The sequence below is a fragment of the Melanostigma gelatinosum genome (assembly GCF_949748355.1).
Source record: "Melanostigma gelatinosum genome assembly, chromosome: 18".
NCBI classification, from domain to species: Eukaryota; Metazoa; Chordata; class Actinopteri; order Perciformes; family Zoarcidae; genus Melanostigma; species Melanostigma gelatinosum.
The window spans coordinates 15,296,979-15,368,906 of NC_136651.1; the positions used below are offsets into that span (position 1 = coordinate 15,296,979).

A 71,928-nucleotide genomic window follows, 5' to 3' on the forward strand; every position below is an offset into this window, starting at 1 on the left:
CAAAGACAAAAACACGAACTTGTGTTGAACTTATTAATTGTGCTTGCCAAATGTCATATTCTGATTCTACGAAACACCCCTAATAGATGGTTCCTACAGAGAGGAGAGACAGAGATTCCCTGCATTCTGAAAGTGAGGCTTATGGTTCTCCATGAAGAGAGTCTTAATTGTTTCCTTGGAGACGGGCAGAAAGTGCCCATGAGTTCAGCCTCTGACATCCACGATGTTCTCATTAACGGAGTACCTGACATTCTGAGCAGGAAAAGAAAGAAAACAACTCTCTCCAGTGGCTCTCTCGCTCCTCTAAAACTGGTCGACAGTCAGACTGACTGACAGAAACAGCATCTTCGTCATCCTTTTGTAATTCTTTGTTTGTCGGCTGAGTCGACATCTTTAATCTCTCTACAGTGTTATAAGTCTTGTTTATGTTGGAGCTGTGCAGACCTCTGCAGCCGACGCCTCTGCATCTGCATGTAACGCCTTTGACAAAGCAGCACCAATACATTTCAGCCGTTAGGTAAGACATGCAGCAGTGCTGCTGTCCAATTGGCTGCAACGTGAAGAAAAGCATCCATGGTTACCACCATTTCATGTTTCTATATTCATCCACAATGATCTGCAATCACACCATGACACTGGTTGTTGTGTAAAGGCCTCAGTATGCTTCAAATGACATACTTGGCAGAATGTCTGATCGTCTGAAACTCACTGTGTTGAATTGGCAGCATCTGCCCATTGTTGTTACTTTGCTCAACAGAACCCAACCCACTTTGCCAGGTTTGCAATGATGTGAAAGTAGTCGGGATTTAAACTGCTCCCCAAGCGCTCTTTGTTTATTCTCCACACAATTACATCAATCACTCTTTACAATACAATAAAGGTCTTGGAAGAGAGGCTTTCTGAAAGTGTACACTGTTAGCTCCAATTTCTCCCGTTATCTCAACTATATAACTAGCATTGCACGAAAACAACCGAGGGTTTGAAGACTTCTAGTGCGTGCAGGGATGATGTGGGAACCTGTAAGCTCAAGGAAAAATAATTTGTTGTGTGGAATAGTTCAATTAAATTTATTTGGATGGCTCCAAATCACAAATTTGCCTCAGAGGACTTTACAATTTGTACAGCATACGACATCTTCTGTCCCAGAACCCTAGCATCGGAACAGAACCCCCCCCCCCCCCCCCCCCCCCCAAAAAAAAGACCCTTGGTTTACAGTACAGGTATTTATCAATCATGACCCGCCTGTACAATAGAAACTCTGTTCATGGCGTTATGGGCGCGACCTGTAATGATCAAACCAAAGAATCCAGGACACTTAAAATTCACGGTGCAGCAGTTATGAGCTAAGACGTAAAACACGTGTGAATGTCCACATGGCGGTGCTTACCTTTGCCAAATTTCATTCAAATCTGTTCGAGTTTCGCGAAAAGTTAGATCACTAACAATCAGACAAACAAATAAATGAACCGTTGGTGGAGGTCAAGACAGCAAAGTCTTTAAGAAACTCCTGAGGTCCTCTGTTATTTTTCTTCTGAGGAGGCCAGATATTTACAAATGATCTTTCAGCCATTTTTCTTGTTCCATCACCGAAGATAAAACCGTGCAACACTCAACTTCAATATGATGGGTGCGAGATTACTGGCGCCTCTCCACTCTCCTCCTCCAGCTTCCACGTGTCCATGGCAACATTTCAGTTTAGTATTGATTTTGCTATTTGAACACTTTGCAGATCTTGTTATGCCTTATTATTGCTGGAGCAAAATGTCCTTCTCCAGCCACCGGACTGTGCTTTCGGTTTAGAGCCGCGCAGCCTCCATTAAGAGCAGGCCTCAGCCTATTTGGGCCCCAATGAAACACTCTAATGGTGCCATTAGAGCAGGTAGATTAGTCACACATGAAGGCCCACTCACATGCGCTCGCACTGGGTTACACGTTCGCGCTGTGAAGGCAGTCAGAAAGAAAAGTAAAATGTGAACTTCTAGAGAATGTGTGAGCTTCAGGGAAAAACATCTTTGTGTGATATCGTGCTCTAATATGGCTTAGAAATGGTGAAATAGGTGAAAGTAGTGGCAGAGAAAACAAAGAGCGACAAGAAAAAGCAAGAAAAGGGAGGCCGGGAATGTTTATTAATAACAGTGTAGAAGGAAGCATATAAAAGTGTTATGAAGTGATTTAGAGCAGTGATTCTCAACTGGTGGGTCGCGACCCACTTTTGGGTCGCGGACCCGTTTTCAGTGGGTCAGGCCTTTGCCTGACCACAAAAAAATTAAAATAAATTTAAAATTGTGATTCCATTTTGAAGGGCATTTTTTATGCAGCGGAATTATTCCAGCATTTACGGCACTTGTGGTGTGGGCTGTGAAAGTCAAATCATAGGACGATCTCCAAAAGAGAGAAATGTTCAGAGAGACCAGAGTCATTAGACTCTGACTGGACAGACTCATAGAGGTGAATTCTTCAAACACTAATTTCTCTTTTTGGAAGATGAGAAAAATATAATATTGTGGATTTTTCACTTCACCCTGAATGGACTGAGTTTAAAGCTGCAGCGTAATTCAGTGAAAATATGTTTTCTAAATTGAATATCATTTCGTAATTTATTTTTGAATCCAGCTGTTATTTTACTTGAAATGAGAAGAACATGTATTTGTATTTATAATGCTTCCAGTTAAATTTGAAAAATGAGAACAATATTTGTTCAAATATAATGTGTGCTTTCTTTATTTGATTTGACAGTTGTTTACTACACAGAGACGTTACTACTACTAGACGGCTTGAATATAGATATGATGATGTAAATGGTATATATATATATATAAATATATATATATATATTTATACATATAATTTGGGTCGTGGGTCCCGGCTTGTCATTAAGGGGTGATGGTGGGTCCTGCAGCCAGACCAGTTGAGAACCACTGATTTAGAGGATGGTGGTGAACCTGTGCTCCTCACTGAGGGCAAAAAGCCAAACCTCCTTTTTAGAAATGACTTCATACAGGTTTATAGACTTCCTGTAGCATGTATGAATCACGCAGGCCTGAAAATCAGTATCACAGATGAAGGTTCGACTTCAGGTCAACCCGCAGTGTAAACGAGTCATTATTTGAGAGAGCAACTGATGCAGTATGAAGAGCGAGGAAAGGTCAAACAAACACAGGACTTTCACCCAGGAGACTGCTGTTAGTGTCCCGTGTGAAACAATCTTAATCTACACATCATACAGTACATAGTTATTTTTACCCGAAACCATGATCTTTTCCGAACAAAGTCGTATTGTTGCGTACGTAAACCTAGGTTGGAAGTTTTAATCTGAAAAGAGACTGTTTGCATAATGAGTGGAAACTGAGCCTTTGCTCTGGACACAGACGCTTATTTTGAAAAGACAATATATGTGTAATGAGCGGAAACTGACCAAACTGACGGTGGAGGTATTTGACAAGTTGGGAGTGACAATGTGAGGCACAGTGGGGTTTACGGCAGATGGCTTTATAAAAGGAGCCCTTGAAATGACGTCAGGTAACTCCAAATATGATTTTCATGCTTTTACTCGGCCAATGAATGGATTGTCCCTGAAAACCACTTCAAGACACAGACATCATAAATCATCTGTCCTTCTTACTCCCCGAATAGAAATCATGACTTATAATGTAAAAAGCAAATTATGGCAGGAGCATTTTTTTGGAGTTCCTTGAACCTATCGCTGCTCGTGGCGAGGGCTCGACTGTTGTCAAAGGAGAAGTAATGCCGATTGATTGCGTGATTGCAAAACCACCAGCTACACGGGCTTGAATAAGAAAATGCATTTCATCCTTTCTACAAAGTGATTAAAATATGTTATGTGTCGTATGCACCAGCAAAACATTACCCACACCTCAATACCTACCAGGTTCCAAAACCTTGCCCACAAGTGATCAGAGTCTTGTGCCACGTTGTTTTGTATTTTTCGGCCGGCAATGGATCATTTGTGACACTGCAGGAAATGTTAACCAAGTAGGAAATCAGCTAAATTACAGACTTGATCTCTCTGCGGCACTCGCTCTCGTGAGCGCCCTCGCTTTTTCTTCTTCTTCTCCTGTCAATAGTTCAGCTTTGCGTCCGCTCCCCGTGGGCTCCATTTAGAGGCCTTGTCTTTATTTCTTCACACGAAAGATCGCTCCATCTCGAAAGGCTTGGGGGTGGCATTTCCCCACTCTGACCTTTTCCCTGTCAGTCAATAAAATGAACCCTCCTTTCATCAGCCGGCCCCACGGGGGAAAAAAAATAATCATGCATCATTTGCTGCTGCTGCACATTTGCTATAAAACCATTGATTCTGGACAGATCCATCACCGACATGCTGCAGTTATTGGTTTTATTGGTGTATGAAAATTCAGTTTGCATTCAAGTCAAGTCCATTTTTATTTATACAACCAAATACCACAAATAAAAGAAAATGTGTTTTTCTGTTCGATGAAGCAAAAAACGTTTGAAATATGTGTGATGATTGTACGGTGTAATTTCACAGTTGGGAAGTACAGTTTTGATGAGTTGGTACTTTACTGAAATATTTTGTATTGTGGGCCCTCTCTAGTTTACTTCCACTATATATCAGAGGGAAATATTTTCATTTTTAGTCCAATAAAAACTCTATTGTGAGACAACATTAAACATGTATATGCAAATAGATTGCTGCATCTTCATAATGTCAACAAATGAATCAGGAACACAACATCCTATTTTTCCTTTATCTTATTAGTTCTTCCTTTTTACTGACTTATATTCCTCATTTAGTTTCTCTCTCATCCTTTATTTCCTTTTTTCAACAAATGAGGAAGCATGAAAATGCCCAGCAGTGTCCTTTTCTTCGTCAGTACTCTTAATTAAAATCTTACAGATTAGGCGTATTTCCATACATACATGGATGGATTACAGGTTTTACCAGGGGCTCAAAGAGGTTAGGGGCCCCTGAGCCAGAGAGACGAAAAAAGGCACAGAGCACAGGCAATGATCGAAATCCAAGTCCCTTAAAAGGTGTAATGGTTTGCCTTACCAAGCTCTCCCTCTGCAAATGAGCAAAAATGAAATATTCTTTTTTTTATCATATGCTGGTGGAGATTTGGTGTGTTTTTTGTGTGTTTTGTATGTCCTTTATCAACTCACCATCAGTCACTACCCCCGCAGTACTCGTCACACTCGGCTTTGCTGTAGAACTTGTTGCCCTTGCAGAAGCCTTGTTTGTATGGGCCCACACAGACCCCAGAAGGGGGGCGGCTGGCCTGTGCAGGGTTGGACCGCCATGGGCAGATGACACACCGCTGGGGAGACAGAACATATTTTCATGTATTTCCAGAGTTGTCTTTTTTACAGGGGGCACTGTTGAGACTGTATTTCATAAAACATGGAAAATCAGTATTGATTACAAAACTAATATAATGATGTCGCATACCTGGTAAAACTTCACAAGCAGGGCTAAAAGACTATAAATGCCGTTTGAACATACTTCCAAAACAACTCGTCACAAACTACTGGCATTACTACAAATACCACATTCATATTTCGCATTTTGTGTGCACACGCGGCACATTTCTGGACATAATAATCGAAGCTACATGCTAACAGACAAAGCGAGATAGCACAAAGCACGCAAACAACACAACGATTACGGACATAGCCGTAACATTTCTCTCCGTCATACTATCGCTGAGATATCAGCCAACAGACACCAGCAACACAAATCATATTATCGCTTCATGATCATAAATATGACTCACTTTTGACGTTTTCAAGGCGGAAAAGTATAAATCCCAGCAATTTTTTCGCCGGTAAACAGTCAATGGACTTCCTGTCTGCTGCAGAGACACTCCTTTCCGACGGGAGGGGTGAAATCCCCCCTCAGGTACGAGTGTTACCTCGTGTGCGCACTGAAGCTTATGCGTCACTACTTGCAGAGACTTGAAGATTTTGACTGGCTAACAGGGCTGTCCGTCATTTCCAAGTGATTAGCTCAATCCTATTGGATCTAATGGATCCAGGGAGGTATGTACAATGGAGATCGGCCAATGGGATCAAAAGTTATCGATATGCGTAACACAAAAACAAGCCAGCATGACCAGGACTGCCTTACGCATTGAAGCTGTTTGTTTTAGAGTCGTGTGAGTAACTTTTGCGGTGTGTTTTTCAACACTTTTTGCAAATTAATTGAGAGGAAGATGTCGAAACAAGTAAAAAAGACACATTTCACCAGGGAGGAAATCGTGGAAATGATTGCGACTGACGCTTGGAACGCAGTGGATTCGTCTCGTGCATCACGAGAAGGCACGCGACACCAGTGACTCTGACTACTGCCTTCCATCATCGGAAAGGTATGTTTTGTATGTTTTATAAATGTTATATTTATCGATTTATTGATTTATAAATGTATTGATTTTTATAATTTTCGATCTCTCCAGAGGACAAAATCCTCGGTCTGATTGCAGTGTGTGTGTGTGCGTGTGATGGAGGTGTGAGGGGGGGTTGGTGTGTGTGTGTGTGTGTGTGTGATGGAGGTGTGAGGGGGGGTTGGTGTGTGTGTGTGTGTGTGATGGAGGTGTGAGGGGGGGTTGGTGTGTGTGTGTGTGATGGAGGTGTGAGGGGGGGTTGGTGTGTGTGGGAGGGGCTGGGCTAGGCTGAAGGTGCTTTACATGTATGATAATTTCAGAACCAGACACTGAATGCACATATTTATTTTTCTTCCACGTTTCTGTTTACAGTGATGATGATTACGAGCCACCCAGTGTTCCAGGTCCTTCAAGTGCCTCACAGCCAACACGTCGGAAAGTTACAGGACGTCCTCAGCCAGGCTCTGCAGCATCACCTCCCCCCCACGGCTCTCCACACACCCTCGTTAACACCTCCCCCGACCACTCAGCAATCATCATCTTCACTGGCCTTGTGACAGTCCACCAAAGGACTGACTACTGGAGGAAGATATGGCCGTACAGCTTCCAGTTCCCCGGTGACCACATTTTGTTACCTGTGTTTTTACAGTTGTTTTTTTTTACAGTTTGCTCAAATAAAATCCGTTTCATTTGGATTCATCATTCAGTTGATTTGTGTTTTTTTTTAATTGGAAAATATAGATGTCTGGTTGAATTTTCCAAAAAAAAAAAAAAAAGCCAAAAGCTGCTGTATTTGGATGTATTGAACATCATAAGTAATATACAAGTGGAATATGTAGTTTGGTACATGAGAAAATTCAAATGGCACACATGGTGCCCAAATGTGCCCAAATGCACATTTTGGTAACCTCGCCTAAACTCTCTGTACTAAAACATCTCTAATTTAGTTCTGCTTCACTTTATCAAAGTAAAACCTTTGCAGAGATTGGTCACATGTTGTGCAATGCTTTGGGAGAGTTGTTAGGCTTTCAGCTGCATTATTTCAAATAAATAGTATCAATAAGTGGTTTTTTTTAGGCGAACCTAACATTTTCAATTTGACCTGTGTGCCATCTTCATTTACTATTAACCAGTAACATATACACTGATATTTACACCTCTGAACAAATCTGACAAGTATTCCCTTTTTATTATAGCATCAATTATTAAAATAGACTTGTAGTTACAGAATTACAGTTTTTTTTAGTATGGGTATGCAATTTTCGAGCAGATGCCAAAAATAGGCTTAGGGAACAGAAGGTTAAGACATGAGGGGAACAACAACAACAAATATTGCACTCACACAGAATAAACTGGAAATGAGGAACATATTGTCCTCCATTCCTCACCCTCAGTGCTACATCTCTGCAGACACTCTCTCGCTTTCAAAGTTGTTCTGGTTGCCCAAACACCCTCCGAATACTGAAAGAGTGCACAGCTCATTGAGGAGTTGTAGTAGAAACACTGGTGCATCCCAAGACGTGGTCGTGTATCTGGTGCTGCTTTACAGGCCTCTACGTGGAGAGCGGGAGAGAGAGATATAGCCCGAGGACGGATAGATACCCATTAGTTGTAGCATCAGAATCAGGATCTTACATCTCCCATTCAACACACATACAGCTGATCATTCTTGATCTACTATTTGGTGTTCATTGGAGGCTGTCATGCATGCTAGAAGTACACTACTGCCATCTTCTGGTCAGTGAACGCACAACTTTTCTTCCCCATTTTAAATATATTTATATATATTTAGTTGCATTCCCTCATAGCCTAAAAAGAATAAGTAAAGTGAAAATAATGTTTAAGGACATAGTAAACAAATTGCTGACTTAAACGCAGTCATTTCGGTGACCACATTTATGAATGAGTCCTATACACTGTAAATTCATATTGACCTATATGCAAAGTGTATTGCATAGGTGAACTAATAACCCTTTCACATGTAAAAGAGAAATATTTGTTTTGTCATATATCCGAGCATTCAACCTAACTAATGTATGTATAATGTGTATGAGTTAGCAGTCAGAACTCTATAAATAGTGAAAACAATCCATCCTACCTTTACATTATCTGCTCGAGTTACACTGACACAACAGTTTGTGAAAACCAAACCAAGAAGCTCACAGAAAGTATTGAAGATAATCCTCATAATACAAAAACAATCACCATTGAATAGAATGGAAAGTTCGCAGACCGAGTACACATCAGAGATAGAAGTGGGCGATGTTCGACTGTTTGATTCCTTTTTCGATAGGATGACAACAGGACAGCAGGGATTTCTGAACCAAGGTGCAGCTGATGATGCCACCAAAGTAATGTTGGCAGAGCTGATTTTGGACCTAATAAGCTCAGTGTCAAGATGTACTTTGGACTTCAGGAGCAGAAATACGATCATGTCCAAGGAGCGCGTTCTATCCTTACTGGGTGACACACTCCCTCGGACTGTTGCTGCGGTTCTGGATGCACACAACCAGGTCCATTGTGACAGCACAGAGCGTTTGAACAACATGATTACTGAAGGGGTTAGAGCAGGGGTGTCAAACTCATTTTCACTCTGGGGCCGCATCAGCATCACGGTCGCCCTCAAAGGGCCGGTTGTAAATGTAAGATGGTGTAAATGTAACTTCTCCTAATATATTTAGTTTAGTTTCCCGGGATATCTGTGACTTCCACAACACCTACTAAACAGAAATAGGTTCTTTTTTCCATGGTTAATGGCGGACAGTTGAACGGCTTTCAGGGCGATAAGCCACGCCCCCTCTCCGGCGCGTCCACTGCGAATAAACACAAATAGCCCCCGGCGAGACCGGCGGCGCGAATGGTCAACTTAAATGCTTAAACAACTAACTTCTCGCCTCAAAACATCCTAAAATTACTTTCTGTGACTTAACAACAGTAGTATTTTGAAAGTTTCAACTTCCAGTTGTGTGATTTCTCCTCCGCCATTGTTTACTGTTGCTGGTACAAAATGCATTCTGGGATATTTGGCTGTCCCAAGTACAGACAAGTCACCTCCGATGCATCCCCGGTAAAATGGGCGGAGCCACATCCGGGCATTAGGACCGTGCTTGGCTCGATGTGAACTTTGAATTGGAACAGTACTTGGGCACTGATGACATTTCACAAGTCCACGAGTTCACAAGTGCAGAGAAGTACGCATGTTGAGAAAGGCACGATCACTTGTTGGAAATCCTCTTTATGGGTTGTTGCATCTCCTGTCCACCTGTTGTGATAGTTTTAATGTCGGCACACATGCTATCTCATCACTTCGACTTTCTATCTCATAATTTCGACCATGGGGATATTTTTATTTTCACATCTAACTTTAAATTTTTGTAAAAAAAAAATTTTTTTTTTTTTTTTTTTTTTTTGGCTGGCGGATTCGCGGGCCACATTAAATGACGCAGTGGGCCGGATCCGGCCCGCGGGCCGTATGTTTGACACCCCTGGGTTAGAGAATGTGTCAACTCTCCCATGAGCACTGGCGCGGTGACTCCCCCTCACAGACTTAATGATATAATCGACCGCACCTGCTGTGTGTTTAAGGCTTCACAAACCCCTGAGAAGATCTCGATGGGATCGGAGGGCAGCTTTGTGACTCCAGCAATCAAAACTGCCCGGGATTTAATCAAGAAAGAGGTCAGTAAAATCACAGAACCTTTTTTGGAAGACGTGACCGACTCTGCGTACGAGCTGCTGCAATCTGACACCTCCCTGAAGATTGAGATGATTGCAGATGACATCGCTCGGTCAATTGTTGAAGAGCTTAAGAGTCTGGAGAAAGAGGAAGATGCTGCAAGTATCCCAGAATGCAAAGAGACTAGTACCATCCCAGAATGCAAAGAGACTAGTACCATCCCAGAATGCAGAGACTAGTACCATCCCAGAATGCAAAGAGACTAGTACCATCCCAGAATGCAAAGAGACTAGTACCATCCCAGAATGCAAAGAGACTAGTACCATCCCAGAATGCAAAGAGACTAGTACCATCCCAGAATGCAAAGAGACTAGTACCATCCCAGAATGCAAAGAGACTAGTACCATCCCAGAATGCAGAGACTAGTATCATCCCAGAATGCAGAGACTAGTATCATCCCAGAATGCAGAGACTAGTATCATCCCAGAATGCAGAGACTAGTACCATCCCAGAATGCAAAGAGACTAGTACCATCCCAGAATGCAAAGAGACTAGTACCATCCCAGAATGCAAAGAGACTAGTACCATCCCAGAATGCAAAGAGACTAGTACCAGCCCAGAATGCAGAGACTAGTATCATCCCAGAATGCAGAGACTAGTATCATCCCAGAATGCAAAGACTAGTATCATCCCAGAATGCAGAGACTAGTACCATCCCAGAATGCAAAGAGACTAGTACCATCCCAGAATGCAGAGACTAGTACCATCCCAGAATGCAAAGAGACTAGTATCATCCCAGAATGCAGAGACTAGTACCATCCCAGAATGCAAAGAGACTAGTACCATCCCAGAATGCAGAGACTAGTATCATCCCAGAATGCAGAGACTAGTACCATCCCAGAATGCAGAGACTAGTATCATCCCAGAATGCAAAGACTAGTACCATCCCAGAATGCAAAGAGACTAGTACCATCCCAGAATGCAAAGAGACTAGTACCATCCCAGAATGCAAAGAGACTAGTACCATCCCAGAATGCAGAGACTAGTATCATCCCAGAATGCAGAGACTAGTACCATCCCAGAATGCAGAGACTAGTATCATCCCAGAATGCAGAGACTAGTACCATCCCAGAATGCAGAGACTAGTATCATCCCAGAATGCAGAGACTAGTACCATCCCAGAATGCAAAGAGACTAGTACCATCCCAGAATGCAAAGAGACTAGTACCATCCCAGAATGCAGAGACTAGTATCATCCCAGAATGCAGAGACTAGTACCATCCCAGAATGCAGAGACTAGTATCATCCCAGAATGCAAAGACTAGTACCATCCCAGAATGCAGAGACTAGTACCATCCCAGAATGCAAATAGACTAGTATCATCCCAGAATGCAGAGACTAGTACCATCCCAGAATGCAAAGAGACTAGTACCATCCCAGAATGCAGAGACTAGTATCATCCCAGAATGCAGAGACTAGTACCATCCCAGAATGCAGAGACTAGTATCATCCCAGAATGCAAAGAGACTAGTACCATCCCAGAATGCAGAGACTAGTACCATCCCAGAATGCAAAGAGACTAGTACCATCCCAGAATGCAGAGACTAGTATCATCCCAGAATGCAGAGACTAGTACCATCCCAGAATGCAGAGACTAGTATCATCCCAGAATGCAAAGAGACTAGTACCATCCCAGAATGCAGAGACTAGTACCATCCCAGAATGCAAAGAGACTAGTACCATCCCAGAATGCAGAGACTAGTATCATCCCAGAATGCAGAGACTAGTACCATCCCAGAATGCAGAGACTAGTACCATCCCAGAATGCAAAGAGACTAGTACCATCCCGGAATGCAGAGACTAGTACCATCCCAGAATGCAGAGACTAGTATCATCCCAGAATGCAGAGACTAGTATCATCCCAGAATGCAAAGAGACTAGTATCATCCCAGAATGCAGAGACTAGTATCATCCCAGAATGCAGAGACTAGTACCATCCCAGAATGCAAAGAGACTAGTACCATCCCAGAATGCAAAGAGACTAGTACCATCCCAGAATGCAGAGACTAGTACCATCCCAGAATGCAGAGACTAGTACCATCCCAGAATGCAGAGACTAGTATCATCCCAGAATGCAGAGACTAGTATCATCCCAGAATGCAGAGACTAGTACCATCCCAGAATGCAAAGAGACTAGTACCATCCCAGAATGCAGAGAGACTAGTACCATCCCAGAATGCAAAGAGACTAGTACCATCCCAGAATGCAAAGAGACAAGTACCATCCCAGAATGCAAAGAGACTAGTACCATCCCAGAATGCAGAGACTAGTATCATCCCAGAATGCAGAGACTAGTATCATCCCAGAATGCAAAGAGACTAGTATCATCCCAGAATGCAGAGACTAGTATCATCCCAGAATGCAGAGACTAGTACCATCCCAGAATGCAAAGAGACTAGTACCATCCCAGAATGCAAAGAGACTAGTACCATCCCAGAATGCAGAGACTAGTACCATCCCAGAATGCAGAGACTAGTATCATCCCAGAATGCAGAGACTAGTACCATCCCAGAATGCAAAGAGACTAGTACCATCCCAGAATGCAGAGACTAGTACCATCCCAGAATGCAGAGACTAGTATCATCCCAGAATGCAGAGACTAGTATCATCCCAGAATGCAGAGAGAAACTCTCCTTCAAAGAAGTGGGGAGCAAGATGAAGACCTTTTTTGCGACACAGTTTGCCAAACAGTGAATGCATCGCGACACAACTGAAGAACAAATTTGACCCCAACTCCGAAGTTAGAAGCAGATCTGTGGATCTGTCAAGGTTTAAAGGTGTGATAAAGTTTGCCATCTTGGTTCAGACTACGGAGCCTTCGTGTTGTTGTTTCATAAATATAGGCGCAACTCAACCCGTTCTGCACAACATGATTGGTTGACACATTTTTTGTGTATTGTACCCTGGTTACGTAGATAAAATATGTTGCATTTTCCACGTGTAATGTTCATGTTCTGTGTGAAAGTATTGACAAAATGACAAAAACAACATTTCAAAAAAATGTATTGACCTTGTCAATATTTGAATGGTGTCCTATAGTATTCTGTAATTCAGAGTTATTCATTTTAGGCTTGATTTTGGGCATGAACTGAAAGCCAGGTGGGTTCCGACTACAGACTATGATGCTTTGTTGTGCAGCACCACATTTGGATGATTTTTTTTTCTCAATGTGTGTGAGCTGTAAGCTCGGCCTGCTGTTTCCAAATTGGACCGGCATATGTTTGATAATGTTGCATAATGCAGTGATGTAAGCATGCTGAACCTTATCCTGCTCACTGCCGGCTGCTGCTGACTGACTGATGGGCCGTCCACATGAGGGGGGGTGCAGTGGGTGATAAAGAGCTCGACAGAGTTTTAACTAATGGTGTCTATCCAAGGTCAGAGTCAGCATGTCAGTGAGCGCTGGCCCCTGAATTGATTGATCACATGCTGCTCTCACACTCACAGTCACATGCCCAGTGTGACATGCATTGATCTGCTTCTGCGGCCAGTGACAACACTCCAGATACAAGATCCAGCCATTAATCTATTCACCAGTCCAGCCACTCATTATCACTTCATTCGTCCATCTATCTATGCGTATACCCAAATGCTGACCAATCACCCATCCATCCATCCATCCATTCATTATCAATCCATTAATTTATCATCATCCAACCATGCGTCCAATCCTCCATCCAATCACTGCTTTTCCCATCCAAGCATCCATCCATTATTTTACCCATTCTAGCAATCATCCATCAAGTCATCCATCTATAAATTGTTTTACCCATATTACCATTCATCCACCCGGTCATCCATCATTCATTCACCCGTCGATTCATTGATCGCCTACCTTTTCACTTACACTACCATGCATTCATTCATTCCTCCATCCGCCCTTCTATTCATCATTTAATCAATCTGTTTACGCATCTATCAACCCGTCCAACCCTCCTTCCACCATCATACCCTTCATCCATGTATTCATCACCGAGCCATTTTTTCATCCCGCCCATCCATCCAATCATACCGCAGTAAGTTGTATGTATAGACAAAGACTGTGGTCAAGTAAAATGAAATAACTGATTATCTACACGTTCCACTAATTTGTATAAGTGTTGTCTATGAAATAGGCTTAAAAGAAGAAACAGTACTTGCTCCCTTGATCTCAACTCTCCAGAAGTCCAGGAGCTCCGGCAGTGAAGGTATGATTACCTGTGTGACTAAATCTGGGCCTTGGATCGAGCGATCCGGAGGACAGCGCCTCTGCATGCTGATCGGCTTTTCTCCGTCCCCACAGTTCATCACTCTGCAGTCAGTGACACTCTGTCACCACACGGCTCCAGCTGACCGTCGGGGTACTGACCCCTGAAACTGTCTTCCATTAATCACAGTTAGACAACACGCAGGGAGCCATATTGGACGATAAATGAAAGCTGCTGGAGGTCAATCTTGCAGGCAGCAGCAGGTTTGCTGCAGGTGTTGAAGCTGCTGACGTTTCAGAAATGAACTGAAGCAATAACTCCTGTTGTATGCAAACAGATCAATGGTGCAATATGGGCGATTATACCCAAAAGAATATTCCCATACAGGATGATTATAAAAGGAGCAGATGTAAAATGCTGAATAAATCCCCCTGTAAGTCACAAACTCTGATATGACACTTTGTATTATCAGAATTTGCTACAATAGTTTGAGTAAAATTCAGGAAGAGACGATCGGTGAATTATGTTCATGCTATTGATGTGTGTGTGAAGCCAGCGGTAAACACATGCTCAATGGGCTCAAATCTGCAATTTAACATATGCTCAGCTTTGATTTGAAGTCCTCCTCACGTGAGCTTGGCTTCACACAACACAGGCACACGCGAGAGCTTTCAACCAAGTCTGGCCTTTGTCTTTAGTGTGCAGAGGGCTGGGTATAGCTGTCAAAGAAATGCCTCACACGTGTTGAAGCCACATGCGAGGCAAGCTGTCAAAGGACCATAACCTCATGTGTGTTAGCTCTGGAAAATCCTACCCCTGCAAATGGCAACCAAAATGACATTTTAATGGATAAGGGTCAAAGTCATTAAGGAAGTGCAAATGTGCATTTCAGATACAAAGTTACCTACATTTCAATTGTGTTCCTTTATGAACTGAATTTGTTGTACTCTGACTTTATTCAACATACTATACTTTGAATTTTTCCGACTTTTTTTCATGACCAGTGTAAGTCTAGAAAACACACCTAAAAGATTTTACTCTACTATATTTTCGAGACCAACCTTCTTATGATTGCAAATTAGGTTTGAAATAAAATAACATACATCCCATAAACCATAACAAAAAGAGAACTGGAACAAGCGGGAGATAATTGACACACTTATACAGGTGGCAAAGGTTGTTCAATCGGAAGAAACTTAATTTACAGGAAACAAATACATTTATTAAATTGTGCAAAGTAAAGATTTTGGAGAGCCGACACTGGTGGGGGTGTTGAAGATCTAGATCCAATGAGCTCCGAAACCTTGAGCAACTGATGTGATGATGAATGGAGTGGAGGGTCACATCGGTTCATACTGAAATGACAGCTGACTGCAGAGAAGAGAACAGGTCTTTAAAGTTTGACAGGAAACATATGATTGGCTGAGGGAGGCCGTGGTAAAATCGCCCACTGTCAGCTGATAGAGTAGGAGCCAGAGAGCGAGAGCCAGAGAGAGTTGTGAGTGAATGAGAGCATACAAAGACTGTCCTGATAAAGTCCCCAGTGTGGGGTCACGTGACTTTTTTATTTGTATTGCAAGACAAGAGACAATACATCAACATAACAACAAGAGGACGACAAGAACAGTGAGATACAAGCAAGCTGACATCATATAGTTGTGGGGTTGTTGGTCTGACAGAGGCGTTGACTGTACCTGCTGTTGTGATTGTATCTTGAAATGGTTTGCATGAATCGAATTACAAGAATCGTAGCTTTCTAAAGAGATATCGCACAGTAACTACCTTTTACATAGCAGTTGAGTACATGACACAAATGTACACTAACCACTCTGACGGCCCTTTACGACCATTACGACAAGCTGGAAAAAAGACCACAATGAAATCAAAAATAAGAACGATATCATGAGTGAGAGAACTAACGAGCTGGCGGAGATGGCTGATCTCAAAGAGACAAAGAGGAATTTCATGCTGATTGGTGCAAAAAATGAGACAACTATTCGTGCTACCAAAAAACAGTTGTGGGATTTAAAAAAGTCCTACAAAAAACTCCAATTCACTCTTCAGGAGGAGAGAAATGCGTACGCTGTTTTTAAAAACAAAACTAGTCAAAACTGTCAGTCTTTTTGACATTCCAAAACACAGAATATTATTAACACATATATTCAGTTATTATTATTGAACAGAGATTGAGTCATAGATCCAAGTTAGTTAAGAAACTGAATTAGTTAATTTAACAACAGTCAAAACACAACACAACAAAAAAAACAAAGATGTGTCTCACTTTAGAGAATATAGTCCTCGGAGACCTCGGCACCTCGGAGGAGGCTGCCGCCGCAGCTGCTGACGCGGCCCCCACTGGCTCCGCGGTCGGTCCCCTTCCTCCCCTCTCCCGAGGCACCGACCTCCGCAACCGCCGGCACTCTTCCCAACCCACAGGGGGTCCCTCACGCGCCAGGGCTGGAGTGTTAACCTCCACATGATGGCAGTATTGTAACTTCATTCACTTTTTATTCACTGATATATTTTTGCTACTAAGCTGTTGCTAATTGCAACAGCTTAGTAGGCTACCACAGTCACATATTTATATCAGTGATAGCTGAATACTTGAAAGGCTAAATTATAGTTCATATAGGGATAATACAGCATTCATTTTACTGACTACACAACAGCTACAAACAATGCAAGCTTATAGTTATTTATTTTCTTACGAATGGCTTTGTATGCATCAAGTATGAATTTATCAGAAATCAATTCAATGTACCCTCTTGGTGACTGTTAATGAATTTTACATTCAAACAAATGACACAACTGTGGACCTCTAAAACACATAGAAACTGTGCCAACTGCGTGATTTATAATAATTATGTTTCATACACTGGTGCTGTGCATAGTTAGCTTGTTAGCACAACCAGTAGGAGCATCTAGAGATGCTGTAGATTTCGCCTGCTTAATTTAGCTTGTCAAACTTAATTGTGTGATACAGAATGTCGTGTGCCGCTTGTAAATTAAAGCTTTCCTCAACTTTAGTGAACGGACAAATTATTAAATGCAAAAGAGCCACAGTTATTAATAAAAGAAGCAGTTGCAGCCTTATAACATTTTCAGCCATGGCAGCAGGAATGGAAGCGAACCACACAACATTGTTGTCGAGTCGTGAACAAATATATATATATATATATATATATATATATATGACGAAGATAAATTGTTTGTAAATGTTCTCTAAAACGTCACCTAACACGTTGAATTAAATTATGTTGAATACTACAACTAAAAGTCCAAAATGTCCCAAATGGGGAAGGAGATACTATTTGCTCACTTCCTCTTCAGTGCAGCTATTCACAATCGCCGCTAGGGGGTGCTAAAGGCCATACAAAATAAACCAATACACTGACTCCAGTACAGTGACTCAGATCAAACGGTTCATCACCTGTATGGAGAATGAAATGACCCCAAATTCTACTACTCTGGAGTCCAGGAATTCAGTTCAACACTGTGCAACATTTTAATTGAAACTAACTGGTGGTCAAATTCATAGCTGCTAAACATCAGTATCCCATTATTACAAAATGGAAAGAATATGACACCAAAACAAACCTTAAAGAGAGGACTAAAGCCAGAGGACCAGCCAATCAGAGGCAATAGAGTCCAAAGATGACCGTTAAAGAGCTGGAAAGGTCCACAGGGAGGATTTGAGTTGCTGTCCACAGGAGCACTTCAAGCCGTTCGGTTTATTTGGTTGTTGTAAAAAGATAGAAAAGCTACAGAGCGCTTAAATTAGCATATGCAGCTAGTGACATATAACACTGTCACTACACAAGTCCTGTTTCCCGAATGGAGCATTTCTTCTTCTTTGTGTTGTTGAACAGCAGTTAGCATCCAGCTGATGCACTATAGCCCAAGGAAGCCTGAAAAAACGTTTTTTGGCGTATTACCCAGTGAGAAACATTCATCTGAATGAATATGGTGACATATAGGAACCTGGTATCCAGTTATTTTAATACATCCGTGCTAAAGATTGGTTGCTGTTTGAAATGTTATGATACTTGCACAATTATGATACCTATAAGCATTTTGCTATACTTTACTGTTAATTATAAACAAAGCATTAGAATAATTCATTTAAACCTGCAATAAAAAAATAATTGTCACATGGAAGAAAAGGAAAGAAAGCTGAACACACAAAACTAGCATATCATCACTTTTTAAGGTATTTGGAACTTGTTAGAAAAGAGGTGCTTATTTCATTTAGAGTCTTGTTTTTGTCCACTTCTTAAATTTAAAAAGTGGCAAGAATTGGTCGCCAATTTCTCCAAATTGTTGCCAATGACTCTCAAGCCCTGCTGAGTGTTTCAAGGTTTTATTGTTTTTGGTCAATGTTGAGAATGTTATACTTGCAATGACATCTGCAATGTTCTAAAACAAACAGAGGATTGAAAACTCTGTATGAGGGTTGACAAATCTCACAGTATATATTGCCACATTGCCCAGCCCTGTTTCCAGTGTAGAGTATGTCAACGTATAAGTACAAGAAGTGACCATACGGCAATCAAACGTTTCAGTTTTTCACAGCAGTATTGTCACACTGCTCATCTCCCGGCTCATCCGGCAGGTGACCCCTCTGATGTTTCTTGAAGTCGCTGCAGTGCATGAATCCTTTCCCGCAGACCGCGCAGAAATACGGCTTTTCTCCCGTGTGGACGCGCCGGTGCAGCTTGAGGCTGATGGACTGGGTGAACCTCCGGCCGCAGATGTTGCAGCCGTACCTCTTCTCCCCCGAGTGAATCGCCATGTGTATCTTCAGATTGCTGGGGTTGCTGAACTTTTTGTCACACTGCTCGCAGGCGTACGGCTTCACCCCCGTGTGGATGCTCATGTGATACTTGAGGTTGACCGTGCAGCGGAATTTCTTGCCGCACACGTTGCAGACCGGCTGCTGGCCCCGCTTCTTCCCCGTGTGGATCCTCATGTGGTTCTGGAGCGCGCTGGCGTGGCCGCAGCGTTTGCCGCAGGTCTCGCAGACGTACGGCTTCTCCCCCGTGTGGGTCAGCATGTGGTGCTTCAGGGCGCTCCGGTGGCTGCAGCCTTTACCGCAAACCTCGCAGGAGAACAGCTTTTCTCCCGTGTGTCTGCTCAGGTGATTTTCGAGGACGCTCGCGTCGCTGGATCCGAGGCCGAGCACGTCGCAGCAGTTGTCCTTTTGCCCGTGAGTCACCCGGTGGGTGGTCAGGGACGAGGACGAGAAGTAGCTCTCGCCGCACATTTCGCAGACGAAATCTCTGTCGCCCGAATGTAGATTCTCGTGATCGGCCAAGCTCTTCCTGCACTCGAAGGCCTCGGGGCAGAGCGAGCAGACAAACGTCTTTTTCAGGGCGCCGCACCTGTGCCGCTGGAGCTCCAGCGCGCCGTCGAACTGGCTCTCGCACAGCGCGCACGTGCGGGTGCTCGGTTTCTTCAGGCTGTGCCGACGCATGTGTCTAGCCAAGGTGTATTTGTAAGCAAACTCGATCCCACAGTCGGAGCACTCGTAAGGTTTCTCTCCGGTGTGGCGTCTGGAATGCGCCATGAGCCCCTGTTTCTCAGAGAAACATTTGCCGCACTCGGCGCAGAGGTGCGGTTTGGTGTGAGTCAGGTAGTGTCTGTCCAGGATACACTTCAGAGCAAACGTTTTGTCACAAGAGGGACACTTCAACGGCCCCGTGTTCTTCTTCTTTTTCATTTTGGCTGTGCCAGTCGAGGTGCCTGTATCCTCCTGGACGCCGTCTTCCTCGCTTACATCGGAGGCCGGCTCTGAGGCGTCGGGCACAGACGGGGAGCCAGAGTTACTCTCACGTGTGGCTGCATCAGCTGAAACAAACAAAAATCTCCATTAGGGGACTCGAAACAAAGTGGGAGGCACACGGCTAACACAGACAAACACAGCCGCTCAAATTCAACAAGTTAATATATAATTAAAACAATGTTTTGCTCATGAACAAAAAAAGTTTCAGACGGAAGTCTTTGTTCTGCTGGTTTGTAAAGAAGCAGTAGTTACCAGGTGTGATCACTGATTCTGAGTCAGCCGCTGCTGCTGTTGGTTCTTCAGTATGTTGCTCTTCTGAAAAGAAAAAAAAACTGAAATTAACTTCAGCGTATCTCTCAATGAGGAAGCAGAGTTTGCCCAATCAGAACTACTAGTAGTAGCCGTGACATCTATCCTGCTCCAGCCGGCCATTATAATTGCAGATGTGTTTTGGCAGGTAAAGCAATTCATTTTTAGGTGGTTGTATCACCTGAACATTTCATTTTGAAAATGTAAACTAAAGGCAAGTTATTGCAAAAGCTGAAATGTGGCTGTATGCTTTGGGAAGTGACGAGCACTAAAGGAGGAAGTAGATGTAAAAATGGATTTAAAACATGTTACGGTCATTGCTTATCCAACTGTAGCAAACACAACCCAAACTATGTACAAATGATGAGAACTTAAAACATGCACGGCTGGCACATGACTTCTTTGACTGTACTGAGCACGAGAGATCAAAACATGGAGCAATACTTGTGTTCAATATTCTGTAATTCAAAGTTTGACCCTAGCTGAAGCTGGTGCCGATACCTCTGTGATATATGTGGTCATTCTGCTTTTTTGGCACTGGTTTGGATCCTTCCTCGGTTTTCTTTCTCTTCTGACGAAAGCTTGTGGATGCAGATTCTGTAATTCAACAACATAAAACCTCAGCACAAAAGTGAACGTGAAAAGCCTCTCCACAGTCACTCAAGCCTTGAACCGACTTACCACTCTTGGGCCCGGCCACTCGCCCCGCTTTCGGCTTGGTGCTCGCCTGTTTCGTCTCGCCGATCGGCCCGGCCCTCTGCTCTGCAGCGGGACCGTCCTCCGCTTCACACATGGACACTTTCAACACCGTCAGTATCTTCTGCACCGCGCCTTTGGTCCACGTTTCCATGAGGGATGCAAACTGGTCCTGTGAAGTCACGGGCGGGAAAGAAGGCGGAGCAGTGAGATGTTAAGTATAGGTGATGGTGCTTTCACAATTAGTCAACTGTTGAGTAACCGAAAATGTATCTGCACGATACAACAAATGAATAATCGTTGAGCAAATGTGTCGAGGGAAAAAAATGCCATATCTTTGGGTTAGGGTTTAGTGAGAATATGCTGCTTCTCTACATTGATGAATGATATAATATAAATAAATAATAACTGCTTAATTGAAGAAATAAATCATAACTGCTAGACCCTTGACTCCAATAAAATGTGAAAACTTAATCACATGTTTTTAAGTGAAAGCTGAGAAAGTTACGTTGAGTAAAGGTTTGTTGTTGCACTTTATAAACTTTCACATGTGTGTTATAAGTTACAAATTGGTTATGACGCTGTTGTGAGCCACGAGTTGCTTTGGGCGACACTGAATACCTCCTGCAACACGTCCATGTTTGAAGCTACTGAGAGACTTTCAGTCGCACACTTAACGTTACATGACAAGAGGGTTTAGTGCCGTTACTTACCAAAAAACACAATTTCTAATTCTTAGCATTTGTTCATAACCAAATGTCACAACATAGGTTGAAACCAGCGAGTTTTCACAACGTAAGTGTTACCGTTATGGCTTTGTTAAACGGGTGAGTCTCCTCGCTTGGAGTCACTTCGCTCTCATTTTCTTCCCTCTTCACATCCGATACTGTAGCCGGAGCAGCGCGCGGCTGAGCGGCCATAACACCGTTGGCCGCGGCCGCCGGGCACTCATCCAGAAGTCTGCTGAGCTCCGTCACCGCCGCGTGCACCTCAGTCTCCATCAGAGCAGATATCTGGCTCTCAAAAGTCTCCAGGCTGAACATGTTTGTGACTGATTTGATGTTGTAGTTTAGTTTTCGAAAATGCAAATCTTTCTTTTCTGCAATGGGCAAGTTGTTCCGCTCATGTTGTTGTTCCGCTCATTTCTTCTTCGTGTGATGAGTCGAGGAAGACTTCTGCCCCCTAGGGGAGATGAAGCGCTACAGCGTCTGTTCAACAGTTACATCTTAGCTTTTTGTACTTTTGGGTGTTGTACCCTAAAATGTGATTAAATGTAACGTGTGATTAAAAAAAAGCAGTTTGGGAATCATTTTTGGAGTCAAACCATGTCTGGCTACTTAAATATTTACTTTGACCATACTACTCAATCTATTTATATGAACCACTAATGGAAGCACATTTATACTAACTAAAATGTTCATGTATCTATGTATTCTTTTTTATTTAAATCCAATAAATTGATACATTGTTATAATTTAATAATTTATCATAGTAATTCGATTTTTGGTTGTTCATTAGAGTGTTAATGGTTGGTTAGGTCTATTTTCAAAGTCTTTGCCAGAGCTCAGTGTGCTGTCATGACGGAATGAACACACATCTATTACCAGAATAGGTGTAGATCATAGTGTGCTGTTGTATTTTCCCATAACCAGAGCATTGTACATTCATGATACTGAATACACTGAGGACAACCTACAGCGAGACACTTTTCAATTCCATCATTTGCAGGTACAGAATGCAGGCAGACAATCTTATGACATATATGTATTAATATAGGATAATATATTGTGTGGACAGTATCTAATAATCATTGAGCATAAACTATATTTAAATAATCCCAAACATAGAAACAAATGTGGAACTTGTGAACAAGAAGAGATTCCTCTGTTATCTAATGTCAATCTCTCCTTCACTGATACAATGGCTGCAGCAGACTAGACTCCTGTTCCTGCTGAACTGAGCCAGTGTGTTTGGTCGAACTGCTATCAGCTCAGAAGGCACAAGAGGGAGGCCAGATGTTTCCTCGGAGTAATGACTCCACATGTGGCCCTCTGGTGGTTCCATTCAAAGTGTCAAATTCTGCACATTATACAAAACTGAGCCGGGATTTCATTTCCATGCCAAACATATTCCCTTTATTGTAATTAAAAGCAGGCTGCTAAACATCAATCCATCTTTATATTTCCAATGAAATTTATTCTTGGATTATATTGGGCCTTCAGTCAGGTTGAACTTGAGCTCATGACTCTTATTGAAGAGAGAGGGTGCTTTATTGTAAAAAGGAACACTTAATTGAAAGGGCTCGTGTTATCCTATATTATTGTTATTGTAAACAAATCCCAACACTGTGTTCGTCAATTTCTCCATACTGTCCGACTTCCCTATCCTGTCTGTGCCACTCAGTCTTTAAACAACACCTCACAAATACAAATACAAAGTTTCATTGTTCCATAAGGCTCAGTGTGTGCTAAAGAAAAGCTGGGCACTGTAGTTTTTAGCCACTGTTACTCAAACGGGAGTTAATCGTGCATTTGTTGGGGACTATTTTCAGCCGTGGATTAATACACATTTGAATATGTATGTATAGCAGCAAGGCAGTGGGATTGATTTTAAAATAAACCAACATGTGACAGTAGCTCGTTGATTTGTTTTTACAATGGAGCTCTATGGCAAAGTGAAAGAAGAGATATCAGACTTTGGATACACACACACACAATACCTGTTAGTAGGATCAACTCATTGTTGGCTTTGCTCTTTTTCAATTTACACTCAATCAAATATTGCCATCTGCCATATCCTTCAATGGTTCAGATTTGTATTATCTAAAAGAAAGGAAAGGGAAAGAAAATGTCACTTTTTACAGTTCAATTAGAGAGGAACTACAGATTCTTTGTCATACACCCTCATCATCTCTGTACAAGTGAAGAACTTAGCCACTGTGAACAAATTGCTAAGACTCCCTGTTCAGCAGTCGACTAAGCTCTGCACCTGATCAGACACAAACAGGCGAATCCACTCCATCTTGCCTCAGAAGAGTTGATCATTCAGAGTGATCTGCAGACTGGCAGCTTGAAGAAGTCCGATTGTAGAAATGTGTGAAGACACTACACTCCAGGTATCCTCCTCCAGCTCTGGGAGCAGCAGTAGCAGACGCAGCAGCAGTGTCGTAATCCCTGGCAATGTGATTTTTTTTCAATTTTCTGTCCCAAATCATCATGCCAGAGACCCGCACAGCCACAACACAGACACCACTCCGTCCTCCAGGAAGACTCGCAGCTCTGCCCTCCGTATACTCGTCATCTCTCTCTCTTTCTCCTGCCACTTTTTCTCTCATGTTCCACTCTCTCTCTCCCCCCCGACTCTCCCCTCTCAGGCTCCCATGCTCAGTTTAACTTTGGGTATTTCCCTCATTAACTACTATGCCTATATCAGGAACTCCAGAGAGGCCCGAGTAAGTCTGGCTCTGCAAAAAAAAGAAGAAGAAGAAGAAAACAAGTGACAGCGTGCTCCTCTGATAGTAACTCATGACAATCACCCCTTCGCTCTGCTGGGTAGGGAAGTCTCTTGGCAGGTGTGAGGGCACTCTGGGGGGCACGAGCTTAAACGGTCATTGATTGGACAAAATGAGGAAAACCCTTTCTGCTTCCATCTGTTGTCTCTTTGTTGCCTTTACTCTCGCCTTGTTTGCTATCTCAATTCAGAAGTGCTGGAGATTTAGACGTGGAAGTAGTCGGATAAATACCTGCAAACATTAAGGATTAATTGTGGCTCTGAGACGTTTGTAAATTGCATGCAGCTAAAGCTGGATTTTCAGTCAACACCACAGGGGGCCTAAGTTTCGTCTTATGGTTCCACCTCAACGTAAAATGGATTTATATTTCATACATTGACCCAGAAGAATGTATGTCAGGTTTACTTCCCTAATTCAGATTAAGTGCAGCACACTTGCAGCCTCCCTAAGGAAAGCGTTGTCCTGAATGGAGCTATAGGCACTGAATTCACGATCGGTAAGGGTTACAGGTATTCTTCTTATACCTCAAGGAGCGTTGTTATGCCAAACGATTCTGCCGCCACATACCAGCGTCTCATCACCGAGCCAAATGCAGGGAAAGACTCCTGTCCCCGGCAGGTGGTTACTCCAGGCTGTACTCTGAGGGTAAGAGAAGAAGAAATGCAAGAAGAGGAAGAAAAGTCAATTCGTCTGATGAGGGCGCTTCCATGCAAATCCAGCTTACAGAGCCGATATACTGTTTGAGAATTGTTGCCTTAAAATGTTTGTACCCTCCAGAGATGAATGCGAAATCGACCTTATTTTCAAAGATACATGTGTCAGCTCGAATTGGTTTCTAACCACCGACCACGACTAATCTATTTTGGTTCAAATTAAAATTGAGCTCAGCCGACTTTTACATTTGTTTTGACTGACAGGTGTGTCAGCCAATCACAGTCAGCCGGGGTGGCTCAGCTTGGCGTTTACCCCTTGTTGCTTAAATTTGGCTTTTCTGGCCCCATACGTGATGAGATGGAAGCAAACAAGTGATAAGTCTCAGTGGGTTTGTCACTATGAGGGGCTCATTTCACCTACACAGTGATTTCATACGCTTTTAATATAGAAATAGTAATTGTCACAGCCTTAGAGACAACTAACCTGACATCTAAACTGTAGCAAAGCACCATATTCATCAAGTCCCATATCTTATATAAAAAACGCTTTTATGAAGAACATATAGAGACATATATACAGGCCCACATGCATGGTGCTGGCCGGTGCAGTGCAGGACAGGATCCTGCTGATAGTGAACTCAAATGATCAGTTTGAGCCCGAAGCTAACTATCAGATGTTTCACAATCAGCTCAGCAGGCTGACATTCAGATTGTTGTCTGGCTCTTGAATGCAGAGACACAGTGTGAGTGCATAACGATGATTGAAATACGGTGCCAGCCGTGAATACATCAATATAATAAACTAATCTTTGATGATTTATGGTTCGCTGTGCTCCACAGCTGCCTCTTAAACCTGTCAGTCATCCCAGTTTCTCATGTCACACAAATGATTTTCATAATGAATGCCTTACTCCAAATCCCTGCCAGAGATATCGTGTTGCGAGTTTGAGCGTGCTCACGCTAAAAGTGAACATGGCGCGCTGCAGGCTCACGCAAAGCTATATAGCACGGCCCTGCAGTACGACGAGGGCGTGTGACCGCTGGAGCTGAATTAAGGCAAGGCAAGGCAAGTTTATTTGTATAGCACATTTCAACAACAAGGTAATTCAAAGTGCTTCACATAAAACCATTAAAAGCATCAAAACATAAGGCAAAAGAAAAGGAGATTTAAAAACAATTAAAGAGATTAAATGGAAAATTGATTCATTAATTTAAAAGAAATTAATGGGAATCACACTACAATAACACACTCGATCCTGCTTGCTGGGGTTTCAGTTTGTACATGTTTGATCCACAGGGGGGGGGGGGGGGGGGACATACCGAGCACGTTGTTGGCATGTGATCGCGGCCAGCTGTTCAGTCACTCTGCCTCTGACCTCCAAACCCCAGGGAGTCCAGGGTAAAATGATGCTTGACTTCGTGGGGCCTTTATGAAAAGGTGGAGGCCGGTGACGGAGCGATTGCGTTAGGAGCATTAGAGCAACGGGGTGGAAGAACAGGCTTCAATTCCTGGATTGCCTTGTTAAAACATACACAAATCACAATACATTCATGAGTAGAAGTTAGTGTTACAATAAACATAAGCGATTCCTGCATTCCTAGAGTGATAATAGTTTTATAATAATTGTTATGGTTTATATCACTTATTCTTACAAACTATTTGTACATTGGCCTTTCTTTATTTCAAAATGAATTGAAGACACTTTTTCAAGTTTTGTGCATCATTGTAAATACTGTCGATACGACACACCATGAATACTTCAGAAGAAAAGACGGGGGGGGGGGGGGGGGGGGGGAGTCTTTGAGCGCTGCGTGCCGGCAGAGGTTCGTTCCCGAGCTGCGTCTGGAGCGAGCGAAGAAGGCGAGATCTGGATTTCCGTTTCCGTTGTTCTAAGTCAGGAGGTAGCGGGTCTCCCTCTGCCACCGAGAAGTGAGTTAAAGGAGGACGGCCGTGAGTCCGACTCTTCGTATTGTCGGACTCTGGCGGGTGGATGCAGCTGGTCGGCGAGGTGGAGATCGCGGGTTTGGCTGCCCGGACCCTGTCGATGCCGGTTGGCGGCGTCCGTGGTGTACATGCGTGGTGCGTGGTGCGCGGCGTACGAGCGTGGTGTTCCGGTTGCGAGTGCAGAAAACTCGAGTGTGCCGAGGCTTAGAGTGGGTAGGTATTTATAGGAGCGTGGCCGGAAGTGGGCGAGTGGCTGAGGTGTGGTCCTGCTCCTGAAATTCAGCTAAGTTGTATCTCCAATAATGTCATATCGTAATTGAATTCGCTCATTTTACACATTGAGACCACAGTTGCGGGACATTACCACTTTATAAATCACACAATTTATCAAGCACTGTATGACACATTGGAACATAAATACAAAATGTCCCTTCTGGGCCCTAAACATGCTCGCAGTTGCAAAAACAACTGTGTATGAAGCAGCATAGATTATCACATCTACTGTCTCCATTTGCTCCAGTTGTTTGTTTGTTTGAGATTGACTTACTGTCCTGATTTACATTTATATGTGGGTGTGTTAAAATGTCTTTCATTTTGAGGTTCAAATTTGGAAACCAGTTGACCGTTACCTGACCTCCACACCTGCTCCCAATTATGACATCTTGCTTGCCCATTTTAGCGACAGTTCCCTCTTTTGCCTGAAGCCAAACCCTGTTTTTACTTGCTTATCGGTGCGATCTTGTCACGCCCTGAATCACACACGACAGTTGCCAGAGCCGAGCCAAACCAACCACATTTTTGGCACGTGCTTGCATGTGCTGGAGGTCTCAGTGAAAGCACAAAAGAGAGTTCGAAAAAAAGATCTCGTCAAACTCCTGGATGTGTTTTGCGGTATTCCCAGAACACTTGCACTTGCACAGATCACATATGATCATAAATTAAATTCGTAATGTGTTGAAATTCTTTCACATGGTTTCCAAGGGGGATTGGTGCCAATGACTGCAAACATCTGCAGCTCACTGACAGTCTTTATGCCAAGCTGAGCCAGGAGTATGATGCAGAGTTCTCTATTCACATTATAAATGTGTATATTAATTCATGCACACAGACATTATAAAAGGGTGTAGGCTACCCATAGAAAGAGGTGTTCAAATGAGTTATTTTTACTAAATTGACTTTGCAATAAACCTTTTTGCACTTTAATGTCCACTCCTCCAGCAGTCTTATGAAATAGAACAATAGTAGAACTAACCCTAACCCTGAACTGAAACAATATAGTGAAATAAATTATTTAATACACGATAAAAAAAGAACCCTGGTAATGTTGGGAAACAGGGCTTCACTCCCCTCTCTGCAGGACACCAGCAGCACCGTGAGATCATGTGACAGCGTTTTTATCAGCACATGCATGCCTGCGTGCCAGCCTCACTGCTCTCAGCCTCCATCTCACTCTGCTCGTGTTCAACACACAGCTAGACACACGCACAAGTGGATACATTTAATGTACATTCAGACAGCGGGATGTACACATGCATGAACACACAAGATAGTCATGTTCTCAAGTTTTGACCAAACTGCAGCAGCAGTGATAAGAACATGTCCACACTTCCTCTAAAAAATATCAAATGAAGCCCCTTGACTCACTATATGTATCCACATGGTGGTCAGCTGTCAGAAATAAGCAGGCAATTAGCCTAGCTTAGCATAAAACAGCAGGGGAAACAGCTAGCCTGGCGCCAACAAATAGCCACAGCACGCAACTCCCTCTAAAACCAATGAGCTTTAAAGATGTTGGTTTGGTACATGTACTCCCTAAAAGTAAAGTCCCAGCTGTTTGTCAGTTGCTTCCAGCCTTTATGCTAAGCTAGGCTAATCGCCTGCTGGGGCCAGCACCACAGCCTGGTCTCTGAAAAAAATGACATTCCCATACAGCTAAACTGCATTGTTGGTTGGAGAGAACGTATTTCCTCCCGGATTGCGTTTGTTTTTTACATGTCATAAATGTGAGCCACATAGAGAGGAGGGTGGGGTGGATGGATGACAAATGTGGGACTTCCACAGGAGATTTGTCATGTCCTGTGTGAAACCAAAAGGAACTAATTTGATCCCAAACCTTAAAAGCTTTTACTAAACCTAACTAAAAAGTTTAGTTGCCTAAACCTAAACGTAATTTTACATACAGTTTATTCTGGCGAATGGGTTGAGAACCATATTTGACGCACATGAAAACATCGTAAGAAAGCACAAAGTTGTCCTTAGTTTTTGAAAAAGGCAGTTATTTTGAGATGCAAGGTTTCCATCTGACAACAGTGTCTTTAGTGTCTTTAAACATTTCCTCATGCATTTCTTTCACCTAAAATCCTTCACTCATTTACTCACCTAATTATTCTAATGTCTGTTAAAATGATAAAACCATGTGGACTTACGGTATATTGTGGTCCACAGCCTCGCTCGTGCAGTGACGCCGCCTCCCTGCAGCTTTCTGTGTGTATCCTGAATGCCAGGAAGGAGTGGGCTGAGACTGACGCCTTTCTCTCCTTCATAAATCAGCCTTTATGAGTTGACATAGTGTCGTTTGTGCATTAGGCCTGCCCCAACTCCAAAACAGTTCAAAGAACAGTTTGTTGGTCTGGCCCCTCGCTGCCACAAAGCACCTCATTCAGCCTGAGTCTGAGTGTAGGAAGTCACGTTTTGTACCCTAAATTCTCTCTGTCAAAGTCAATTCAACAAAGCTTCATTGGCAGGACATTTGATTTAATTTTGATTTACTGTATATGGCCGTAATTCCAGAGGCAAACAAGCCCTGCTCACTGTACACCAAACTGCAGACAGACTCATTGAGCGACTAGCTATTGAAGAAAGTGGAAGATAGCAGCTGTAAGAAGCAGGGCCCATATGGTTGAGGATGTGCAGTGGTTGAATACTCTGTTTTGATATTTCTTTATTTCCCTGAAGTCAAAAGACCAACTTCATCCTTGATCAGTTTTAGTTTATAATCATGGACATTTTACTCCAGTTTCATCAAGACCAAGTATGACAAACTTAGTCAAACTTAAACCAGCAATAACACAACACTGACATATTATCACCTCAATAAGTCGACGTGCCAAAATTGTTAGCAAACCTATATATACCCATCCAGCAGACACGGATAGTTGTGTCACATCTCTGTCCACCTGATACATATGAGTTCAATATTCACTCTCCTTTTTAGCTCTGGTTTGGTCTCCAACTCCTGAGGGAAATGCTGCAATAAACATATTTATTTCGAGATAATACCAACATAGCAAATACTACAGGAACATGTTAAGCCTTAAAGGGAAGAAGAAGAAAGAAAGAAGCTCATTGCAGCTCCTCAAACATCCAGCAGATGTCCCTCGTGCTTTACTTTCATGTATAAATCCAAGACAGGCTCATTTTCCTGAGGAGCAAAGTGTTTACTACTCTCTACAGCTTTCACTTCAGACTATGAACTTGATCAGCATGTATTAGCAACAGAATCTAACCCTTAAACCGTCATGCAGGAATCATTCAATAATGTGTTGTGTGCATATGTGATGGTTATTTTGAATAAAATATTCAGAGCTCTTGTTACATTTGCCGATTCCATAGTCCATGCATCAGTCTGGGAACTCCCCCCTCGTCTCCTTCATGGCTCTCCTCCCTCTCCTCATCCCTCTATCCTTTATAACTCTTGAGCTCCAGACCTCCTCAGGGATCCATTCGATGCACATCAGGACTCTAGAGGCCCGGCAGATGTGGATTCTTCTCCTGAGCTTTTAAGCAGCAGCCCCTGTGTGAAGCCACATATCTGGTTCTGGCCTCTCAAGAATTAGGATCTAGATCTGTAGACCGGCAGGAAGAGACTTAGAGTCCCCACCTGATGAACTCCTGGAGCATGAGGGTGAGCCGAGCGCTGCGGCTATCCTTTTTGTTGGTGGGACTATGTCAGGCCCACCGTGCCCCTCCACGAGGTGTTCCCTCCACATCACAGGAGGCCGGTGAGGTCCCCGTGGCCCAGCTGAGGATGCACTCGCTGGGACTGGCTCACCTGCTGCAGGGGTTGGTGGAGAACGCCGAGCAGCTGGAGCGGCAGGGAGAGCAGGTGGCAGCCGAGCTGGACGGGGCCGTGGAGAGTCTCAAGAGCCTCCGTAAGCAGAGTTTACAGGCTGGACGGACTCACAGGCAGGTGAGGAGAAATCCAATCTTACAATGGCCAAAACTCCAAACTTTTCCCTGTTTGATTGATTGACTGATGAAACCATGATTTTTATAGCAAGTATCTATTCCTACATATTTCCTTGTACCTGGGATTTCATCTGATACATTTGGTTGTGCCAGAAACTTTGCTGGTTTAAAGCTGTTCTAGACAGAGGGACTACATTGGGAACAAGTATAAAGTCAATGCAAGTTCTTCAAAGAGTAGAACGTGAGACCGGGGGAAATACTGTGTCAGGAAAATACAGATACTGTGGGAAAACAACGTTTTGTCCTTGAGGTGAGGAAGGACCTGCAGACACTGCGTGCCAGGGGGGACAGGCTGTGGAGGGCGGCCAGAGATCTGCAGAAGGGGCTGGCGGATCTGGAGAGGGAGCAGGGAGCCATGCAGCCCCGCACGGACCGGATCCTCCAGAAAGTGAAGAGCCTGACCGAGCCGAGGTCAGGGGATCAGACTCAGCTCCACATCGGCTCAGTGGAGGTGAGCAAAAAAAACTAAAATGTCGCCGATAAACAGGTATTTGTCCTGGTGACACTGAAACAAAGGGGAAATAAAGACCTACGTGTTTTTCGGTTGTCTCTGTGTTTTAGTGGACACAGGTTTTTTTTAGTGGAAGTGACCGATGTGTCTCTTTTCGCCATTTGACATCGTTGCTGTGTTGCAGTTCATCATCGATAAACAGGCCCGACGGCTCGCCAGTCTGTCCTCAGAGGTTTCAGCCCGAGACAGAATGATTGACAGGCGCATGCGGCACATCAACCACCTGGAGAAACGGGTACGTTGCGGTTTGAAACTCAGATATTATTCTCTGACTTAATGACCATAACTGTAGTGAATAAGGGATTATATACGTGTAAAATGCTGTTTTAAACTGAACCATGACCTCTGACCTCCCAGAAGGAAAACAAGAACAAATAATAATTATTATATCATTATTATATAGATTTTGTTTAACCGTGGAAAACTACAGCCAGGTTCACATCAACACGGATGCATTTTTAACGTTTCCGACTTGTCTCTGTTTGTTTCTTTTAGGTGTCGAAGAGCCTAAGGGCAGATTCTGGCTCCGACCGTGTCCGATGATCACAGCTGCATCAACACAGTCGCTCTGAACCGATCCGCTCGCAAGCTGCCATGAGAAGGACTTTGTAAAGCTTACAAAATAAACTGCACGAAAGGATGTGTCACAATCAACAAATGTGCCTCTAATTTAGATAAATTCACATTTGGGTTGCTCTTCAACACCTCTGACATCAGAAAACGATCTTATAAGTTGTGTTAAAAACTATTGTCAGTGTGTCGTCCTCAACGACACACACCTCTGTTTAAAAAAAAAAATGGTTCAAAAATAATAAAAAACTTTCCTTCTCCGGAGTCATCGTGTTGTGACTCAGACTTCCACAATATTGTGGTTGACGGTGGTGGTGAAAGGTCTTGTGAAGATACTCAGATAAACAGACGCACACTGAAGTCAAAGAAACCTTCAGACTAACAACTCGCAACTAGCATCTTGTGGCAGCTGCCACTCTTTCGGAGCGGATTCCGCGGTAGTTTAGCCTTTATTTGTCGTTATTTGACATTATATGACAATACATTAAGGTCATTGAAGGCATGACTGTTGGTAGTTGGAATTAGTTTATTAGTTCAGCCTCAGTTGGCTCTGAACACCACACGTTTGAAGTTACTCCTCGGCTCTGCTTGAGGCAAGAGCTCAAGGCTACATTAGCCACTACTGTACTCACACATGGATCTCTGATGGAACTGTCAGAGGTTGGGTTGCATTTTGGGTAATGTAGGCCCCAGATATTGACAAGGAATAACAATGTGGAATGTTGTCCATTGTGAGTCTGACAAGGTTTTGGAAGGAAAGCTTTACATTAGTTTCAGAAAACGGAGCTATTCATTTGTCCAACACATTTTTATTTGCTCAATTCTTTTAATTTTCTTTTTCGCAAATTCCATACACGAAGGCAATTTAAAGGCTTTTAAAAATACAATAAAATCATTAGTATAAAAATGTTGACAAAAATAGAGACGGTCTTCTCTATACTTCCTTTTCAATCGGATTAACAGAGAGAGGGTTCACGTGATAAAAGTCAATCACAGATGTATTGTGGTCCTAAACCACAGAAAGATAGACAGGCAACAGTAATGTAAGCCATGGCACGAAACATGTATAAAGTATTCAGTTGACTTGGTCTTTGTCAGGATATTAGCAGCAACATGCCAACTGAGCCAAAGTTGCCAGAAAGTGTGCAGACTTGACTTTACTGGAGGTGACCCTAGATTCAATATCGCCTAAATATGGACTGCGCAGCTGCAAAATAAACAAAAATATTATAAAACAAATACTGTAGATATTTGTTTGTATTCAGTATCAGCACATGCTTTATACCAGCACCTCTGCACCCTCACAGCTGTCTTGCAGCCAAATGTGACAAAGGTCGTGTGTTGAATCTTGGAGGACTGAGCTGCTATCTGATGACCTCAAAGTCACCGTCTTGACGATCGACTCGCGGGCAGCCTGTCCCCTCTGGTGTTCTCAAAACAAACCAACAACTCGAACTCTGTCCCACTTACATGAGAGAGCTGGGGAGTGGGGGGAAAAGAGCAAGGACGGGAAGATAGTGTGAGAAATAGAGGATTATTCTTAGGAGTAAATAACACAAGCAAGTGCAAAACAAATGTAGAACAAGAACAACAAAGGAAATAAAGTAAGTCAAGACAAATGAATTCAGGAAGATAGTGCACAGCGGGCTCAGATGAGTACAGAGTATTGCAGTACAGCAGTGTCACTGTATATGGGAGGAAATAGGAAGTGATCCATTTGGAATTGGAGGGTTTGGCAGGTGTGTCAAAGCTGCAACGGCACCCCCTAGAGGTGAAAGTGAAACACTGACATGTGTGCTCTTAAAATGACAAGTATCTGGAAACTCTTTTATATGCCAGGCCGTCACTTTCTGTGCACGTCTGTTTAAAATTGCTCCCATGACTTCACGCGCCCCTCGCACATGGCATGAAAAAGCATTCAGTGTCTTATCATAGCCTACAAAAGCAATGTATGTGTCTGGCTTATGCTGCATGCAGAATATGATATGACCGCGCTACCCTGAAGTGAACACTGATCTCAGCGCCTGTGAACATGTGTTTTGCTTTGCCACGGCTCTGGGGAAGAATAAGGGAGCGAATGAGCAGCCTGGAGAGAGACCAGAGAGAACATGTCTGTTGATTAGATGTGTATCTGCCACTATAGATGTCATTAGAGCTGTGAACAGTCAGTCCGGGTCTAGCGTCTCTCTCTTGTTCCAGTCCACACCCTTTCTGCTTTCACAATATGCAGCACGTGTTCAATGTACAATATGCCAATAATGTCACTGAAGCTCATTTGAATTGAAATGAGCTGAAGTGAGATTAAGACAAAGGCAGAGGAAGAGAGGGACACACAGTACAGAGACTCATACTGTGGGAGAGAGAGCATGAAAATAGATATTCATCATTACAATCTGCACTTTTGTTTCTGCAGCAGGATCTGACTGTCTGCTCCGCTCAGTCCTGGTTCTCCCGTGACAAGCATTAAGAATAATAGTCATATCCAATCTTCTTGCTGATGGTCTTTGTAACTTACGTAGGTCATAGAGGTCAGATCAGTAAAAGCACCAATACAACAACGTTCTGTGTCTCTGTCCCTCCTCTCCCCTCTCAGGCCCCGTCATTGCCATTTTCCATCCATCCACCAGATGCCCTCAGACTTTTCCGTCTATCCCGATCAGCTGACTGCCCCGCCCATCTACTCACCTCTTCCCACTTTCCTCATCAGCCCTGCAGTTATGTCATCAGCCCTTTCCCACTCCCTCCTCGGCAGTTTGTCAAAGCTGCCATGTGCCTCGTGCTTTTGCTTCCTAACATTTGTAATGTGTGTTTCCTGGATCCTTGTCACCTGCCTGCCTGACCCTCTGCCTGATACTTTGACTTCTAAATTATTTGCCCAAAGGTTTGCCTGTCTGGACTGCCTTCCTGGTTTTGACCCTTGCCTACCTAATGGCCTTTTAAGTTTTTGCAATTTCCCCATTAAATTACCAAACTGATCCTGCCTGCTTTCATCTGCCTTTGGCGCCTTCCCTTGTTACTATATATTCACCAGCTGTGACAAATGTAAAGTCCTGCATTACAAATCTTAAGTAAAAGTATAATCAGTTAAATGTTGTCATACAGTATGTTGAATTATTAGATTGTCCATTCTTTCACTTACAGTCATAGTTCAGACTAGTGGTTTCCAACCTAGGGGTCGGGCCCCCTCCACAGGGACACACGATGAATCTGAGAGGTCGTGAGATGAATATAAGAAAAACTACACAAACCTTTATTTATTCTTTGGACTTTTCTCTTTTCGCAGCGTTTTTGTGAAATAATGGGTCGCTTATTAAAATGAAACTATTTTTTAAATGAGCCACTAGCCAAAACAATTAGGAACCCCTGATTTGAATCTTAAACAATGCATTGTATATCATTATTATCGTAAGTACAAGTACCACAAAATTGTACTTAATCACAGTACATGGGTAAATACACGGACATACGTTACACAGGTTTAAGTCCAGCTGAGGAAGTGTTGCATGTCATTTCTCATCTCTCTCGCTTTCCTCATTTCCTGTAATCTCCTTGTCTTCCCTCAAATAAACGCGAAACAAAATGCCCCCCAAAATAGACAGTTCTAATTATAACATGTGCTGCTCACAATATCACTAACCATCATGAACTCATATATATCTCATATAGGTAAGCCAGCTTACAATGTTCTCACCATACTCATCATATACATAATTGACTTTCACACATTAAACACACACATTAAATGGCACGCACATTACTCTTGCTGATTCGTACAAATACTTATCTCCTGTCATCCACGATTCATATTCAACATTTGACTCAAAAAAGATCAAAAATCAAACAAGGCTTCTTAGAATTAAAGGATGTTTATTCTTCCAGCTGTACAACTGTTGTACAGTCAACCTTCATGTTTGTCCCTGACGATGGGCATATTCTGTATTTTCATGCTGCCCGATCAAAACTTTTAACCCTGTGCATCATACCAAATTAAGCTTTCCCACAAATGACAAATGTCAGACTCATCATTGTTCTCTGTGCCACACGGTTGGTTGGATGGACCGCCTTCCAGTCAAGAAGTGGTCATCTCATGTCATTCACTTATAAAGCTCTACTGTTGAAGCTTCCAAACTACCTCACATCTCTTCTCTCATTTAAATGAAGTAACTAATTAAGCTTAGATATCATGTAATACGCACAATAGGTTTTTAATTCCTGTCTTGTTGTGTTCTTCTGTTTTGCTGAACGTTTCTTGTTCTGAGCTCTCTGATGGAAAAGAGATCTGTATCTCAATGAGATGCCTGATTAAATAGAGATTACATTTACAAAAATAATACTAATAAAGGTTGCATAATGACAGAAAACTAATTTAGAATTTTAAAAGTACTATAAACAGTATAAAAAGGGTCCGGAAAATGGCGTCTGGTCTTACTAACATTTTTCTCCCACAGACCTCTATTAAGCAATATTAACAACTACAACTCAGTCTGACTCATGTAGCTTCTGAGGAATAATGCAACGGGTAGGTGGAGAGAGAGAGAGAGAGAGAGAGAGAGAGAGAGAGAGAGAGAGAGAGAGAGAGAGAGAGAGAGGGGAAGGAAGTGGTGAGGATGCTCTACAGTTGCTGCAGCACTTTGCTCCCCATCTCAACACAGTCGGTCAGTCTGCCACAGAGTTCACATCGGAGCATCATTGTACTGACCTGCAATCTTCGCTGTGATCATACCACACTGCCCGTTAAGGTAAGAATGCAGAGAGCGTACATTTCTGCCGAGCAGCTTTTCTTCCTGCCAACCCTATCATACAGTGAGGATGGAGCCGCCTGTTTTACTTTTGTCTGTTTAACCCTAAGCTTGTGGGTTTAGTGGTTTACTTCCTGTTGTGAATACAAATAATCATTATAGTGTCCGTTTGTGTGTTGTTCAGGGGGAAAATGGACTGATGATAGTATCACAAGAGGATAAAGGGCTCCACTTCCCTTAATGTCAGAGAGAGAAAGTAAAATGTCTGCAATAAGCTTGCAGTGGTTGTCAACGTTTACATGTATGCAAAAGAGCTGCAGTGTGCATGTCGAGCGAGTGTGCTGGTATAAACACTCACCTAAGTACACCTGAGTTACATCTAAACGACAGGATATAGCTGAAGCTAATGCAATCTTCAACAGCCCTGTGATAAATCCTCCTTTGTGATGGCCATAACGTTCAAAATGTTAAAGGTTCTAATGTTTTCAGTCATTTTGGAAGCTGTATGTGGTTATGTTGAACTGCATTGCATTATATTGAGAGGTGTCTATAATATTTAGAGTTATCCTCATTGATGGAATGATCGCGATAATATTAAGTTCATGTTAAAATGAAAGACCGTCTCCTCTGAGAATGGATTATGTTGTATTTTAAATGCTTTTCTTGTGTTTTATTTGGTATTATTTAGCAGTCTTATATTAGGGTTGTTAATCAGCAATTAGCAGGCTATGAATGAACATTTTGTCATTGTTTTGAATGGGAAGCCATAGAACTAATCTTTCTAATATGCTGAAGGAAAGCTAATTTTCTGATGAAAGCTTAATCCAACATGTTTTTAGCCACATTGAGCTGTTACGTCATTCTGTGTGATTTCTATATGTAAAGTGCTGCAGAGGAAACCTGAAATGAACTGTCAAAGACTCTACGTACATATCATTAATCCCATTCACTCTATAGCCACTAATCACAAAGTCTCTCTATGAGAAAGATTCAACTTTAGCAGGTTTCGTGATCTCTTCAGCCACTCAAGCACGCAAACGACGTGGAGAACTGAGTACCTCCTCATCATGAACCTCATGAAACAGTTTCATTCTCCCCGAGTCAGACCACAATTCCACATGCTGAGGCGGATTTATAATAATAATCAGGGGCTTGTCTGTTAGGATCTGCAGGTTTGTTCGAGACATAAGATGTTTTCAAAATAACGTTTTATGTTTCACAAGCCAACATTTGTGTAATTTGAGCCAGTACAGGCCCTAAAGATAAACAAACAATTTAGGAAGAACACCTTCAGCACTCAGGCACTCTCTGTAATACCCAAGTAGCCAGGTAAATACAGCACCCGTGGCGTGAGACGGGTTGCACAATTAGGTGTCAATATGTTCAGATAAATAACAATAATTCAAAATGATTAAAGGTTACTTGTGGAGTTCCTCAAGGCTCAGTGTTAGGCCTATTATTGTTTATTTATGATTCAGTGTTTATGATAAATGGTTGGCAAAACATAATTTTTTTTTATTGTTGTCTAGATACTGTTTCATTTTTTCCTGTGAATAATTTAAAACGTTTTGAAACTGTGGAAAAGAATTGAAACTTCGAAAGAGTCTGTTCGACTACATCGGAATTTAAGCAAGACTTAACACAACGTCTTTGGCAACCTTTAGACAGATTTAGATAACTTATAGGTGATGTTGAACTGATAAGTGATTATTAATAATAGACTACTTCACGTAACACGTAAAAAAATCCAAATCCATTTTTTATACTTCAAAAGAGGGTCATAATTGTTGACTTGGTAGATTTTAAAACTGCACAGTTCACGTATGAGGTCAAAAACAAATGAGTCCCTGAAAGTATGCAAAAGTTGTTTAAAATGAGAAAAGTCAATGTGATTTTCGACAAATGTGCACGTTTCTTTATGGAAAAGCTAGTGAGGAACTAGATGTGAGGCACACTATATAAGTTTAAAGAAATCTTGAAACACAATTTACAAATTTAATAATGTAAAAGAAGAAAATGTCTGGCATTATGCAAAAAGGTGTCAAACTAAATTTTGCTGTTGCATTATTTTCTTTGCGGAACTAAACAGACGGAATAATATCAGTGCAATGTCGTAGGCACACAAAAGACAAACAAAACAATTAACACTTTACAGCTTTTTTGAGAGAAACAAGCAATTTTTAAATACCACTTCTGGTTAGTTTCAACTGTACTGCTCCTCGATGAGTGCATTTTGCCAATACACGTACCTGATTGGCATAATAAGTCATCAATAAGTTTTAACGACCAATTAAAAGCATTTTGGACACTGATTTGGACACTGATTTGTAGATCCTGCAAGCCACAGCAGCAGTGTTTTTATCTACAACGTGTTATTATTTATATAAACCTTTCTCGAGCTTCCAGAATGCTAGAATAAAGAAATGTTGACAAACTCCACGAGTTGTTCACATTGACTGACATTGAATCTATCCCCCTGCAAATGTATGACAGGAGGAATTGTTTTTAATTTCATGAACACATGGATTGTTCCAGCAATATCTCTGCGGCAGCAATCCCCACAACTACCCCTCCAAATGTGTTGTTGCTGTCTCCGTAATCACTCCCGGCTTGTTTCAGAAGTTGAGGATCATACGTGAGCAAGAACACACGAAGCCCTTTTTGCTTACTGTTATAAAACAGGGGAATTTGACATGTAATGGTTTTCCAATCCTTCCTAATGAGGATCAGGGGTTGTTGGGAGGGATGCTGGAGTTAAAGACTGAAACAAACACTGGTGGTCCCTCAGAACTCGGCAGTGCCGGAGAGAGAGGTCTGCACATTTCAAGACTCTGTGAGTCATATGTGTTCTACAGACAAACTGTAGAAGAGATTGTTTTAAAAACTAAAATGCGAATGCGCCTTGCACCTCAGAAGAGCAGGTTTTGACTGGGTGAAATGGGCTCTGCACTGACATGCATGCAAATGTTGCATGTTGTGTAAATCCTCTTCTCTCTAACTCACCTACACAGGAGCGGTGCACCTGGAAAATGCAGTTTCGGTAAAGCCTATTCGAGGTGAGTTACTGCGTCTGGTCGTTCATCATTGTGAGGAAAGAAGGAAGTCAACCTCACAGTTGGAGGAAGGACTGCTGAGCTTCCCTCTGATCAAGTTCTCTTAGTCTGAAAGATGTCAACTGCCACCGCAGACAGTGTAGGAAGAGGAACCAAACCCTCTGAAGCGTCAAAGGATCATAAAAAGGTAAGCAGCCGTCAGTATTAAGTCATGTAATGCTTTCCAATTAAGGAAGGGAATATCTCAAAACATCCCCTGTTCTAAAAAAAAGTGACGATTCCTTTTCCCAGAATCATTGCTGATATCAAAACAGAAAATAATTATGTAAAGTCATTCAAATACTAAGAACATCATATTACAGTGTATTGCACTGGACTTATCTACCTCCTAAATATGTATGAGACTGAGAATACAACCTCTCAGTATATTTCATACTATAAGACAGGAAAGCATTTTTTTGTTCAGAAATGTGAAGAGGGAAAAAAATCTTTCATTTCCTGGTATGAGAGCTCCAAAGAGCAACACCACACCTGCAGCTCAGTGATGTTTTTGTTGGTCAGTTATGTAACAGCTGTTTAGTGATGGAGGGGAAAGAGCGGTGGTGAAAGAGATGATTGGGTTGATTCTCTTCAGTTTCAATTTGTTGGAGGGAAATTACTTTACAAGATCAATGAAAAATGTCACGTACTGTACTTTTTTGTATCTAGCAATACTATATTAGGTGCCTCATGCTTTGGTCAAATTGTCTTCGTTTTAAAGTACTTTTCTGTTGTTGTTATCAGGGGCTTCTTGTCGACTTATTACCATCAAAACATTTGATTCTCTCTTAACAAATTCATTTATTAATTATCACAAATGTTTTTTTGTTTTGTGCTAGGAATGTAGATGTCAGTTTGTTTGTCAGTCCACCACTTTGGTCTAGACTGAGATATCTCAGCAGCTATGGATAAGGCCCACTATTGAAGGCTGGGCTCACATGATGAGCAACACAGCAACAAGCTACGAGTCATGTTCAATAGAAGCCGGTGACATGAAGCTACAAACTGACGCCCGGAAGGTTTAGTTTGTGGCGTGACACGTCACAAAGTTGAGCTGATCTCAATTGTCAATAGAAGAACGAGTTCATTCCTTTTTTTCAAACAAATATGTTTTCCCATTCAGCCCACGGCAGCTGCCCTGAAAGGAGCCATTCAGCTGGGTATTGGTTATGCTGTGGGAAACCTCAGCTCTAAACCGGACAGAGATGTTCTCATGCAGGACTTCTCTGTGGTGGAGAGCGTGTTCCTGCCCAGGTAGGCCTCTCATTTTTACACTTTTTTTTTTGTTCAGTGGTATCTAGACATTCAGAGAGTCTGGTTGTATTTGGTGAGGTTTTGAAATATCTGTCCCTGGTTCACCACAGCGAAAAAGAGGGGAATGTTGTTGTGTTTGTACGGCTGGAAGAATTGCAAATGTTTTTAAATGATTTCCTATAGTTTTCAACAAAGAGCAATTTTTACATTTACAAAAGGAAAGACAAACTTATCTTAACCTAAACAAATACTTTGTCATGCTTAATTTTACAGGTTCCTTTTCAGGAAATTATTAAGATCCTATGGGATCCTTAAAATAATATATGACCAACTATTTAACAAGCTTAATTAATTGCATGAATATATACAGATGTAACAAGCATGCATACGTTTGTCTTAATGTTAAGAAATGAAGGAAGTCACTTCTTTGGAAGTTTACAACCGGATTACCGTGCTTGTGGTTTGGTAGATAACCACACATTTCAGCAACTGGTCTTTTTCACAGCATTTTGACATCACACGTCGGTGTTACTAATAGCATTAACAATGGCTCTGGTCTATTCAAGTGTCCCAGTAAGCCATGACAGTGTGAAAGTGAGCCAGCATGAACAATAGCAGGACCCTGAAACTGAAGAAGCTGAGTGTAATTTATCCATCATTAATCATATCATCATCATATCATCTGTGCCATGTGAAAATATCGTCTGTGAAAAATGCCTTTTTGTTGCAAACAGCTACTGATCTGTTATTGTGCACTGATATGTGTTTATTAGGGGTGTAACGGTACACATACTCGTATTGAACCGTTCGGTACGAGGCTCACGGTTCGGTACGCATGACGAACCGAATACGTTTGAATAAAAGAAAAAAGAAAAAATAATAATTTCATTTTTATTTTTTAAAAACCTTTATTTAACCAGGTAGTCCCATTGAGATTAAAAGTCTCTTTTGCAAGATGTAAGTAACAATACAAGATGTAAGCAAGATGTAAGTAACAACACTACATAACATTAAGGAGCAGTTTTTGTTTTTTATGCTTATGTGTTGCTAAGAAGACACCCCAGAAGATGGGTCACTCGGGTATAGTTCCATCATTGTTCAAAGTCAAAGAATAACTTCATGATGTTAGTTGTAATGAATAAATATATTTTAAAATCAAGTACATTTCTCTGGCATTTATAGTTTTCTACTGTACCGAAACGTACCGAACCGTGAATTTTGTGAACCGTTACACCCCTCGTGTTTATTTTCCTATAACGTACACACGTATATTGTTCTGTTGTCCAGTGAGGGCAGCAACCTGACTCCAGCACACCACTACCCAGATTTCCGTCTGAAAACGTACGCACCGCTGGCCTTTCGCTACTTCAGAGAGCTGTTTGGCATCAAGCCAGACGACTATCTGGTCAGTGTGGAAATTCACAGCTTCATTCTGATTCAGCACGATGTGGCGGAAGATTCTGTTGATGCCATTGCAATACTTTTTCCTGCTAAGACTGTTGCATCATTCTGAATTGCAGTACTCCATGATTAATGAGCCACTGATCGAGCTGTCCAACCCCGGCGCCAGCAGTTCCTGGTTCTACCTCACCAGCGACGATGAGTTCATCATTAAGACGGTGCAGCACAAAGAGGCCGAGTTCCTGCAGAAGCTGCTTCCTGGTTACTACATGGTGAGTTCCTCAAACACAAACTCTCTCTCTCTCTCTCTCTCTCTCTCTCTCTCTCTCTCTCTCTGTGTTGACATGCACACTAGCGTATATTTTTAGCAAACATGCTGAAAGTGACATTTCGGACATAAAGGTGCACTGTGGCACAGAAGGCTCCATGATACAAGTCACATATTATGGGGATTCCACCCCCGCCTGACACCAACTTATATCTTCAAACTTTCCATGTTTTTGGAATAACAGTCATCACATTATAACCTAAAACATTTTATTCTATACTTATCACGTCATAAATAGTATATTTGTGTGTAAAAAAATATCTTTTTAAAACGCTCAACCTTTCACGTTGTGACGTGATACTGCCAATGATGTGCTTTTGTAGTGAAAACTCGTTCCTTCCATTTGTTTGCACATTGCTCCGTGCCTTTGTGTGGTAGCACCGGCAACTGTCGATCAACGGAAAAGCATGAAAGCCGCTGCAGGAATATGTATCACATGTGCATCTTCTTCTTCTTGCACAAACAAGGCTACTAATGGTCAAAACACACTGCACAGGGCACCTCTAAAGTGAGAGACAAATGTAAAAACTTTTCCTCCCACCAACAACATTTCAAATAATTGTCAACTTTCATGTCACCTAAATGCAGTTTGACTTGATTACAAGCCAAACAATAGCATGAGTAATGTCTTTACATTTCTATTGAACATGTTATCCTGAAAGTCTCTTTCTTTGTTCTTGTAGAATCTGAATCAGAATCCGAGGACGTTGCTGCCCAAGTTCTACGGCCTCTACTGCATCCAGTCCAGCGGCGTCACCGTCCGCGTGGTGGTGATGAACAACGTGCTGCCGCGCGCCATGAAGATGCACTACATGTACGACCTGAAGGGTTCCTCGTACAAACGACGCGCCTCACGCAAAGAGCGCGTCAAATCCTCGCCCACGTTCAAAGACCTGGACTTCCAGGAGATGCACGAGGGCCTGCACTTCGACCCGGACACCTACAGTGCCCTGATGAAGACCCTGCAGAGGGACTGCCGGGTGTGTTCACGTCACCATCTTATATATATTAGCAGTAGGGGTGGGGGGGGGGGGGGGGGAATCGATACAGCATAGAATCGTGATATTTTGCGTGCCGATATTATATCGATACACGGACGCCAAGTATCGATACTTTATTCGATAAACTATTTAAAAACCAGTCCACTAGATGGTGCTGAGTTGTTTTCTGGTGAGGTCAGCAGAGGTGCCGGGTCTGCGTGCGTGATTGGTAGGAAGTTGGTCGAAACAAAGATGGAGACATCAGAGAAAGAACTCAGATAAAACATGTTGCTGACACAGCTTTCCTTTGGGGACATAATTTGAAGTTGAAAAAAGTAATAAATCGCAATATATGTTATCACAATACTCAGAATATCGCAGTATCGTGAAAGTATCGTGATAATATCGAAGTATCGCGATAATATCGTATCGCGAGATCTCTGGCGATTCTCACCCCTAATTAGCAGTAGGTCATGATGTTGGTTTTCTGGGTAATGTCTGGTCCGTTCAAAGTGTCATCATATTTCAGCAACAGTGCAGAGTGTCTCAGAATCTGTCGCCACAAGAAATAGAATTTAGTATGGGTGGTTTTTCAACATGTACGCACAGCATACTGTATTGTGTCCAAGTACAAGATTGTTACAAAGAGTCCAAAAGGAAAGCTCAATACAGTAGTTTCATAACAGTGGGTTTAAATCTCTCAGCCTGAACTGTATTCGGCCAGTGATCAGGGCACCACTCCGCTCCCTTAGAAATACACAAAGTGGCCCGTCTGGGGTGTAACATGCTCTTATTGGGTCTCTTTGCATGACCTCAGTTACTGTATTAGGTAACACGGTGGAAAGTAAAGGCCTCTTTGTTTACAGGAGTTACTTCGTGACATCAGTGTTTAGTCAGAGGGATTGAGGATTATGTTGTGTTGTACTTTTGGTTTGCAGATCAAGGTTTAGTCCTTATAATTTGGACCAGCTTAGGTGTGGGACAGGTCAATATAAAGCTTGTTTAAGGTCAGAGGTCACGCTTGATGAGCTGTATCCCACACCTTCTGTATCCCATACTATTTTGTATGTCAGAAAAAGATTTAGTGTGTCTCAATACATAGTATGCCAAATGCAGAATGTCAAAAATAACAGGATATCCTTCTGCATCCTGTTGCATTCTGCAGTTTACCAGCATGCTTTTCTGGCTATTCTGACCCACAACCCTTGTTGCAGTGAGTATATGAGCAAGAGGGCATATACTAAATCTAACCATAAACATATGTGGTATTTTCTCACTGAAATAGACGTCATTATGCGTACTAAATATGTTTGATGCTGCCTTTGAGAGACAGCTCGAGGATATTCTGACTAACAAAAAAACAAGCATTCAAATTACTTGTTAATGAAACGGGACAGGTTTGTCAGCCCCATTATGACTTTTTTGTGTTTACTTTTGCTTCCGTCCACTTTCCGTCTCTCGCCAGGTCCTCGAGAGCTTTAAGATCATGGACTACAGTCTCCTGCTGGGGATTCACGTTTCAGACCGGAAGCCGCTGAGCAGAGAAAGCCGATGTGACAGCAGGAAGGGACAGAAAGTCCTCTACTCCACCGCCCTCGAGTCCATCCAGGGGAACGCGAAGGCCCCCGAACCGGTGGCTGATGACGACACGTGAGAAAATGTGTTTCCTGTGTAAACACCATTCCTCTGCTTTTTTTTGGGGGGCACGTAATACAGAAAAATACAGTTTTTTTAACATCACATTTCTCAGTTTGGTTTCATATCAGGGTTCTTTATGCAGCTACCTGAAAGCTATTTTTGGTAACAGTCTGCTTACACGCTTACAAACATATGGAAAGGTGTGTTTGACAGTGTGAAGTAAAGTAATATGCTTTAAAAACTTTCCAAACATTTAACTGTTGTTAAAGTTTGTATGAGGTCGGTCTCTTCTTCTGCTCTTTCTTCTGTTCTCTTACACAAACTGCTCTCCCATGAACAAAAGCTCACTGTTGAGAAGTTTGCCACAATAGTGTGATCCGGTCCAATTTGATTATGGGGATGATTTACCTGCTGACAGCATTATAGCTGTATGAATTATATAAATGTGTACTGTTAACTATTTCACCAAAATGAGAAAATTATACATTCCATGATGTTTCTGTTTTGTCATCAACTCATCTTTCTTTTTCTTCAGATTGGGTGGAATTCCTGCCAAAAATAAAGATGAGAACCTTCTCATCTTTTTAGGAATCATCGACATCCTTCAGTCCTACAGGTGAGCTCACACTGTACACACCTTTAGTCTTCATTTATTCATGTGGCCACTGGTTTTCAGTTATGTATTCATGTGCACGGACACATTTGTTCATTTGGACACGTTTTTTTGAACCAATTGTAATATTTAAATGAAATCACATTCAAATGTGTAAAATATTTCGTTTTGCCGAATTTAAGTATTCTGTATTCAACAATTAATTAGAAATAACATTGTAAAATGTTTTAAATGCTTTTAATCTATTCATTATTAAATCTTCAAGGTTCATCAAGAAGGTGGAACACTCCTGGAAAGCTCTTGTACATGACGGGGTAAGTAACTGCTCATCTGTGTGTTTTTATGTCCATATAACAGCGTTCATGTGTGTGTGTGTGTGTGTGTGTGTGTGTGTGTGTGTGTGTGTGTGTCTGACGGCATTCTTTGCTTCTCAGGACACGGTGTCGGTTCACAGGCCCAGTTTTTATGCGGACAGATTTTTGAATTTCATGGGCTCGACCGTATTCAAAAAGATTCATCGTAAGTCGCTGAGCGAACACAACTCCTGTATTCTTCGTCCTGCATAAAGTGTGAGATTAGTGAAAAATCTCTCTTTCTTCGTGTCCCTCAGCCTTAAGAGGAGCGTCTTCAAGGAGGAAGAAGAATTCCTTCTATGTGGCAAAGTCTGCCTCTCAGGAGTTTCTGTCCCCACTGAAGGAAGAGAAGAAGGATGAGAAGAAGGCCCATAGCTTGGACAACCTGGATGGAAACTGTAAGCGTATGGAATGCTTTTCATATGATATTCTCGTAGACATTTTTAAAGAGGAGGCTTTGCTTGATTTGCTTATTGATGATTTGCTTCTCACAACAGTTTACAGCTCCTCCAAGCAACCAGATCTCCTTCCGAGAGTTTCTTTTGAGTCCACAGGAAACGATGAGGAGGACATTGAAAACAGGTACGTTACACTTAAGTTCTGTATCTTTTGTCAGATTTCAAAGAATTCACAAAGTTGAGATTGTTTGATTGCTTCACATTCACAAAAAGGCTGGAAGAACTGAGCAGTGACAATATAAAAAACTGTGCAACAGGAAAATACATTCGTTTTTTATTTGCATCCTTTACAGTCTATGCTCATTTCTCTACACGACTAAATATTTTGTGTATTTTGATGCTGCAGTGAAGCCCGGCGAGCCTCCAGTTCAACAATCGCTCTGGACGATCCTCTGCCGTCTCTCAGCGAGAGCCTGCCAGACTCTGAACTGGACGTCTATTTGGTATGAGGTGATTTTAAATACATGGCATTGATCAACATACATCATTCAACCTTCTCCTGTATTACCAGCAGACCCCACAGCAGAGTGGCTGAAACTCCTGGAGTGTTTTGGCTTTGTCTAAGTCATGACATCTTAAACGGAAGCATAAAGTCCTGCGAGCAAATGTTTTAACCTGTATTTCAATTAGACAGAAATTATGAGTTTTTGAAGGCCTGCTGGAAGAACTGATGTTCTAACACTTTCACACTTGAAGCAATAGCCCAACGTGTCTTTTATTTGCTTTCCTACAGAGAGGTAGAGAAGATGGACACCCCTCTCATATTTCTGTGCTGGATATGAAGCTACACAGCAGTCGTTTAGCTCAGCAAAAAGACTGGAAGTAAAGGGGGAAACAGTTAACCAGGTTCCCCTTAAAGGTAAACAAATCTGCCTCTACCAGCACCTCTTTAGTTCAATCATTGTATTTCATTTGTTTAACCTGTACAAAAAACAAGTTTCTGGGAGAACTCATGGTGACAATAAGTCACTGCAATCCCCAAATTCAAATTCTCGCATTTAACTACAACTTGCTGTTTTTACACTTTGTGTTTTTTTACGCATTAAACTCACAAGATATAACTTAATTTGTGAGTTTTCGAGGTGCTGGTAGGTGGATTTTGTGACCATTGGACAGAACCAGACTTGCTGTTTTTCCCTGCTTCCAGTCTTTGTGCTAAGCTAAGCTAACCAGCTGCTGGCTATCAATATCCTCATCTCGGTGCAAGAGAGCAAAACAGCGCATTTCCCAAATTCTCTGACTTTTGCACAACACCATCTGAAATGATCTCGATGAGTTTCCTTTGGGGTGAATAATCAGGTATTTATTAGTATCAGCTCTTCCCTCATTGTGACAGCTCTCACCTGTTTACTTACAATACAATTATCAAATGGTTATTTTTAACATATTAAGATTTTTTTTATTCTTGTAATATTACAACTATATTCTCATAACTTTATGACTTTTTCTCTACAACGTTGAGGACAGTGGGCCTCGTACTTTGTTGCACTAGTGTATTTGGTGACATCATTCATGATGAATCCAGGGGTCACTGGGTGTCTCTGCATTTTCAGCGTCACACAGACTCACCCAGGGAACCCAGCTGGAGTTGAACAGTCGTTTGTGTCCCAGCATCCACAAACTGTCAGCAGCCAATGACACCCATTTTGATTTTGTTATATATATTTTCTTTTGGGAAAAGACAGTTTCTGCCTATGCATCAACAAAAAGCACAGGGGTCCCGATGATGACTCGCATCAGCAGAGGACACTGAATAATCTTTTGCCGCTGTCCCAGCATGCGATTTCTCACGTCTTCCTGGAACTTTCTTCTTCGGTGGTGGTAGCGCTTGGGTACTAGAGGCCCCACTGGCATCCTGTGACGTCAATACTGCATAACCAACCCCAACGGCCCTCAGTCCTTAAGTCTGTGTCAGCCTGAGAAACCTCCGTGAATCCCCTTTTCTACAGCACTTCTCTTACGTAACCACCAAATCCTCATTCGGGCTTATATGAAGCGATTCTTCAGCCCACATTAAGTAGTTCTACTCAGGCGCTGTGGGAAGCCTGCAGATGCTGGACTTAATCTGATCTGAAAGCCTCCGACCAAAAACTAAAGTACAGTGAGGGTTAAAGGGAAATCTAGGCCTTGGACTTCTCTGACAGCCATATGTCTTCTTGACTCTTATTTTTAACTGGTTCCCAGCTGTTTTTAACCTTTAACCAAAAATGACACGCACTTTTCCATTACTGCTGACCCTTTTCCCAAAGTTATCTCAGTGTTTTAAATATCAGAATATGTGTTTCCTTCCTCTCAGGCGGCCACTGGTTTTCAGTTATTTTAGTAAGGTATGAAAATCAAGGTGTAAATACATGAAACTTGCTTGAGCATTAATATATATATGATATTCCCTTTGACGGTATCCCATGCATGTCTATGGAAACCATTTGCAGCCTGAAGGGGGAAAGAAATACTTAAAAAAAAAACTCCAACAAAACTTCTGCTGTGCCCGACCCGACTAAACCCAGAGGGCAAAGTTGAGACCAGAACCTGATCCGATGCCTAAAGCTATATTTTTGCTTTATGTCATCTATTACTGACCATTAGCATATTTTAGTTTTGCATGCTACTTTTGTCCTGCACCTTTTCACAACTGGGATTGGATGTGCACACAATCCGCTGTTTTTGCTTTGAATAATTGCGCTGCTAAATCATCCAAAAACAGCTTCTTTGAATTGAATTGTTTGACTCTCCAAATAGAAATAACAATGTCTCTTCAAACATTTTGCCTTGTGTAAATGTTCGAGTGTTAATTAGTTTGACTCGAAACGCCAACTGTTGTGCTTTGGTACCTAAATGACAAAAGGGAACGAATAACCTTTCTTTGTTTTCTAGTGAGGAGCCACCTGGACGTCTGACCTTTGACCTCCCAGTCCCACAGTGTCGAGACATCCGGACCCCACAGCAGTGTAAATGTGACACAAACTACAAGCAGCAACATGTCGATGTCAGTTGCACCACTGTGAGCATCACCTTGTGCCTCTATGACTTCCCTTTTTTAGTCAAAGTACATTATGCCAAATCACTGGCTCTTGATTATAAATGAATAAGAGATGGGGATACAGTCTGTGTTTCTGTGTGTTAAGCTCACTGAACCACTGTATTAATATAAAACACTAAGATGCCGTTTCATCTCTTGTTATTTGCACTTTGCTGCTAATTTAACAGTGCTAACAAAGAAAATTGAGTTTGACCTCCCCTCTTGGATGTCTGAATTGCCGTGCAAATGTTCTCAGCGGCTGGATCCCTGAGGAAATAGATTGTCTTGTAACTTAATCAGCTACGGGGAAAAAATAATTCTGTCATTTTTAAATCATACAATTACATGGAGTCGATTTGAGATCATTCAGGAGTCAGGAATCCGAATGAAAGATTCTTCTGTCGAGGCATTCAAATATGAGTAAAACAGAGTTTATACCCTGATCAACTTTATGTGTAACTCATTTTAGAATCCCAATTTGCATAAAACAACACATTTATATCACAATAGACAATTATTCATTTGTTCTATTTTTAAACTTGTAGAATCCGCTGTGTTCCTGTGTCATTACTAGAGAATGAACATTTCATCTTCACTGGGATTTATTAAAACGAATGCCTGCTTTCAACTCTTTTGAATCCTGGAGGTAAATAATGACCATATTGTACTTTGATCAACTGTCTTCGTTTGGCCTTCAAATGTTTGAAAATCTGTGCTTTTATGTGATTTATAGGCCCACAACTGTATTATAGCAATACTTTGAACTTGTATCTGTGAAATTAATTCATAAATTATGTTCCTATATCTTCACTCTTTTTTGAGAATTAATATTTAGTGTACATGTATTACCCAACAAATCACTGCAGTATCTGTAATGACAATGAAACGCTAACATCAGTTGCCATATTTTATTAAAACACAAGGGGGCACAGAAATGATACAATCATCCTAACTACAGTATGAGGATACATAGGTGGTGAATCTAAGGTTTGCCTGTACTTTGCATTTTACGCACGTGTTTCCTGTCCACTACTGCATACTGTGGATCACATGAGCTCTCTTTGGTTGGCAGGCCGACTGCTTGATAACATTACTGATTCGATTAAATGTAATATATGATGTGTAGATGTCTGTCTCCTCCCGCTGGTGGCTTTACAGAGCAGAGTGTGAAGCCACCACTGCAGGTTTAGAGGATTTAGGTTAATCTGACTTCGATCAAAACATCTGTAGTCGGCACTTAAATTGCGGATTTACATTTTGTGAAACTTAAAACTTTAAAACAAATATAAAAACACATTTTTCTACATGACTGAAGAATTTGTTGAGGGATTTAATTTGTGTATGTTTCTCCTCTGAACCTAGTGTTTCATCAGATCAACTTTTACTCAAATTGACGACATGATACAGTGGCTGGTTTGAGAATCAGAGCTGTTGCCGACTCGAGGTTCACTGTGACAGTGTTACCAGCTTTTACTGGGCTTCTCTGTTGTAGGGTCTGAACCTGAACAGGTTAAACCAGTCAGACCAGCACGGAAATCCGCTTTTGTACCATGGCCATGTATACTACATGAGTAATACAGTAAACAATAGAGTACATGTGTGCGCAGGTGGCACCATTTGGTTAATAAATAGTGCCACTATCAGTGAGTATGTGCATTGGTATTCAAAGTGATTTGTAAAAGAAAAAAAAGAGGAAGGTGAAGAGGAAAGAAAGAAAGAAAGATATTAATTCATTGGCATTCATCATTATCTTTTATCATGTTTATCATTCATTGTTTGAATCAATTGTATTTATGGACTAGAACATTCTTCTTTTATTGCCCATTTAAGGATCAATAAATGAAATACCTTTATTCTAAACAGGTTGTTGACGGTTTATTTTTGTTGTTTTGTTTGTCCAGTTAGATATCAATTAATAAAATGCTTTATAACATCTCACCTGTGGTCCTCTATCTGGGAAACACATGTGAAAACGTCAAATTCTGTCGAGGAAGTGATAATACCACCAGTCCATTTATTATAAAATGTCACCATGACATTTTTTTTGTCTATTTGTTTTATTGTATTTTAATTTTGCGTTGTTGTTGCTGTCATTATTTTCAAATAATATATACGTTTTCGGCCACCCACAACAAGTTATTTATTAATTACTGGTGTTAATTACAGATTCCCCATTAGTCTTGGATGAAGAACAGCAGCTTTGTGATACATTTTCTAGTACAGAAGATTCAAATGCTTTTTGTTTTGTTACTATTTGATTTGTCGTTAGTGAACTGAGTCATCGTGTCACTTTCAGGTCAGAGGATGGGTGACTCAGTAGAATGTCACCATCTTCCGCACCCACAGGGAGTCACATGTTGAAACGAGAGTTGTGGCTGCAGCCCTGCACACAGCACACCTGCTGTTCGTAAAACACGCCCACATACCTGCGAGAACCAGGAAGTGGCGTTTTCTTGTAGACCGGACGAAACCGAAATACGAACCAGAGTTTCGTCCCGTTGTAATTCTCATCGTCCTCTGCATCCTTCACTTCCATCCAAACTGTTCGGCTTAATGTGATCTGGACACATAACAAAAACAGGAAACAGACGGAGGTTCACCTGGTAAGTCGAACGTGTTTTGTTTGACCTGAATGTCGACATGTTTTCACCGTGTTTCGTCGCGCTCATTACCATATTAGGGCATTACACCGATGCCTACTAGAGCCACACAGGTTTATTTTGGCGGTTAAAGTAATAAACAACAATTTAATTTGCTCTTAATGGCAGCAGGCTTTCATTTGTATCGGGTTACTGTTAGCCGAATGTGACTTGCTGTGTGTGTGTGTGTGTGTGTGTGTGTGTGTGTGTGTGTGTGTGTGTGTGTGTGTGTGTGTGTGTGTGTGTGTGTGTGTGTGTGTGTGTGTGTGTGTGTGTGTGTGTGTTCGTGCATTGTGTTCGCTGCTGTGTAAACACAGGAGGCACTGCTGCTTGAAAGCTAGTGTTTATTCAGTGTGTGTTGTTACCAGCGAGCAGTGTGAGCAGCCAATTTGGGTTTCCAGTGGTGCAACTGATTTAGAGTATCCCAACATAAGTCCAGGCGTGTAAAGTAGTTAAGCTGGCTTCACTGAAGCTTCTTCTTTATTTATTTTTTATAGACGGCAGGAGTTACTGGTTTCACTCAGTTGCCAGTTTACATCATTAATCTACAGACTAAAACATGGTGATCAAAGGTTTTTGTTGGAACTGTTTTGGAGACTTTGTGTTGCATTTTTTACATAACCTTTTGGATTATATTTCCCTATACTATCATAAAGGTTTGTAATATTTAGTCTACCCTACCTTAATATGCACGTTACCAGTTTAGTAGGTCCACCCAGCTAAAATTAATGCTGTCTGATACAACAGTCCTGCAGTAAATCGTTCCCCCGTGGAGGTTGTGATGTTCAGTATTTGTTGAAATTCTTGATTCAACAATAATGTCACTTTGGATGAAGTCGTTTGTATTGCTTCTATTTGACCTACCATCCACAATGATTGGGGTGGACAAAATATTAGAAACACCTGTATGTATAACGCAATACGATTCTACAACGCCACAAATTACAGGCTCCTCCCGTCCACAAGTCGAGTTGTCCTTGGGCAAGAAGCTCAAACTGCTCCCAAGCAGGCATCTTGTTGGCAGATACTGACTCAGAATCAGCCTAAAAAAAAGTGTAATATGTATTTGTTTTTCACGACATGTACCCTGATGATCCAGATTATACATGTGGAGGGCACGTGCACACACTGACTCTCTTTCCTCTGCCATATATATATATATATATATATATATATATATATATACATACATACATACATACATACATACATACATACATACATACATATACGTTTAATCTGTGCTGCGGTGTGGCGTGCCACGGTCTGGCTCAGGTGTGGGAGTGGAGATGGGCGCTCCTTATCAAGGAGAGGGAGTTGGGGGGGGGGGGGGGGTATATTACAGAGATGTATTAAAGACAAAACTAATAAATGGTTGTCAGAAAATCGGGTTCAGCTTTATCCCAAGCCACCACATGTGTATTTTGCTGGAATCCTCTGCATCTGTCATTTCAGTGGCCTCATTTACGGCTCATGTAGGAAGTGACTCATGTTGTTCCTGTGGGCGGTTAATGAGTCGATAAATGATATGATAACGTGATATCGGATCGGTCCATGAACTTGCATAGTCACTCGCTGATACCAGGTCTCTGAGGTATTTACGATACGGGTATCGGTATCGAGCACTGTGGTGATTGGTAAAAGTGTTGGAAACAATCTGTCAGATTGACTATTTCTTGGCAGACAAGGTGCATCTGGAGGAATTGTAAGATCTCACAAATATTGTGTTGATTGGGTGAAGCTGTTTTATAAGATAAGTCTGGTGATATTCTATATTTTTTGCATGAAAAAGCAACAAGGTTCTGATGTGACTAACACACAGCCGGATATATCTTCTCCCTCTGTGCCGTAGAGCTCCGTCGTTAAAAACACATCAATGAGCCACACTGGGTCACATGCATGCAGCATTCCTTTTATATGTCGCCAAATATGGTATTTTGTTTGACAAAAAGAGAAATACTGTTGTGAGATTGTGAGTCAGAATACACCAGAGCAGCTGCAGACAGTGATGAGAGCAGATTTCAACCGAGGCGTTCACAGAATCAGGGCATTGCTCTGAAAACAGGTTTTGTACTCTGAAATCTTGAAGTGCAGCTTGATTCCAGCTTAAATTACTTTAGTCGTAGTTGTCATTTAATAAACCCCGGCGGAGGGGTGTGTGAGGGTGAAGTAGATGGGTCTGTCTGGGTGTAAATGGTGAGGAGACTAAGCCTGGATGGGGTATTATAGGAGAAGGGGGCAGGGAGCATCCATGATCTGTCGGGGCTTAGTACCACAATTATTCCAGTGGCTGCAGAAGCAGCAGCAGCAGCGGCGGTGGTGGTGGTGGTGGTGGCAGAGGCTGTGTTTTCATTAGTGTAATGCCCAGAGAAGCTCCAGAATTATGTAAGAGTGACGTGCTGTCATCCTCTCTCGGCCGGCCCACCGCCTGGTTGGAACGTGGCCGTTTGTTTCCCTTTTATCCTCCCTCGCTTGGGGGGAAAAGCCAAAAAAGGACATCTGTCGGAGTCGGCAGTAAGAGGGACAGGACTCGTAGTCGCTCAGCCGCGGGGACCTCGCCGCTCCGGGTCCCTGAAGCCGCGGCTCGTAAGCATGGCGAGGACAAATTTGCCACGTTGAGGATGCGGGAAAGGAGATGAGCAAACGTGGAGACGTCGAATGTGCCGCTGGCCTTGCACTTCGTTTAGAAGATGAGTGTAGCAGCAGCAGTGTGACACTGTCGCCGTCAGAGGAGAGTTAGACGATGAAGTTTAAGAAGTTCATCACGATCATGCAGGCGGCCATAGGGGTTGTGCCCCTGAACAAACGGGAGCTTCTGCCGCCCGGCAGGAAACTGTGGAGACCCCAGGGGTGAGTTGGATCACATCGTGTCGTCACCTTTAAACGTGCATAGAGAGCTTCTGCACAGCAGTAGTGAACTGCATGTTGTAACAACTGCTGCAGCGTTTTTTATTCGAACAGATCTACTTTTAAATCCTGATAATGTTTCAGAAATGATGGTTTCTTGTTCGTGCCTAGTTCAGGGAAGCGACGGATGAATGTAAAACAGAAGTGGTGTGTGGTCGTGCAGATAGTTTTGGTTTTATATGACCAGGTTGTGAGTGTCTGATAAATATACCTCACAGCGTTGGAAATTGACATCAACCAGAAACAATCTCTCTGTTATTCAGAATAATCCGGGGTAGTCGAGGACAAAATCTCAGATAAAGACGTCTCAAAAAAACCGGCACAAATAAAAACCAAAGTATCTGCAATGCTGGGCATCACCAGCAGTAAACAAACAAAGTGTTTTGAATGCCCTCTTTTCTGGGTGGTCTGACTGGATCAAGACAAATTGACTATTTCATTGGACCCTTCTGATGCATTTGGACATAAAGCTTTCAGGGATTTATTACATTGGTGCCCTTACTGCTTTGAGAGAGACACCATATTTTTTTAAGGTCAAGGTGTTTACCCTGCTGCGCATCGAGATGGACGATGATGGATCCTGAAGACGTCCATATTTCAGGCGAACCGCAGAGATCGTAGTCAATTCAATCAATGTCCTCTTACTTCTGTTTTCAAACTTCACATTACCTCACCGACGAGCGGATCCGCGCTACGAGAACAAACCTATAGATTGATGTAGCCAACTAGATTGCTATGCTAATTGGACGAAATACTTTACACGGCTCTCTTCCTTGTGTGATGTATTGGAAACCGTGCAATACGCTGATGCTTATCTTGTGTTTATTAAGTATATATCACAGTTATATCCCTTCTTACTCCACTCCCCCAATTCTTTATTCTACATTCTGTACATTCAGTCATCTTTATATCTCTATGCACAATGTTCACTAATGTCGAATTAGGTGCTAAACTGCCTCACGCTTTACTGGTACTGTGTGCATTGACAGTTGAGCCCAATCTACTAGACATCCACGTGTTAAAAAAAAAATCAAGATTGCTGTTCATTGCATATAAATACTCCATTCATTTCAAATAAACAACTACTAAAAGTACTTTAAAAAACTTCTTTTAGATGCACCAATTGTGCGTCCCCACATCCGCGACCAATGTTCCCTCTAAGCTGCGCGCTTGAGCAATCGCGCACTGCTCGCACATTCTCAGCGCACAAGAAAATCTATGCAGCGCATAAAATAAAATTCAACATAAACGTATTAATTAATATCTAATATTAGTCCTAATCTTATCTAATCAATTAAACCAATAATAATAATAATAATTTTGTTTTCTGTACTATTTTGCAACGTAACTCAGTGAGTGACAGGTGTCCAGCCAATGATACGATTCGGTTCACTTACGCTACGCAGCCAATCATAGCATTGACACTATTGCCCTGCCCATTCGCGCCGTGCAGGTTAGCTAGCTAACAACAGTGCGGCGGAGTTACGAGACGCAAATGCTAACCCCTTATCATGGCGAAACGAACGGGCAGCGACACATCCACTCACCAAGCCATTGGAAAAAAGAAATGTGGTTCTTTTAAGATGGAATGGCTGTCGGAGTATGTTCAAATAGAAGAACAAGCGGTGAAACTGGGTGAGATTTTTTCTTTTTCGAGGGGGAAGGGTCTACTCTGCAAAACATGCAGCGAAGCTAAAGTAGCAAATGAGTTTTCCGAGGGAAAAATGTGGACTGAATGGAAGTTGGACTACCTCAAGCGTCACATTCAGCAGAAAAAAATAAAAATAAAATCAAAACAGCATCCAGAAATCGTCTTGAAGTGGCACATTTGGACCAGCTGATGCGCATAAAGTCAAAGCAAGAAGCAGACGAATCCATCAACCTGGACAAAGTGTACAACCATTGGAGAAGTGAGAAGGACAGACGTGAAAAATAAGGTAAAATTTAAGTCAGATTTGTGCATATTCTCGTGACATTTATTAAGATTTTTTACTTATGGATATTAATCATTAAATTATGTTACTACTAGATCATTTATGGGTAGTAGAAATGATAATAAAAAACTGAGTAATTACATATTTTACAGACAGAGTTACAGGAATTTACACTGTATCACAAGCTACAGCACACGTCATTGTGCAAAATGTGAATGTTTTAATGTGAACAAAATGTTATGTCTGAAAGGTGTATATGTATCATTTCTTCCAGAACAGGACCCTCACACAGGCCACAACAGGACTCTTCCCATGGCCAAAGCAAGACTCTCACATAAAACATACTACACATCTCATGAACAACAAGATTTTTGTCTTTTTCCTTTAAAGTTTGTCAAATCACTTATATTAAAAGTAAACTAGTGAAAATTGCTGCTGTAATTTGATTCTTTTAATAAGCCATGTAACTTGCTATGATCCAAGGTTTTGAACAGGTGTGATACTGGTGTGTGGCCACAGCGTGCACATCTGATGTTGCTCACAGTGGTCCTCAGTGTGCTCAGGGAGCTTGTGTGTATGCCCAGACACATGAAAAATTAGAGGGAACATTGTCCGCGACCCATCTTCACGACATCGAGATGTGATTCCACTGAAAGATGTCAAACAATATTATTGAATTATTGCCCAATAGGTTAAACAGGCACTTAAGTGGTTGACATGAACTGCATCACCTGTAAGGGAGGTCAGATATAATGTATTATATGTAAGTGTGATTGAGTAGATCAGTGGTGCCAGCTGAATGAACAGATGTTTAAAATCGATGGCGTTTGATATATTAGTGCAGAAACGATACCTGGGTTTTGCTCCTTAAATGATCTCAGGTTACGGTTGAGACGTGTGTTGACCAGACAGGAAGTGTCGAACATAAGACACGATGGAGTTTTAGCATGTGGGGTCCAGAGTTTTTGAAGCTTGACTTATATTGGGGACCGGGATATCTGCCTCTTGCTGCTTGGATCCGTCTCTTGTGAATCCCCCAACTTTACGAAAGTGCAATACTAAATGTCTTGAGTAAAACCTTCAATGGGAGCGTTGAGATGACGGGGTTCATACATATTGCTAAAGAGCAAGAAGTGAATGCTGCCGTACCCAGCCCGAGGTCTAAATCTTCTCTTTTTTAAATTTTTTTTATATGTCTTGGATTACTTAACTGCAACTGAATCTACAAGTCTGTGCTTAAAGGGCGTGTTTAGTCATGCCGGGGCGCTCGGCTTTCTTCACTTTGGACACATTTTCTGAGTATCGAGTGCATCCAGTCAGATGATCCAAATGCATCAGAAAGCTCACGTCTGACTCGCTGCTATGAAGTTGAGAACTGTAGTTTCAGCTGAGTGGAGAACTCCACATGTTGGGACACGTTAGAAGTGAGGCTGCAGATTATAGTATTACAGTCGGTAGTATCTGTGTGAGCCGGGTCTCCTCTGGCTTTACTCTGAGCCGTACATGGGTAGCTTAGTTCTGGGAAAACGTTGTATTCGCTATTTATAGCTCTACTTTTTGTTTCTGGTCCTGTAGTCTTTGAAGTATTTGGTTTATATCTCCAGTTTTTTTTTTTTTTTTTTACGGCTGCAACAAGTAGATAGTTTTAATCTTTAATGTGAAAGTGTGTCTCATCTACCAATACTTGTTACATGTCTAAAAGATGATTTGAAAAAAGTCAACAATGTGAAGAAATGTCCAACATCCCAGAGCCTACGCCGACATCTTCAAATGACTTGTTTTGATTGACCCAAAGGCAACGGAATAGTGTCTTTCATTGGACCCTCTCCAACAGGGAAATACTCGCATCTTACAGGCAACTTTTTCTCAAGCTGAGATAACCCTGATGACATCACTTTGACATCATCAGGGTTTTTCCTCAGAGTGAATGTTTGGTCTTATTAAAATATATATATATACTTTTAAGTGTAACACATTTTGCATTAAAGAGTTATCATTTAAAAGTGTGTGTTTCTCTCTGTGTGCGTAGGGACCAGCCTGGCTCCGACCAGACCGGCACTGACCTGCTCAAGTCCAACCGCAAGTTCCGCTGGTCCAGAGAAGCCCAGTACTTGTACCTTCGCCGCCTCTCTTCGCGCAGCTACTCGGCTATTACGATGGTACGTTGTCGACCGCGTGTTTAGTGTCGATGCTTTGTTTTCGGAGCGACGTACGTGTGGTCCCGTTGACCCCTCGCTGTGTGTTACAGTCTTAAAAATGCAGATCTATTTAGAGATTTTAGTTTTGAATCCAGTCACACGGAAGCACGAGGCAGCTATATTCATGAAGTCTGTTTTTCACACATACAATGTGATGTTTCAGTGAAGACTCGGCCTTTGCTTTTACTTCACATTTGAAACTCTCACAGCTTCGTGTAGCTTCAGTGATTTGCATGATTTCACATCATTTGGATGATTGTGTTTCTCTCTTGATGAAAATTTCATGAATTTTAATCTTGTGAAACTCTTTCATAATCCCGTCACTGAGTGAAATGAAAAACGGATACATGCTTTTTTTGGGGGGGGGGGTTTATCCAAAAATAATTTGTAAGCTGCAAAACATGGCTGCTTCTCGTCTGACACGCTGATGATTTGAAGATATGAGTTTTCCTGAGTTAGTGTTTCCCAGACTTCTATACAAATACGCTTTAGAAAATATTTTTTTAGTTACTTTGGAAAAAAAAATATTTTTTTAGTTACTTTGGAAAAAAAAATATTTTTTTAGTTACTTTGGAAAAAAAGTTACTTTTTTAGTTACTTTGGAAAAAAAATCTTTTTTTAGTTACTTTGGAAAAAAAAATATTTTTTTAGATACTTTGGAAAAAAAAAATGTTTTAGTTACTTTGGAAAAAAAAATATTTTTTTAGTTACTTTGGAAAAAAAAATATTTTTTTAGTTACGTTGGAAAAAAAAATATTTTTTTAGTTACTTTGGAAAAAAAAATATTTTTTTAGTTACTTTGGAAAAAAAATATTTTTTTAGTTACTTTGGAAAAAAAAATATTTTTTTAGTTACTTTGGAAAAAAAATATTTTTTTAGTTACTTTGGAAAAAAAAATATTTTTTTAGTTACTTTGGAAAAAAAAATATTTTTTTAGTTACTTTGGAAAAAAAAATTTTTTAGTTACTTTGGAAAAAAAAAAAAAATTTTAGTTACTTTGGAAAAAAAAATTTTTTTTTAGTTACTTTGGAAAAAAAAAAATTTTTTTAGTTACTTTGGAAAAAAAAAATTTTTTTAGTTACTTTGGAAAAAAAAAATTTTTTTTAGTTACTTTGGAAAATTTTTTTTTTTTTTAGTTACTTTGGAAAAAAAAATATTTTTTTAGTTACTTTGGAAAAAAAAATATTTTTTTAGTTACTTTGGAAAAAAATATATTTTTTTAGTTACTTTGGAAAAAAAAAATATTTTTTTAGTTACTTTGGAAAAAAAAATATTTTTTTAGTTACTTTGGAAAAAAAAATATTTTTTTAGTTACTTTGGAAAAAAAAATATTTTTTTAGTTACTTTGGAAAAAAAAATATTTTTTTAGTTACTTTGGAAAAAAAAATATTTTTTTAGTTACTTTGGAAAAAAAAATATTTTTTTAGTTACTTTGGAAAAAAAGTTACTTTTTTAGTTACTTTGGAAAAAAAAATATTTTTTTAGTTACTTTGGAAAAAAAAATATTTTTTTAGATACTTTGGAAAAAAAAATATTTTTTTAGTTACTTTGGAAAAAAAAATATTTTTTTAGTTACTTTGGAAAAAAAAATATTTTTTTAGTTACTTTGGAAAAAAAAATATTTTTTTAGTTACTTTGGAAAAAAAAATATTTTTTTAGTTACTTTGGAAAAAAATATATTTTTTTAGTTACTTTGGAAAAAAATATATTTTTTTAGTTACTTTGGAAAAAAAATATTTTTTTAGTTACTTTGGAAAAAAAATATTTTTTTAGTTACTTTGGAAAAAAAATATTTTTTTAGTTACTTTGGAAAAAAAAAAAATTTTTTTAGTTACTTTGGAAAAAAAAATATTTTTTTAGTTACTTTGGAAAAAAAAATATTTTTTTAGTTACTTTGGAAAAAAAAATATTTTTTTAGTTACTTTGGAAAAAAAAATATTTTTTTAGTTACTTTGGAAAAAAAAATATTTTTTTAGTTACTTTGGAAAAAAAAATATTTTTTTAGTTACTTTGGAAAAAAAAATATTTTTTTAGTTACTTTGGAAAAAAAAATATTTTTTTAGTTACTTTGGAAAAAAAAATATTTTTTTAGTTACTTTGAAAAAAAAATATTTTTTTAGTTACTTTGGAAAAAAAAATATTTTTTTAGTTACTTTGGAAAAAAAAATTTTTTTTAGTTACTTTGGAAAAAAAAAATTTTTTTTAGTTACTTTGGAAAAAAAAATATTTTTTTAGTTACTTTGGAAAAAAAAATATTTTTTTAGTTACTTTGGAAAAAAAAAAATTTTTTTAGTTACTTTGGAAAAAAAAAATTTTTTTTAGTTACTTTGGAAAAAAAAATATTTTTTTAGTTACTTTGGAAAAAAAAATATTTTTTTAGTTACTTTGGAAAAAAAAATATTTTTTTAGTTACTTTGGAAAAAAAAATATTTTTTTAGTTACTTTGGAAAAAAAAATATTTTTTTAGTTACTTTGGAAAAAAAAATTTTTTTTTAGTTACTTTGGAAAAAAAAATATTTTTTTAGTTACTTTGGAAAAAAAAATATTTTTTTAGTTACTTTGGAAAAAAAAATATTTTTTTAGTTACTTTGGAAAAAAAAATATTTTTTTAGTTACTTTGAAAAAAAAATATTTTTTTAGTTACTTTGGAAAAAAAAATATTTTTTTAGTTTGGAAAAAAAAATATTTTTTTAGTTACTTTGGAAAAAAAAAATTTTTTTTAGTTACTTTGGAAAAAAAAATATTTTTTTAGTTACTTTGGAAAAAAAAATATTTTTTTAGTTACTTTGGAAAAAAAAATATTTTTTTAGTTACTTTGGAAAAAAAGTTACTTTTTTAGTTACTTTGGAAAAAAAAGTTACTTTTTTAGTTACTTTGGAAAAAAAAATATTTTTTTAGTTACTTTGGAAAAAAAAATATTTTTTTAGTTACTTTGGAAAAAAAAATTGTTTTAGTTACTTTGGAAAAAAAAAAAATTTTTTAGTTACTTTGGAAAAAAAGTTACTTTTTTAGTTACTTTGGAAAAAAAGTTACTTTTTTAGTTACTTTGGAAAAAAAATTTTTTTTTTAGTTACTTTGGAAAAAAAAATATTTTTTTAGTTACTTTGGAAAAAAAAAATTTTTTTTAGTTACTTTGGAAAAAAAAAAATTTTTTTAGTTACTTTGAAAAAAAAATATTTTTTTAGTTACTTTGGAAAACAAAATATTTTTTTAGTTACTTTGGAAAAAAAAATATTTTTTTAGTTACTTTGGAAAAAAAAATATTTTTTTAGTTACTTTGGAAAAAAAAATATTTTTTTAGTTACTTTGGAAAAAAAAATATTTTTTTAGTTACTTTGGAAAAAAAAATATTTTTTTAGTTACTTTGGAAAAAAAGTTACTTTTTTAGTTACTTTGGAAAAAAAGTTACTTTTTTAGTTACTTTGGAAAAAAAGTTACTTTTTTAGTTACTTTGAAAAAAAAATATTTTTTTAGTTACTTTGGAAAAAAAAAAATTTTTTTAGTTACTTTGGAAAAAAAAATATTTTTTTAGTTACTTTGGAAAAAAAAAATATTTTTTTAGTTACTTTGGAAAAAAAAATATTTTTTTAGTTACTTTGGAAAAAAAAATATTTTTTTAGTTACTTTGGAAAAAAAAATATTTTTTTAGTTACTTTGGAAAAATTTTTACTTTTTTAGTTACTTTGGAAAAAAAGTTACTTTTTTAGTTACTTTGGAAAAAAATATTTTTTTAGTTACTTTGGAAAAAAAAAAAATTTTTTAGTTACTTTGGAAAAAAAAATTGTTTTAGTTACTTTGGAAAATAAAATTTTTTTTTAGTTACTTTGGAAAAAAAGTTACTTTTTTAGTTACTTTGGAAAAAAAGTTACTTTTTTAGTTACTTTGGAAAAAAAAATATTTTTTTAGTTACTTTGGAAAAAAAAATATTTTTTTAGTTACTTTGGAAAAAAAAATATTTTTTTAGTTACTTTGGAAAAAAAAATATTTTTTTAGTTACTTTGGAAAAAAAGTTACTTTTTTAGTTACTTTGGAAAAAATTTTACTTTTTTAGTTACTTTGGAAAAAAAAATATTTTTTTAGTTACTTTGGAAAAAAAGTTACTTTTTTAGTTACTTTGGAAAAAAAAATATTTTTTTAGTTACTTTGGAAAAAAAAATATTTTTTTAGTTACTTTGGAAAAAAAAATATTTTTTTAGTTACTTTGGAAAAAAAAATATTTTTTTAGTTACTTTGGAAAAAAAATTTTTTTTAGTTACTTTGGAAAAAAAATTTTTTTTAGTTACTTTGGAAAAAAAAATATTTTTTTAGTTACTTTGGAAAAAAAAATATTTTTTTAGTTACTTTGGAAAAAAAAATATTTTTTTAGTTACTTTGGAAAAAAAAATATTTTTTTAGTTACTTTGGAAAAAAAAATATTTTTTTAGTTACTTTGGAAAAAAAAATATTTTTTTAGTTACTTTGGAAAAAAAAATATTTTTTTAGTTACTTTGGAAAAAAAAATATTTTTTTAGTTACTTTGGAAAAAAAATATTTTTTTAGTTACTTTGGAAAAAAAAATTTTTTTTTAGTTACTTTGGAAAAAAAAATATTTTTTTAGTTACTTTGGAAAAAAAAATATTTTTTTAGTTACTTTGAAAAAAAAATATTTTTTTAGTTACTTTGGAAAAAAAAATATTTTTTTAGTTACTTTGGAAAAAAATATATTTTTTTAGTTACTTTGGAAAAAAAAATATTTTTTTAGTTACTTTGGAAAAAAAAATATTTTTTTAGTTACTTTGGAAAAAAATATTTTTTTAGTTACTTTGGAAAAAAAGTTACTTTTTTAGTTACTTTGGAAAAAAAGTTACTTTTTTAGTTACTTTGGAAAAAAAGTTACTTTTTTAGTTACTTTGGAAAAAAAGTTACTTTTTTAGTTACTTTGGAAAAAAATTTACTTTTTTAGTTACTTTGGAAAAAAAAATATTTTTTTAGTTACTTTGGAAAAAAAGTTACTTTTTTAGTTACTTTGGAAAAAAGTTACTTTTTTAGTTACTTTGGAAAAAAAAATATTTTTTTAGTTACTTTGGAAAAAAAGTTACTTTTTTAGTTACTTTGGAAAAAAAAATATTTTTTTAGTTACTTTGGAAAAAAAAATATTTTTTTAGTTACTTTGGGAAAAAAAATATTTTTTTAGTTACTTTGGAAAAAAAAATATTTTTTTAGTTACTTTGGAAAAAAAAATATTTTTTTAGTTACTTTGGAAAAAAAAAAATTTTTTAGTTACTTTGGAAAAAAAATATTTTTTTAGTTACTTTGGAAAAAAAAATATTTTTTTAGTTACTTTGGAAAAAAAAATATTTTTTTATTTACTTTGGAAAAAAAAATATTTTTTTAGTTACTTTGGAAAAAAAAATATTTTTTTAGTTACTTTGGAAAAAAAAATATTTTTTTAGTTACTTTGGAAAAAAATATATTTTTTTAGTTACTTTGGAAAAAAAAATATTTTTTTAGTTACTTTGGAAAAAAAGTTACTTTTTTAGTTACTTTGGAAAAAAAGTTACTTTTTTAGTTACTTTGGAAAAAAAGTTACTTTTTTAGTTACTTTGGAAAAAATTTTACTTTTTTAGTTACTTTGGAAAAAAAAATATTTTTTTAGTTACTTTGGAAAAAAAGTTACTTTTTTAGTTACTTTGGAAAAAAAAATATTTTTTTAGTTACTTTGGAAAAAAAAATATTTTTTTAGTTACTTTGGAAAAAAAATATTTTTTTAGTTACTTTGGAAAAAAAAATATTTTTTTAGTTACTTTGGAAAAAAAAATATTTTTTTAGTTACTTTGGAAAAAGAAATATTTTTTTAGTTACTTTGGAAAAAAAATATTTTTTTAGTTACTTTGGAAAAAAAAATATTTTTTTAGTTACTTTGGAAAAAAAAATATTTTTTTAGTTACTTTGGAAAAAAAAATATTTTTTTAGTTACTTTGGAAAAAAAATATTTTTTTAGTTACTTTGGAAAAAAAAATATTTTTTTAGTTACTTTGGAAAAAAAAATATTTTTTTAGTTACTTTGAAAAAAAAATATTTTTTTAGTTACTTTGGAAAAAAAAATATTTTTTTAGTTACTTTGGAAAAAAAAATATTTTTTTAGTTACTTTGGAAAAAAATATATTTTTTTAGTTACTTTGGAAAAAAAAATATTTTTTTAGTTACTTTGGAAAAAAATATTTTTTTAGTTACTTTGGAAAAAAAGTTACTTTTTTAGTTACTTTGGAAAAAAAGTTACTTTTTTAGTTACTTTGGAAAAAAAGTTACTTTTTTAGTTACTTTGGAAAAAAAGTTACTTTTTTAGTTACTTTGGAAAAAAAATATTTTTTTAGTTACTTTGGAAAAAAAGTTACTTTTTTAGTTACTTTGGAAAAAAAAATATTTTTTTAGTTACTTTGGAAAAAAAATATTTTTTTAGTTACTTTGGAAAAAAAAATATTTTTTTAGTTACTTTGGAAAAAAAGTTACTTTTTTTGTTACTTTGGAAAAAAAAATATTTTTTTAGTTACTTTGGAAAAAAAAATATTTTTTTAGTTACTTTGGAAAAAAAAATATTTTTTTAGTTACTTTGGAAAAAAAAATATTTTTTTAGTTACTTTGGAAAAAAAAATATTTTTTTAGTTACTTTGGAAAAAAAAATATTTTTTTAGTTACTTTGGAAAAAAAAATATTTTTTTAGTTACTTTGGAAAAAAAAATATTTTTTTATTTACTTTGGAAAAAAAAATATTTTTTTAGTTACTTTGGGAAAAAAAATATTTTTTTAGTTACTTTGGAAAAAAAAATATTTTTTTAGTTACTTTGGAAAAAAGTTACTTTTTTAGTTACTTTGGAAAAAAAAATATTTTTTTAGTTACTTTGGAAAAAAAAATATTTTTTTAGTTACTTTGGAAAAAAAAATATTTTTTTAGTTACTTTGGAAAAAAAAATATTTTTTTAGTTACTTTGGAAAAAAAATATTTTTTTAGTTACTTTGGAAAAAAATATTTTTTTTTAGTTACTTTGGAAAAAAAAAATTTTTTTAGTTACTTTGGAAAAAAAAATATTTTTTTAGTTACTTTGGAAAAAAAAAAAAATTTTTAGTTACTTTGGAAAAAAAAAAAATTTTTTAGTTACTTTGGAAAAAAAAAAAATTTTTTAGTTACTTTGGAAAAAAAAATGTTTTAGTTACTTTGGAAAAAAAAAAAATTTTTTAGTTACTTTGGAAAAAAAAAATTTTTTTTAGTTACTTTGGAAAAAAAAAATTTTTTTTAGTTACTTTGGAAAAAAAAATATTTTTTTAGTTACTTTGGAAAAAAAAAATTTTTTTTAGTTACTTTGGAAAAAAAAATATTTTTTTAGTTACTTTGGAAAAAAAAAATATTTTTTTAGTTACTTTGGAAAAAAAAATATTTTTTTAGTTACTTTGGAAAAAAAAATATTTTTTTAGTTACTTTGGAAAAAAAAAAATTTTTTTAGTTACTTTGGAAAAAAAAATATTTTTTTAGTTACTTTGGAAAAAAAAAATTTTTTTTAGTTACTTTGGAAAAAAAAAAATTTTTTTAGTTACTTTGGAAAAAAAAATATTTTTTTAGTTACTTTGGAAAAAAAAAATTTTTTTTAGTTACTTTGGAAAAAAAAATATTTTTTTAGTTACTTTGGAAAAAAAAAATATTTTTTTAGTTACTTTGGAAAAAAAAATATTTTTTTAGTTACTTTGGAAAAAAAAATATTTTTTTAGTTACTTTGGAAAAAAAAAAATTTTTTTAGTTACTTTGGAAAAAAAAATATTTTTTTAGTTACTTTGGAAAAAAAAAATTTTTTTTAGTTACTTTGGAAAAAAAAAAATTTTTTTAGTTACTTTGGAAAAAAAAAATTTTTTTTAGTTACTTTGGAAAAAAAAAATTTTTTTTAGTTACTTTGGAAAAAAAAAATTTTTTAGTTACTTTGGAAAAAAAAAAAAATTTTTAGTTACTTTGGAAAAAAAAATATTTTTTTAGTTACTTTGGAAAAAAAAATATTTTTTTAGTTACTTTGGAAAAAAAAATTTTTTTTTAGTTACTTTGGAAAAAAAAATATTTTTTTAGTTACTTTGGAAAAAAAAATATTTTTTTAGTTACTTTGGAAAAAAAAATATTTTTTTAGTTACTTTGGAAAAAAAAAATATTTTTTTAGTTACTTTGGAAAAAAAATATATTTTTTTAGTTACTTTGGAAAAAAAAATATTTTTTTAGTTACTTTGGAAAAAAAAATATTTTTTTAGTTACTTTGGAAAAAAAAATATTTTTTTAGTTACTTTGGAAAAAAAAAATTTTTTAGTTACTTTGGAAAAAAAAAAATTTTTTAGTTACTTTGGAAAAAAAAATATTTTTTTAGTTACTTTGGAAAAAAAAATATTTTTTTAGTTACTTTGGAAAAAAAGTTACTTTTTTAGTTACTTTGGAAAAAAAAAAAAAATTTTAGTTACTTTGGAAAAAAAGTTACTTTTTTAGTTACTTTGGAAAAAAAAATATTTTTTTAGTTACTTTGGAAAAAAAAATATTTTTTTAGTTACTTTGGAAAAAAAAATATTTTTTTAGTTACTTTGGAAAAAAAAATATTTTTTTAGTTACTTTGGAAAAAAAAATTTTTTTTAGTTACTTTGGAAAAAAAAATATTTTTTTAGTTACTTTGGAAAAAAAAATATTTTTTTAGTTACTTTGGAAAAAAAAATATTTTTTTATTTACTTTGGAAAAAAAAATATTTTTTTAGTTACTTTGGAAAAAAAAATATTTTTTTAGTTACTTTGGGAAAAAAAATATTTTTTTAGTTACTTTGGAAAAAAAAATATTTTTTTAGTTACTTTGGAAAAAAAAATATTTTTTTAGTTACTTTGGAAAAAAAGTTACTTTTTTAGTTACTTTGGAAAAAAAGTTACTTTTTTAGTTACTTTGGAAAAAAAGTTACTTTTTTAGTTACTTTGGAAAAAATTTTACTTTTTTAGTTACTTTGGAAAAAAAAATATTTTTTTAGTTGCTTTGGAAAAAAAGTTACTTTTTTAGTTACTTTGGAAAAAAAAATATTTTTTTAGTTACTTTGGAAAAAAAAATATTTTTTTAGTTACTTTGGAAAAAAAAATATTTTTTTAGTTACTTTGGAAAAAAAAATATTTTTTTAGTTACTTTGGAAAAAAAAATATTTTTTTAGTTACTTTGGAAAAAGAAATATTTTTTTAGTTACTTTGGAAAAAAAATATTTTTTTAGTTACTTTGGAAAAAAAAATATTTTTTTAGTTACTTTGGAAAAAAAAATATTTTTTTAGTTACTTTGGAAAAAAAAATATTTTTTTAGTTACTTTGGAAAAAAAAAATTTTTTTAGTTACTTTGGAAAAAAAAATATTTTTTTAGTTACTTTGGAAAAAAAAATATTTTTTTAGTTACTTTGAAAAAAAAATATTTTTTTAGTTACTTTGGAAAAAAAAATATTTTTTTAGTTACTTTGGAAAAAAAAATATTTTTTTAGTTACTTTGGAAAAAAATATATTTTTTTAGTTACTTTGGAAAAAAAAATATTTTTTTAGTTACTTTGGAAAAAAATATTTTTTTAGTTACTTTGGAAAAAAAGTTACTTTTTTAGTTACTTTGGAAAAAAAGTTACTTTTTTAGTTACTTTGGAAAAAAAGTTACTTTTTTAGTTACTTTGGAAAAAAAAGTTACTTTTTTAGTTACTTTGGAAAAAAAAATATTTTTTTAGTTACTTTGGAAAAAAAGTTACTTTTTTAGTTACTTTGGAAAAAAAAATATTTTTTTAGTTACTTTGGAAAAAAAATATTTTTTTAGTTACTTTGGAAAAAAAAATATTTTTTTAGTTACTTTGGAAAAAAAGTTACTTTTTTTGTTACTTTGGAAAAAAAAATATTTTTTTAGTTACTTTGGAAAAAAAAATATTTTTTTAGTTACTTTGGAAAAAAAAATATTTTTTTAGTTACTTTGGAAAAAAAAATATTTTTTTAGTTACTTTGGAAAAAAAAATATTTTTTTAGTTACTTTGGAAAAAAAAATATTTTTTTAGTTACTTTGGAAAAAAATATATTTTTTTAGTTACTTTGGAAAAAAAAATATTTTTTTATTTACTTTGGAAAAAAAAATATTTTTTTAGTTACTTTGGGAAAAAAAATATTTTTTTAGTTACTTTGGAAAAAAAAATATTTTTTTAGTTACTTTGGAAAAAAAAATATTTTTTTAGTTACTTTGGAAAAAAGTTACTTTTTTAGTTACTTTGGAAAAAAAAATATTTTTTTAGTTACTTTGGAAAAAAAAATATTTTTTTAGTTACTTTGGAAAAAAAAATATTTTTTTAGTTACTTTGGAAAAAAAAATATTTTTTTAGTTACTTTGGAAAAAAAATATTTTTTTAGTTACTTTGGAAAAAAATATTTTTTTTTAGTTACTTTGGAAAAAAAATTTTTTTTTAGTTACTTTGGAAAAAAAAATATTTTTTTAGTTACTTTGGAAAAAAAAAAAAATTTTTAGTTACTTTGGAAAAAAAAAAAATTTTTTAGTTACTTTGGAAAAAAAAAAATTTTTTTAGTTACTTTGGAAAAAAAAAAATTTTTTAGTTACTTTGGAAAAAAAAAAAATTTTTAGTTACTTTGGAAAAAAAAAATTTTTTTTAGTTACTTTGGAAAAAAAAAAATTTTTTTAGTTACTTTGGAAAAAAAAATATTTTTTTAGTTACTTTGGAAAAAAAAAATTTTTTTTAGTTACTTTGGAAAAAAAAATATTTTTTTAGTTACTTTGGAAAAAAAAAATATTTTTTTAGTTACTTTGGAAAAAAAAATATTTTTTTAGTTACTTTGGAAAAAAAAATATTTTTTTAGTTACTTTGGAAAAAAAAATATTTTTTTAGTTACTTTGGAAAAAAAAATATTTTTTTAGTTACTTTGGAAAAAAAAAATTTTTTTTAGTTACTTTGGAAAAAAAAAAATTTTTTTAGTTACTTTGGAAAAAAAAAATTTTTTTTAGTTACTTTGGAAAAAAAAAAATTTTTTTTAGTTACTTTGGAAAAAAAAATTTTTTTTAGTTACTTTGGAAAAAAAAAAAATTTTTTAGTTACTTTGGAAAAAAAAATATTTTTTTAGTTACTTTGGAAAAAAAAATATTTTTTTAGTTACTTTGGAAAAAAAAATATTTTTTTAGTTACTTTGGAAAAAAAAAATATTTTTTTAGTTACTTTGGAAAAAAAAAATATTTTTTTAGTTACTTTGGAAAAAAAAATATTTTTTTAGTTACTTTGGAAAAAAAAAAATTTTTTTAGTTACTTTGGAAAAAAAAATATTTTTTTAGTTACTTTGAAAAAAATAAATATTTTTTTAGTTACTTTGGAAAAAAAAAAAAATTTTTAGTTACTTTGGGAAAAAAAATATTTTTTTAGTTACTTTGGAAAAAAAGTTACTTTTTTAGTTACTTTGGAAAAAAAGTTACTTTTTTAGTTACTTTGGAAAAAAAGTTACTTTTTTAGTTACTTTGGAAAAAAATTTACTTTTTTAGTTACTTTGGAAAAAAAATATTTTTTTAGTTACTTTGGAAAAAAAGTTACTTTTTTAGTTACTTTGGAAAAAAAGTTACTTTTTTAGTTACTTTGGAAAAAAAATATTTTTTTAGTTACTTTGGAAAAAAAAATATTTTTTTAGTTACTTTGGAAAAAAAAATATTTTTTTAGTTACTTTGGAAAAAAAAATATTTTTTTAGTTAATTTGGAAAAAAAAATATTTTTTTAGTTACTTTGGAAAAAAAAATATTTTTTTAGTTACTTTGAAAAAAAAATATTTTTTTAGTTACTTTGGAAAAAAAAATATTTTTTTAGTTACTTTGGAAAAAAAAATATTT

At 37.7% G+C, this 71,928-nt stretch overlaps 3 protein-coding genes across 4 annotated transcripts; 2 read left to right on the forward strand and 1 right to left on the reverse strand.

The window, feature by feature from the left end:
- Positions 1 to 18,542: 18,542 nt before the first annotated feature.
- Positions 18,543 to 22,182, reverse strand: LOC306792675 (uncharacterized protein). The gene is made up of 5 exons (XM_079289938.1): positions 21,876 to 22,182; positions 21,055 to 21,241; positions 20,875 to 20,970; positions 20,317 to 20,379; positions 18,543 to 20,129 (listed from the first exon to the last, which is right to left on the reverse strand). The coding sequence occupies exons 1-5, from the start codon at positions 22,110 to 22,112 to the stop codon at positions 18,841 to 18,843; spliced, it is 1,872 nt and encodes a 623-aa protein (XP_079146064.1). The 5' UTR covers positions 22,113 to 22,182; the 3' UTR covers positions 18,543 to 18,840.
- Positions 22,183 to 30,785: 8,603 nt separating this feature from the next.
- LOC306792022 (uncharacterized protein) lies at positions 30,786 to 32,573 on the forward strand. 2 transcript variants are annotated; one of them, XM_079288998.1, is made up of 4 exons: positions 30,786 to 31,367; positions 31,677 to 31,877; positions 32,062 to 32,172; positions 32,433 to 32,573. In XM_079288998.1, exons 1-4 carry the CDS (start codon positions 31,062 to 31,064, stop codon positions 32,478 to 32,480), a joined length of 666 nt encoding a protein of 221 aa, XP_079145124.1. In that variant the 5' UTR covers positions 30,786 to 31,061; the 3' UTR covers positions 32,481 to 32,573. The 2 variants fall into 2 exon arrangements, with proteins under 2 accessions (XP_079145124.1, XP_079145125.1); XM_079288999.1 differs by having other exon boundaries at positions 31,686 to 31,877.
- Positions 32,574 to 37,158: 4,585 nt separating this feature from the next.
- LOC306792400 (phosphatidylinositol 4-phosphate 5-kinase type-1 beta-like) lies at positions 37,159 to 48,955 on the forward strand (the record flags this gene model as incomplete). Its single annotated transcript, XM_079289496.1, has 14 exons — positions 37,159 to 37,246; positions 40,258 to 40,486; positions 41,462 to 41,592; positions 42,880 to 42,997; positions 43,113 to 43,265; positions 44,005 to 44,301; positions 45,767 to 45,951; positions 46,475 to 46,555; positions 46,818 to 46,866; positions 46,987 to 47,071; positions 47,163 to 47,303; positions 47,403 to 47,487; positions 47,710 to 47,806; positions 48,917 to 48,955. Exons 2-14 carry the CDS (start codon positions 40,415 to 40,417, stop codon positions 48,953 to 48,955), a joined length of 1,533 nt encoding a protein of 510 aa, XP_079145622.1. The 5' UTR covers positions 37,159 to 37,246; positions 40,258 to 40,414.
- Between the last annotated feature and the right edge of the window lie 22,973 nt (positions 48,956 to 71,928).

What these genes read in the sequence shown, in the direction of transcription:
- LOC306792675 (XM_079289938.1), bottom strand. Translation starts at nt 22,112, where the DNA reads ATGTTCAGCCTGGAGACTTTTGAGAGCCAGATATCTGCTCTGATGGAG. An exon ending in AGTGGCCGGGCCCAAGAGTG is followed by an intron (nt 20,971 to 21,054) that starts GTAAGTCGGTTC and finishes GTTGAATTACAG; the next exon opens with AATCTGCATCCACAAGCTTT. An exon ending in AGAATCAGTGATCACACCTG is followed by an intron (nt 20,130 to 20,316) that starts GTAACTACTGCT and finishes TGTTTGTTTCAG; the next exon opens with CTGATGCAGCCACACGTGAG.
- LOC306792022 (XM_079288998.1), top strand. Translation starts at nt 31,062, where the DNA reads ATGAACTCCTGGAGCATGAGGGTGAGCCGAGCGCTGCGGCTATCCTTT. An exon ending in CTGGACGGACTCACAGGCAG is followed by an intron (nt 31,368 to 31,676) that starts GTGAGGAGAAAT and finishes TTTGTCCTTGAG; the next exon opens with GTGAGGAAGGACCTGCAGAC. An exon ending in TCAACCACCTGGAGAAACGG is followed by an intron (nt 32,173 to 32,432) that starts GTACGTTGCGGT and finishes TGTTTCTTTTAG; the next exon opens with GTGTCGAAGAGCCTAAGGGC.